The sequence below is a fragment of the Silene latifolia genome, chromosome Y (assembly GCF_048544455.1).
Source record: "Silene latifolia isolate original U9 population chromosome Y, ASM4854445v1, whole genome shotgun sequence".
In the NCBI taxonomy this organism is placed as follows: Eukaryota; Viridiplantae; Streptophyta; class Magnoliopsida; order Caryophyllales; family Caryophyllaceae; genus Silene; species Silene latifolia.
Window position 1 is genome coordinate 436007641 of NC_133538.1, and position 72089 is coordinate 436079729.

At 37.8% G+C, this 72089-nt stretch overlaps 2 protein-coding genes, 1 long non-coding RNA gene and 1 pseudogene across 52 annotated transcripts in view; 3 read left to right on the forward strand and 1 right to left on the reverse strand.

Moving 5' to 3' along the window:
• The first annotated feature begins 18466 nt into the window (after positions 1-18466).
• Positions 18467-19097, forward strand: LOC141632624 (BAHD acyltransferase BIA1-like). Its single transcript, XM_074445155.1, has 2 exons — positions 18467-18716; positions 18799-19097. The coding sequence occupies exons 1-2, from the start codon at positions 18467-18469 to the stop codon at positions 19095-19097; spliced, it is 549 nt and encodes a 182-aa protein (XP_074301256.1).
• Positions 19098-25626: 6529 nt separating this feature from the next.
• LOC141626806 (uncharacterized) lies at positions 25627-27255 on the reverse strand. Its single transcript, XR_012536386.1, has 3 exons — positions 27153-27255; positions 26172-26196; positions 25627-25717 (listed from the first exon to the last, which is right to left on the reverse strand). It is a non-coding gene; the product is annotated as an uncharacterized LOC141626806 (long non-coding RNA).
• Positions 27256-50718: 23463 nt separating this feature from the next.
• Positions 50719-52258, forward strand: LOC141632625 (PRA1 family protein F3-like; annotated as a pseudogene).
• Positions 52259-69444: 17186 nt separating this feature from the next.
• The window catches only part of LOC141633285 (uncharacterized), an 8119-nt gene continuing 5474 nt past the window's right edge, over positions 69445-72089 (forward strand). For 17 of the 50 annotated variants that reach the window (XM_074445756.1, XM_074445749.1, XM_074445757.1 and 14 more), the window contains exons 1-6: positions 69607-69824; positions 69956-70074; positions 70278-70655; positions 70802-71679; positions 71779-71879; positions 71960-72015. In XM_074445756.1, coding sequence (XP_074301857.1) covers positions 71826-71879; positions 71960-72015 — 110 coding nt within the window. In that variant the 5' untranslated portion in view covers positions 69607-69824; positions 69956-70074; positions 70278-70655; positions 70802-71679; positions 71779-71825. Of the gene's footprint in view, positions 69825-69955; positions 70075-70277; positions 71680-71778; positions 71880-71959; positions 72016-72089 lie in introns of those variants that run through there. The other 33 variants (XM_074445753.1, XM_074445739.1, XM_074445771.1 and 30 more) reach the window with 30 other exon arrangements.

Consider the following 72089-nt stretch of genomic DNA (forward strand, 5'->3'; position numbering starts at 1 on the left):
CCCCTATTAGTATAATGTACGTAATTAATAATATAATAATACTTCTAGTTTGTTGCACGTAGAAGTTGTCTGCAATTCTATTTAAAATACTTCGCATAAGATAATATATTTTTTTCTTTATCATTATTTGTTTTCTAATACTCGTACAATTCTATACATATTGGACTCTCTATAATCGCTCGAAAAAAGCTTCATTTATTAATATAGATAGATAGATAGATATAGATATAATAATACTTCTAGTTTGTTGCACGTAGAAGTTGTCTGCAATTCTATTTAAAATACTTCGCATAAGATAATATATTTTTTTCTTTATCATTATTTGTTTTCTAATACTCGTACAATTCTATACATATTGGACTCTCTATAATCGCTCGAAAAAAGCTTCCTTTATTAATATAGATAGATACTAGATTTAATGCCCGGGCGATGCCCGGGCCAATTTGTAAAATCTTATGATTATGATGTAATAGTGCTCAAAGTCACTTTTCTTTTGGGCTTAATTTTGTTGAACTAAATTGATCTTATAGGAGCTTAACTTTTTTACCTAAACATATAAAAGTCGAACTGAACTTATAGGAGCTTAACTTTTCTATACTGAGCTGATAGAACATAAACTGGATTTATATGAGCTTAACTTATAGAAAAATGTGTATGAACTAAGCTTAACTTTTATGAACTAAATTTATAGAAGTTGAACTAAACTACTCATGAGTTAAAGTAATAACCTCCTTAACTGTAGTAAAAAAATTTGTGCATGTTAACAAATCAATCAAGACCATTAACTACTCATCATAAATTAAAATAATACTCTCTTGAACCAAATACTTCGTATTCTGTAAGCTTATATCAACTTCAATAACTTAATCACAAATTAATTATAATACCGTCGTATGGTGTAATTACTTAAAAATAACTATTTTATTGTAAAATGTGATCAGTTAAAAAGTGACCAATTTTTAGAAGTTCTTACTTTTTAACAAAAAATGGTCAACTTTTTTTTTTTTTTATCATAAATTATCAGTAGTCTGTAACACCATATAACGATCACACCCAATAATTACGATAACTTATTAGAGAACAACCAAAAGTGATTTGCATGTTTTTCCTTGTGTTTGATGATATAATGAGGTAGTCATGCTCTTGCGCATGTTTTAACGGTTGTGTAGTTGAGAAATTTGCTTGAATAGGTAGGTTGCCTGAGGCGGCAGGTTGCTTCGTTAGTTGATTTAATAATATTGTCCCTATAGTTATTGGTAAAGTTATTAGAGAGGATGGTTTAACATACGATGGTGTAAGACTCTTATGTTCAGTTGACATTGAGTACGTATGTATTTAAATAATGCTCGTCTTAAACATCGCTAAATTCTTATACTTTTAAGTAGTATTTGCATACAATATATATAGTTTTTTATTTTGGTACACATTTAATATAGTATATTGTTATAGAAGTAAGATTTGCATGCAAAAAGACGTCATATGTATTTGCATCTTATTTTATCAAGCTTTTAAATTCAATCATATAAGCTAAGGTTTAAAATAGTGTTGTCTCATTAGCTCAATAATTCTTAGTACAAAAATTATACCTCAAATACACAATAGGCAGTTAGGGTAGTTATTTTCCGGATAAGATAAACAATTGATAATAAACAAATTAAAATGAAGTGATCCGATGAACTTGGACCTTTTAATATCGCTCAGTTGTTTACCGTTCTATTTTAGGAATGTCTTTGATTACCAATTTGATCCTACACACCCAATTTGGGCTGCTTGTTATCTAATAATTGGTCTCATCCTCCTCCTCATTCTCCTTCCTTGATTTGTTTGATAAAACAAATCAAAGATAAACAAATGACCGGAATAGAGGGAGTACCATATAATTTTGGTGTTTGAAGAATTGGAAATTGGGTAAAAGATTTTTGTATATTAATCATTAAATTACATCGTACAATGATGATATATATACACCCAAAGACAATATTCTCGAGATATTAACTTACCTATTCTAAGGCCTAAAAATAAGGTAACCGTATATCGTTAACTTGCTGAATAATCAAATAATATACATCGTAATAATATCGACTCAAAATATCTTCTCAATACTCCCCCTCAAGTTGGGATACTAGGTAAGGTAACACCCAACTTGGACTGAAGATATTCGAAAGCTTCTCCTCCAAGGGCCTTAGTAAACAGGTCCGCAATTTGCTCCTTACTCCTAACGTGCGCAGTGGAAATTGTACCTTCAACGAGGTGGTGACGAACGAAATGACAATCTATTTCAATATGCTTCGTTCGATCATGAAAGACCGGATTTTTAGCAATATGGAGCGCAGCTTTATTGTCACAAAACATTCTCATTGGTTGATCATGAATTACGCCAAGAGATGCAAGGAATGACTTCAACCAAATGAGCTCACTTGTCACTCCGGCTAAAGCTCGATATTCGGCTTCTGCGGTGGACTTTGCAACCGTCGTTTGCTTCTTAGCTCTCCACGAAATGGGTGTATTATCCAAAGCCACAAAATATCCAGTTAAGGATCTCCTTGACAAAGGACAGGCAGCATAATCGGAGTCCGAGTATCCCCGCAAAGACAAATCACAGTTCTTATCAATAACAATTCCTTTTCCTGGACTGCTCTTAATATATCGTATGACTCGAAATACCGCATCCAAGTGTTCTTTCCTTGGGGCGTGAACAAATTGGGATAATATGTGGACGGAGTAGACTAAATCAGGCCGAGTTATAGTTAAATAGATTAACCGACCTACTAACCGTCTATATTTCATGGGATCTCGCAAGACATATCCTTCTGCTAGAGACAATGTAACACCCCCTCATCCCAAGGTACCTTACCAAGGACTACCCTAGCATGAAAGGCTGTTACCATCTCGGTTTCCCGAGGTTAGTATATCAAAGTTACAATTTCCAAACAACATTTATCAAAGTATATATGTTAAAGATTACATTATCTCAGACCAACTCAAAATAAACGTACAAGGTCTCAATACAAATGAAATCCAAGACATCTAAACTCATAACAACGGAAGCTAGACTTGACGTGGTGACTCCCCATGACTGTCCCATAGCTAAACATCTGCATTACCTGTCACAATCTGCTCACCATCCCCGAATGGATCACCGCAGGTTTTACAAAACAACAACACGGGGTCGATTACTCAATCAATACAAGACAACAACAATACAACCAACTGATCATCGATCTCACACAGTAACCGACTACACACCGAAGTGTGTAGCCCTGCCAGATTACCCATCGCAACAGGTAATCCTCGCCGCCAGTGGGTGACCGCAGCCCATCCCCACCTAGTCCAGCTCATCAACGAGCGACTAACAATCCCTGTCCCTTAATGTGCACATCCCCTCCCGTGGCGGGTTCCACGGAGGGCGAACTAGGGTGTGAAGCCACTCCCGCAAGTGACTCCACCACAATCACAATCACATGACATCACAGCCATCTCAATCCGCTCATACCAACATCGTCACAACAATCCCCATACTCCGATGATCGAAAAATAACAACAATTACAACAAGCACAATCTCAAATCAATTGACAGTAAACTGAGTAGGAAAACCCTACCTTAGCAATCAACAGTGGGAAAGGACTTGAACACTCAGAAAGGCTCCTCTACGAAGTCTTCTCCTATAACATAATCATATCACACAATTACACATTGCACAATCCCCATATTTCCCAATTCCGTAAACACACAAGAACCCCAACGAATACAAACAACATAGAATAACACTTACCAACGAGGGATGAGGAAATGTACGTAAGGACTCCGAAGGTTTCGCAATCAACAAAGCAAAGGGGTGATTAAGGAGTAATTAGGGAGAGATTAGGGTTACGTAAGAATGATGAAGTAGAAATGATATTTTGAAAACTGACGCGGATATAAAATAAATCTTAAACGCTCCCTAATCAAACCGTCGAAATAACACTTCGCCAAACCGGACACTCGGTCGAGTAAGTGTATACTCGGCCGAGTGTCCCATACTCGGTCGAGTGTTCACTTTACTCGGCCGAGTGTTCCTCAACAAACCAAAACAATACACAACCTCGACTACTACTCGGCCGAGTAGGTTCTACTCGGTCGAGTAGTCACCAAGGAAAATCCGTAGTGTTACAATCTTCCCCCCTTAAAAAGAACTTCGTCCCGAAGTTCACACTCTACTATAAAATAAAGCACAACACTACGCCACAAGGCTACACCAACCACATATAACAACACCAAGGAACTATACAAGTCACCACAAAAATCATTATCCCGAGTCAAAGCAAAACAACAAACAAAACGAAACACGACCGCAAAGTTCCAACCCAACCTATAAAACATGGACACTTAACACCAACTCCACAAACTACTCTTCCTTCCACAACATAGCTCACGATATCGTCTCAACTATAGCATAGGCTCTCAATACTGACTCCATAACATTACTTCCATAACACTCAATAGCACTCAATCCACAAAAGAAGATCAATCATCAAAACGGAATGTTACATTCTATCATCCTTAAAACGAACTTCGTCCTCGAAGTTTACTCAAACACATAAACATCATCTTCCAATCAAAACTATTAGACTCATAATCATTATCATTCAACTCAACAACACTTGTTGAAATATTCTCTCATTGCTAAACATCGAACTACAACAAGCACGGTCATGACCTTTAATAAAATCAACACAAATATCCGTCCTTTATACTACACCAACACTCTACTTCCAATTATACTACCATATGCACAACCATCAAAATCTCTTTTATCGCATCCTACTCCTCTTAAGATAAATGTTACGTCCTCGTAACTCACTAATACTAGATCCTTCGTTATACCTCTCATTATCTTCATCACCACCACATGTCAAAGATAACCACTTATAATCGAATCGCCATGCATATATCTTAGGCTCTCTTACTTAAACAACTCTCATCCTTCAATTCACTCGTCACACCCCTAACCTATACCTCAAAATCCTTAACTTAACCCAAAACTTCAACTCTTCCACATTACCGCAACATGACATATATCTTTATATAAACTATATAAAACTCATATCACCAAAAGCATAATTCACACTCCACACCTTTACATACACTCACACTAGATCCTCAAGTTCTTTTCTTTCATTACCGCAAAACTCATACATAACTGAACATGACACTAATTCCCAATATCCTGCACTCACTATCTCAACAAAAGATTATGAACCACTTGTCGCTTTCAGATCATTACAACACATATTCCACGAATCACTTGCCATGACTATGACTACCGATGCCTCATCTTAAAACAAGATAAAAATTATCAGAACAACTTCTCACAACTGTGTCCCATCAACAGAATATCACTATACCATGACAACAACGAAAACATATACAACTCTCTTTCACATCATACTCTACCCTCATTCCCAAACTGAAACTGGTAAGAAACATCAACAAACAAAACAACAGTCTTTATGTTCAACCAAAACTCACAAGGAACAAAGACAAACAAAACAACAATCTATGTTTAACTGGTATGCACTTACGAAAACTCGTATTATAGTCATCTCACCTACTCCACCACAACCGGTGACAACATCGCAACATTGCCACCAACAAATGCACCCACGGTGCGAAAATACCCGCATCACAACAAAATAAGTACCGTGCCATACACAATCCCATAAACACTGACTCAATATAACATCTTGGACAACAAACTTACTCAAAACTGCTTTACCAGATCACAACACCATACATAATACGGAATAAATAGACAAGAATCTCATGCATACCATCCATACTTTTCATGGATTAAACCTATATCATGAATACACATGCAAGTATAACCAGTCTTGTCAGACCACCCAAACTATCATTTTTTTTTTTTTTTTTTCATCATTCCATTAAGTTACCGTATCCAACATATATTACAAACATTCATATAACAACTTTATGACTATCACACCATACCGCATCTCGTGAGGTCACAACCTCACACAAACATTTACATACTCCTAAGACCCATAATCACATCCAAATAGCCAATCCTGATTACGTAAGTTACCACTTGACAATGAATACCTCTTATCCTGGACTTAACTCGGGTGCCCTTCATAACATATCTTCTTTTACACACAATTATCACCACCCGTCGAACGTAGCCATATCATCTGTACCCAACTACTAACGAATACCTCATATATCCATACCTTAAAATCCCTCACAACCAAACATTAATCACCTTCACAAAATCAACCTCATTAGAACAACTAACTTCCCCAAAATAACATCATCCTCAACCACTAGTGACAATACTATGACACCAACATTTTTCATGTGACTACTCTCTTACTATCACTTCTTAATATAACAATCCTTTTCCTCCCTTTGGTTCTCATCCCAAACGACAAACATCAAATGTATCAACAAAAATCACCTCAACACTATTTCCAATTTCATCCGTAATCGTATCGTCACCCGACTCACCACCAAAATCTCATATCGTGCAAATTCTTTACCCAACTTTTGCTTTCTTTAATTCCTCGAAACTCATGATTATCATGTTGTCCTGGAACTTCTATATAATCGTAACTCAAATCCTCATGATAGTATCATACATCTCGACGATTCCTTACTTTTATATCACATAACCTCGGTGAACATGTTCCTAGTTTTACTCCCCTTATTCTTTTCTTTTACCCTCGACAAACTCCCTTAATGATTCAACTCTTCATTATTTCTGTCTAACTCTTAAGTGCTCCGGTTACCTTCACATTGCTCCAAACTCAATCCCCATTATTTTATGTCGATATCATCTCACTCTTTCTTACCATGGGTCTTCTCTCATTATACTATAACTCCCAATTGTCACTAATCTATCCATAAAATCAACGTTTAAAGTTCAAACAATTGCATCTCCCTTTTTACATCACTAGGAAACCAAAATTCATCTCATAACGTTAGCTGCCCAAAGAATTACTCACTAGGCTCACATCGTGAAAATTCCAAATTCCCAAACTTGGTCACCATCTACAAATCCACGTCGCGACATAACTCTATCTAAGTTCACTATATAACCCTCTTCTCCATCCCTCTAAAGCAACCTTTCATTACATATATCCTTAAGCAACACAATGCTAACCGTCTCCCTCTATAAGTCCTTACACATCCCGAAATGTCACTATTCGTATCTCTCATCTCAATCTTTCATTCTCATGCTTCTTTGCACTTACATCACCCTGGCCCATATACACTTACTTTTATACTACTCAATACACGACTATTTCACTCATCATATCTCACAAAACATGCTCTTTACCTCGATTAGCTCATTTTTTTTTTTTTTTTTTTTTTTTTTCACTATCTCTCACAACCACATTAACACATGTCTTCCTTATCCAACACTTATCTCTCATAACCCTAAGACTCTCCCCTGTCATACCTTCCGGTAACTTACGTATCAAGACCGTCTCTCATATAAAAGAATGCGTTAAGACTCAAAACATACATGTGTATATACCCTATGACTCAAAACAATGAAAAACATAGCCACCGGCTCAAAACAAAAGTAAAAACATAGCCACCGACTCAAAACAAAAGTAAGAACATAGCCACCGACTCAAAGTGGCGCGCCGAGGTACTCGGTCGAGTACATAACATACTAGGTCAAGTACAAGGTACTCGGTCGAGTAACTATATTACTCGGTCGAGTTTTCGACTCCGAAGCAACTCAATTGCCGCGAGAAGGATTACTCGGTCGAGTATTGGGAATACTCGGCCGAGTAGACCTTACTCGGTCGAGTATAAGACTACTCGGCCGAGTTCACGACTCCAGACGCTAAACAGTATTATCACGGAAAGATTACTCGGCCGAATATGGAATACTCGGTCGAGTATAAAAGACACTCGGCCGAGTAGGGACTACTCGGTCGAGTATAGGCGCAGATTCTCAAGACCGTCCAGTTTTCGTAAAACAATCATATCTCACTCGTTACTTGGTCAATCTGGGCGTGTGACCTATCGTTAGAATCGTAAGAGGACAAGCTATCACCTCAACTTGGAATCACAACAATATCTTTTCTAGAACTCGACTTATGATAGTTTTAAGACAACCCTTCCAAAATCGGTTTGTATACAAATCAAAAATTTCTTTTCAAAACAACTTTAACATGCATAAAACAAGCAATAACGACCCAATGCTTCTAAAAACCAGTACATAGTTGAACATTTATCATATTCACATTAAAATTAAACACCACATTTACATATACAGACGCATGACCTTAATCACATGCTTCTACCAACAATCAAGCATTAAAATCATCATATTCATATGCACATGTACCACTACCATACTTTATGCTCAACATTGTATTAAACAGGTAACATGATCACATTCTTCATGCTCAATATCAACCAGATACAATTTCACAATTCACTTTTCATCTTTTACCATGTTCCAACACTTAACATGCCAACATATTCCATGCTCAAAGTTTCAACATCAACAAATCGTCGATACATCTTTCAACTACTACCATATTCCACTTCTTTCCTCATTTAATCCAACCATGCACAAGATTCAAACTACAGATATCAAACACACATGACTCAAACATACAACAGTTTCCCCCATGTGACCGGCTTGAGATCGTAAGGGCCTTAATGCGACTTCGGACGTCTCCCAAGTCTTTGCGGTAGCTCCAAACAACTCTCCCCGGGTTCATTTTATTTAGACTCCCTAAGTTCATTGAGTTCATTAGTTTTAGGTGCCGGAATCGTCGGCTCTGATACCACTTTGTAACACCCCCTCATACCAAGGTACCTTACCAAGGACTACCCTAGCATGAAAGGTCGTTACCATCTCGGTTTCCCGAGGTTAGTATATCAAAGTTACAATTTCCAAACAACATTTATTAAAGTATAAAAGTTAAAGATTACACTATCTCGGACCAACTCAAAATAAACGTACAAGGTCTCAATACAAATGAAATCCAAGACATCTAAACTCATAACAACGGAAGCTAGACTTGACGTGGTGACTCCCCATGACTGTCCCATAGCTAAACATCTGCATTACCTGTCACAATCTGCTCACCATCCCCGAATGGATCACCGCAGGTTTTACAAAACAACAACACGGGTCGGTACTACTCAATCAATACAAGACAACAACAATACAACCAAACATCATCGATCTCACACGATGAACCGACTACACACCGAAGTGTGTAGCCCGCCATTACCCATCGCAACGGGTAATCCTCGCGCGATGGGTGACCGCAGCCCATCCCCACCTAGTCCAGCTCATCAACGAGCGACTAACAATCCCTGTCCCTTAATGTGCACATCCCCTCCCGTGGCGGGTTCCACGGAGGGCGAACTAGGGTGTGAAGCCACTCCCGCAAGTGACTCCACCACAATCACAATCACATGACATCACAACCATCTCAATCCGCTCATACCAACATCGTCACAACAATCCCCATACTCCGATGATCAGCAAATAACAACAATTACAACAAGCACAATCTCAAATCAATTGACAGTAAACTGAGTAGGGAAACCCTACCTTAGCAATCAACAGTGGGAAAGGACTTGAACACTCGTAAAGGCTCCTCTACGAAGTCTTCTCCTATAACATAATCATATCACACAATTACACATTGCACAATCCCCATATTTCCCCAATTCCGTAAACACACGGAACCCCAACGAATACAAACAACATAGAATAACACTTACCAACCGTAGGATGAGGAAATGTACGTAAGGACTCCGAAGGTTTCGCAATCAACAAAGCAAAGGGGTGATTAAGGAGTAATTAGGGAGAGATTAGGGTTACGTAAGAATGATGAAGTAGAAATGATATTTTGAAAACTGACGCGGATATAAAATAAATCTTAAACGCTCCCTAATCAAACCGTCGAAATAACACTTCGCCAAACCGGACACTCGGTCGAGTAAGTGTATACTCGGCCGAGTGTCCCATACTCGGTCGAGTGTTCACTTTACTCGGCCGAGTGTTCCTCGGCAGAACCAAAACAATACACAACCTCAGCACTACTCGGCCGAGTAGGTTCTACTCGGTCGAGTAGTCACCAAGGAAAATCCGTAGTGTTACAGACAATCCGTGATTGGGTTGAATTGGAGTACTTGCCGGTTTTGCTCCATCTAAACCTGCCTCAGCGATTATTTCTAATGCATATTTCCGTTGGCTAAGAAAGAGCCCTTTAGAACCGTGTGCCACTTCGATTCCTAGAAAATATTTTAATTTCCCGAGATCTTTAACTCCAAAGTTTCGATCTAAGAATTGTCTGAGCCGCATACTAGCATCATCGTTGTTGCTCACGATGATCATATCATCGACATATACTAGAAGACCAATAAACACTCCTTCTTTGTTATATGTAAACAAGGAATAGTCAGCTAAAGATTGAATGAATCCGTATTTTGTCAATGAAGTGGTCAATTTTGCAAACCAATTTCTTGAAGCTTGTTTGAGCCCGTAAAGTGATTTAAGCAATCGACATACCTTGTTTTGGCCTTTTATTTCATATCCCGGTGGCATTCGCATATAAACTTCCTCGCTCAAGTCCCCATGGAGGAAGGCATTGTTCACATCTAACTGCGTTATTGACCATCCCTTTGCTACAGCTACGGCTAGGAGGCATCTCACACTCGTCATTTTGGCCACCGGTGCAAATGTCTCGTGATAATCCACACCTTCTATTTGACTATAACCTTGTGCTACAAGTCTCGCTTTGTAACGCTCTATTGTTCCATCCGCCTTATACTTCACTTTGTACACCCATTTGCAGCCAATGGGTCGTTTTCCAGCCGGCAATTCGACAACTTTCCAGGTACCATTTGCTTCTAGCGCATTGATCTCCTTGGCCATGGCTTCTCGCCATTCAAATTTCTTTTTGCCTCAAGATAATTGTGTGGCTCTCGGATAGCATCGACTTTTGCTAAATAATTCCTGTAAGACTCAGAAAAACAATTGGTAGTGACATAATTAGCTATTGGATAACGAGTACCTGTTTTTGACGACGAAGATGGAGCCGGTTGAGCAGTCAAGACGGAGTTTATTATACGGGTTGATTTGCGGATGTAATCACTCTTCCAATAAGGATCAAATTTACGACGAGCTCCACGACCAAGCTGTTCTTCTACTACTTCATTCTCGCTCGGTCATGGTCTCTGTTTCTGCAATTAATATTTCGTCCCCTGCATTTTGCCTGCCATCATTGTTTTCATGTTGAATTTCCTGATTTTCTTCACCAATTGCGTCATTTTCTTCAACATATTCATAGTCATCATAATTATCCAAGTTGGCATATGAATTGTCCAGGTTGTCGGATTGCTCAAAAGATTGTGAATGTGACTTTGTCTTATCGGAACAATCACTTACCATATATGGAAAAACATGCTCATAAAAAATGACATCCCTAGAGACAAAAGAATTTTTACGCTTTAAATCATATACTCTCCATCCTTTTTTACTTTGTGGATACCCGATGAATATGCATCGCTTGCCTCTCTCTGTGAATTTATCTCGGGGTTTATCTTTATTGTGAGCGTAACATAAACTACCAAAAACCCGAATGTTGTCAAGTTTCGGTTTTTCCCCATGCAATACTTCATATGGAGTCAAGCCATTAAGGATACGAGTGGGTGTTCGATTAATGAGATAAGCGGCAGTTAAGACGCAATCGCCCCAAAACTCAATCGGAAGGTTTGCTTCAAAACGAAGGGCTCTTGATTTTTCTAAAATGTGTCTATGTTTCCTTTCTACTCTCCCATTTTGCTGTGGGGTATCGACATTACTTGTCTGAAAAATTATCCCACACTCATTGTAATATTCTTTCATGGTTCTCGAAAGGAATTCAGTCCCATTATCGCTTTGCACTACTTTTACTTGCTTCCCAAATTGAGTTTTGACCATTTTACAAAAATTGATCATCAATTGACTCACTTCTCCTCTATCTCTCATTAAGAAAACCCAAACTCCCCTACTTCGGTCATCCACAATCGTCAAAAAATAATGAGCATTAGTTAAATTTTCGGCATGGTAAGGTCCCCAAATATCACAGTGGATAAGGGCAAATAATTCGATACTTCGCTTGTTATTCAAATTGAAACTAGAACGTGTCTGCTTAGCCCGACAACATGAATCACATACTTCACTAGTGTTCCAAGACAAATCATAACCAATTAAAGACGAAAAGGAAGATAAAATACTGCTTGAAGGATGACCAAGTCGTCTATGCCATAGTCGAGTATCGGCCTTTGTGCTTGTCTTTGCCACAATTTCTTCCCGATCATTCTTCAAGTAATAAACCCCGTCTTTGAGCTCACCGCGTCCAATCTTCATCCTCGTAGACTGGTCCTGTATAACACAATAGTTGGGATAAAATGTCACAACACAATTATTTTCCCTAATCAATTGTTGTACAGAAATTAAATCGCAAGTCAAAGACGGAACATATAACACGTCTTGTAATATGAGATTTTCGCCTATTTTCACACTGCCATATTCATTTGCAATAATGTGAGAACCGTTTGGCAAGCCTACGGTGGATGGTTTGCCACTGCTCCGTTGCTCAAGTGTCTCACGTCGGCCAGTCATGTGATGGGACGCGCCACTGTCAATCATCCAATTACCAATATACGTACCTGGTGTTATTTTCTTATTTTGATTACCACCAAGTACTACCCATTCTTGACGCCAAAAACGTTCGATTTGGTTAACTTCTTCTCGCGGTCAGATCAGTCCGTTGAGCATCTCCTTCACTTGTCGATGCAGCGTGACACTTATCTTCCATACCCATAAGTGTGTCATGTTTCTTGTTGCTGCCGTTCACTCCTTTACTGTTTCCTCCAGCAACAATAGTTCCTACCGTCATCGCATGTATGTTGATGTCGTGTTTTGTTTGTGTTTTGTAAAAGGATGAATTAGGCTCTCAGGATCGACTGCTCTGATGCCATGAAGAATTGGAAATTGGGTAAAAGATTTTTGTATATTAATCATTAAATTACATCGTACAATGATGATATATATACACCCAAAGACAATATTCTCGAGATATTAACTTACCTATTCTAAGGCCTAAAAATAAGGTAACCGTATATCGTTAACTTGCTGAATAATCAAATAATATACATCGTAATAATATCGACTCAAAATATCTTCTCAATAGTGTTGCAATTATAGGATCATTAAGCCTTTATTATTGCGACACACTTTTCTCTGCGATTGTCCTCCTGACATAACAAATGAGGTTTCAGAGTCCTTCAAATAAGATTGGGCCTGGGTTCTGTTCCAACGAAGTGTAATATAATCAGTGGAGGATCTTGTATATAAATAAAGAGTAATATTTCAAGGGATGTCATATGTTTCACTGAAAAATTATCATTGGACTTGGGTAGGGGATTAAGTAAATACGGAGTATATTTCTATATGAAGTAAGTGTTTTAAGTCTTGATTTCCTCGGTTACTCATTTCAAGCTTTGCCGTTATATATATATATATATATATATATATATATATATATATATATATATATATATAGAGGCCGGATCCGGTGAGGCACCTCATTATGGCGAGGCGGCCGGCCTCACCATATTCATTCATTAAACTTGGGGCGGACTGAATGTGGACTAATATTAAACGGGCTCATTCAATGTGGGCTGTCAATTCATCTTTTCCTAATTTTTCATGTGGGCTAAATATTTTTTTATCTAAACTTTTTTATGCAAAATATCTAAACAAATTTTCTTCATCAACGATTAATATCGTGATTCTAGGGATTGTTCATAGATTCCAAACCCAAACTCCATAAACTAATCAATGATTCATCAATTGCAGCGATTGTTCATAGATTCCAATTGATGAATTCCGTGAGGGTTGTGAATCGATTAATATCGTGATTCCAATTGCGGCGATTTGCCGATCAACGTGATTTCACAATTTCGAAGAAGATTTCGAATAATTTCGAGGTAATTTTGATCAAAATTGAGCTCGATTAATTTGTGTTTCAGTTTTAGTTTGTAAAATATTGTGATTGTAGTGGAATCGAAGGCTCGATTTTGTTGTAGTTAAAAATGTCCCTTAACACTGTATGTTCTTGTTGTATCATTGACATCTAACTCACTGTGAGTCTTATTAGAATAATTGAAATAATGTTAATAGTTTTGGAGTTAATAAGGCCGCGGAAACATGTTTACAAAGCACGTTTTAGCAAATTAGCATAGAGCTTATGTTGATTTTGTTGAGGTTCTCTTAAGAGTTGATGGGGATACGAAATGCAGGAAGGAACAATGGTCTCGTGCCATGAAGTTTTGCTTAGCTTGTTTAGTTTGTTGAGCTCTCTTAGATTGTATTTTTGTTTTTCATTAACTGTTGAATTCTATTCCAAAACCCGGGAAAGGGTAAATGTGAATTTTAGTGATGATAAAAGTTAGTTTTTGTCTTGATGACTTTTTCGCTCCTGCATGATTAAATTATTAATGTGTTCAACTACGTTAATCTGCAGAAACATCTTTTCCTTTTCTTGCTGCTTTTAGTCAGTTAAGTTGTCTCTAAAGTTCGTCTCGTTGGTGGGGGTATGTTGCTACCTTGCTGTAAATCCAAAATGTGCAGTTTAATTTGCAGATAATGTCTCATGTGATACACATAGCATAAAGCTTGCATTTTATTTATGGCTTTACTTCTATGAATACAAAATCCACTCATCTCACTTTGAAGCTACTACGTTACTTCCCTCTAACCACAAAAAAAAATTGATCATAACAAAGGAAACAAATTGTCGAGGAGGAGACATACTTTATTGGTTTAATATTTTCAATTGGTCTCCCTTGTGACGGATTATCATTTGTGACGGATATTTTGTGAGATAAAATGGTAACAAAATGGGTTAGTGGAGAAAGGGGACCACATGAATAGTGTTGCAGAGAGAGAAAAAGTGGGTACTTTGTGAGGTAAAATGGTATCCGTCACTCAAGAGTGACGGATACGTCTTGTCACAATCAAGAATTTGTGTAATATTTTATCTATAAGGCTCAATTTCGTATGTCGAGGTAATTTCATATGATCGTACTGTTTTACATACTACTTTGAATCCATGTTTTCTTTAGTTTAAGGTTAATATAATCAAGGAACATATTTGTTTCCTTCAAGCTTATATGTTTTTTTGACACCGGAGAGATAAACAAGTTTGGAACTTTATGTCATTTAGTTGATGCCCACTTTTCTTCCATTCATGCTTTTGTTTAAGATTAAGATATACCTAGGCTAGCATTTAGCCAGACATCTTAGTAGTATCATTTATTTTGCTTTTGTTCTTATTTTGTGAAGTCTATACCTTGTTTTGTGAATCCTACGACTTGTTTTGTGAAATTAGAAGGTAATATTGTGAAACTTGGTCATAAATTAGTTGAAATCACCTATTTTGCTCTTGTTCTTATTTTGTGAATCCTAGAGCCTGTTTTGTGAATCTTATACCTTGTTTTGTGAAATTAGAAGGTAATATTGTGAAACTTGGTCATAAATTGGTTGAAATCACCTATTTTGCTCTTATTCTTATTTTGTGAATCCTAGAGCCTGTTTTGTGAATCTTAGATCTTATTTTGTGAAATTAGAAGGTAATATTGTGAAACTTGGTCATAAATTGGTTGAAATCACCTATTTTGCTCTTTTTCTTATTTTGTGAATTCTAGAGCCTGTTTTGTGAATCTTAGACCTTGTTTTGTGAATCTTAGAGCTTATATTGTGAAACTAAAAGGTAAAATTGTGAAACGTGGTCATAAATGGTTGAAATTATTTATTTTGCTCTTCTTCTTATTTTGTGAAGCCTAGACCCTATGTTGTGAATTTTAGAGCTTATATTGTGAAACTAAAAGACAATATTGTGAAACGTGGTCATAAATGGTTGAAATTATCTATTTTGCTCTTGTTCTTATTTTGTGAAGCCTAAACCTTGTTTTGTGAATCTTACGGCTTGTTTTGTGAAATTAGAAGGTAATATTGTGAAACTTGGTCATAAATTGGTTGAAATCACCTATTTTGCTCTTTTTCTTATTTTGTGAATTCTAGAGCCTGATTTGTGAATCTTAGACCTTGTTTTGTGAATCTTAGAGCTTATATTGTGAAACTAAAAGGTAAAATTGTGAAACGTTGTCATAAATGGTTGAAATAATTTATTTTGCTCTTCTTCTTATTTTGTGAAGCCTAGACCCTATTTTGTGAATCTTAGAGCTTATATTGTGAAACTAAAAGACAATATTGTGAAACGTGGTAAAAAATGGTTGAAATTATCTATTTTGCTCTTATTCTTATTTTGTGAAGCCTAAACCTTGTTTTGTGAATCTTACGGCTTGTTTTGTGAAATTAGAAGGTAATATTGTGAAACTTGGTCATAATTGGTTGAAATCACCTATTTTGCTCTTGTTCTTATGTTGTGAATCCTAGAGTCTGTTTTGTGAATCTTAGACCTTGTTTTGTGAAATTAGAAGGTAATATTGTGAAACTTGGTCATAAATTGGTTGAAATCGCCTATTTTGCTCTTGTTCTTATTTTGTGAATCCTAGAGCCTGTTTTGTGAATCTTAGATCTTGTTTTGTGAAATTAGAAGGTAATATTGTGAAACTTGGTCATAAATTGGTTGAAATCACCTATTTTGCTCTTGTTCTTATTTTGTGAATCCTAGAGCATGTTTTGTGAATCTTAGACCTTGTTTTGTGAATCTTAGAGCTTATATTGTGAAACCAAAAGGTAAAATTGTGAAACTTGGTCATAAATTGGTTGAAATCACCTATTTTGCTCTTGTTTTTATTTTGTGAATCCTAGAGCCTGTTTTGTGAATCTTAGACCTTGTTTTGTGAAATTAGAAGGTAATATTGTGAAACTTGGTCATAAATTGGTTAAAATCGCCTATTTTGCTTTTGTTCTTATTTTGTGTATCCTAGAGTCTGTTTTATGAATCTTAGAGTTTATATTGTGAAACTAAAAGGTAATATTGTGAAACATGGTCATAAATGGTTGAAATTATCTATTTTGCTCTTGTTCTTATTTGGTGAATCTCAGACCTTATTTTGTGAATCTCAGACTTTATTTTGTGAATCTCTGACCTTGTTCAGTGAATCTGAGAGCTTGTTTTGTGAAACTTGGTCATCGTAAGTGGTTAAAATCACCTTTTTTGCTCTTTTCCTTATTTGGTGAATCTCAGACCTTATTTCGTGAAACTCATACCTTATTAAGTGAATCTTAGGGCTTGTTTTGTGAAACTTGATCATCATAAGTGGTTAAAATCACCTATTTTGCTCTTTTCTTTATTCGGTGAATCTCAAACTTTGTTTTGTGAATCTCAGACCTTGTTCAGTGAATCTTAGAGCTTGTTTTGTGAAACTTGGTCATAAAATCACCTTTTTTGCTCTTTTCCTTATTTGGTGAATCTCAGACCTTATTTTGTGAATCTCATACCTTATTCAGTGAATTTTAGGGCTTGTTTTGTGAAACTTGATCATCATAAGTGGTTAAAATCACCTTTTTTGCTCTTTTCCTTATTCGGTGAATCTGAGACTTTGTTTTGTTCCTCAACATGAAGGTGGGAAAAGATCAGAAGCTATATACACAAGTATATTAGTACAAAGCAAAATAACAAAGTGACAACTATTTCTTTTCAGCGTAGCAGTTAACCAAAAAACGGAAAGTTCCAAGGTAAGGACTAGAGCACACCTCGAGAATCAATTTCTTCAGTCGTTCCTCTAATGGAAGGGGGAGCAGAGATAAGGGAACAACTCACATGATGAAAACTAGTGGAATGATTTAATTATTTCAAAACCAATTAGCTCAAATGGCAGAGCGTTGTGCAATGCACAAGGTGTGGGTTCGACTCCCATGTTGGTTATTGACTGCTACTGTTACTTCAAAGCATAATTGGTATTTCTCTAGTGGAATTTTGGGTTTTGGCCTTTTCTGTCATGTCCAATTGCACCCAATTTAGATAATTTCTAACATTGACTTTACAAAGGACTCAAAATTGTAATCCTTTGCTCCTTTAGTGGCTCTGCACGACGTTTTGGCTTATGCACGCCGTTTGTGGACATCTAAGTTTGAGCTTCTTCTACCCATCCTCAATTTTGCACATCTGAGTACGGATTTGGCTAACTCATCCTCAATGTTATTGTATTTAAGTTTAATACACTAGATTCTTAAATTAACTAGGCTATATGAGATTCGAACTCATACCTTTGTGCAAGATTTGCACATTGCTCTCCCATTTGAGCTAATAGCCGTTAAGATATACGAGTACATAACAAAGATTAAATAAGGGGAACCTTAAGCTAATAGCCTTTAGATATGCAACAATGAAAAGTCTTTGCCAAGCTTAACATCCCGGTTTAAGGAGTTTCTTACAAGAATGATGAAAACAATTCTTCTGGAAAATGTACATTAAGATTGCAAGGGCTAAGCCAACACCCCCTAAAATTTTCAATGTGACGCAAGTTGTAAACTTGAAGACAATAAAGGGGTCACCTATCTCTGAGACGTTGGTTCAGTTCTACCCACTAGCCGGAAGGATTGAAGGAAACTCACCAATCAACTGCAACGATGAAGGGGCCGAGTTTTACGAAGCTGATGTTTTAGCTAGCCTGGCAGAAGTTATAGCAAATCCAGATCCCGAGGAATTAATAAGTCTTACCCTATCCACCTTTTGGTGCTAACAAAAGCATAGTAACTGCGGTCCAAGTGAATTGGTTTTCGTGTGGCGGTATAGCCATAAGTATTTCCATTTCGCATAAGATCGCTGATGTAGCAACCTCTGTCGCGTTTATTAACACTTGGGCTTATAATAATGCTCGAGGGTTAATTTCTAGTAATAATCACATTCACACCAAAACGGTAACCTTTGATTCAGCATCATTTTTTCCTCCCATGAATCTGGATGGGTTTTATGACCCTGAAAGTGTCATTTGTAAGGAAAAGATTGTGACAAAGAGGTTAATTTTCGACAAGGAGAAATTAGACGAGCTAAAAAAGAAATGTGATAACGAGCGACTAGAGATCCCCGACTAGAGTTGGAGTGGTTTCTGCCTTCTTCTGGAAAATGTACATTAAGATTGCAAGGGCTAAGCCAACACCCCCTAAAATTTTCAATGTGACGCAAGTTGTAAACTTGAAGACAATAAAGGGGTCACCTATATGAGATTCGAAGTCATACCTTTGTGCAAGATTTTCTTGGTCAGAGGAACCAACCATCTTCATCTGAAGATATATTCACATTGCTTGCGATTCTTTAATCTCGATTCTAGCACATCAATTGCACTCTGAAAGAAAAAGACGGTCTTGGTAAGATTCGAAAATATTTCAAACATTGAAGTCCTACAATTAAATATACTCGTGAAATCGACTCAAAAAAAATCATGAAATAGTTAATAGTAGGGAAACATTGAAGTCTTTCATACCAAGTGCCCAACTATTAAGCTTATATCTTAACAAAGTTAACACTGAAAGTCTAGACAAAGAAATTTACCCGACGATTCGTAAGCTTATTATCGTGGTTACGATCTGGACTTATTCCAATGCCCCGCATTCGTAAACTACGAGAGGGAACGCACGAGACACGGACTGTTATAAAATAGCATCAGTTTTACTTCACCTCATCAAAGCTATTTGTCCAACTCAATAGTCAATTTGCACAGGAAACAATTTACCATAAGAGATGAAACAATAAAAAAATCATCATTTTGTTCATCTTATAAAGGCTGAAAGGGAATAGGTGCTAATGCGCCAATATTATATCAATACTCATGGATGGGTATATAACTATATGTCCTATATGGTATATCCTATAAAGGCTGAAAGGACATAAGAATTAGAGCTCCATGCATCCAGAAGAGGCAATCATGGCCTTGAATACATTTTGGCGCATTCACCAGGTAACCTGCTTTACCTAAATGCCATACAATGGTTTTTTTAACTAGGCAAAGTATACAGAAATATATAGGCCTCCAGAAAAACAAGCCATGAATCGAAATCGAAATTGAGGTATGAAACAGTAAAGAAACGAAAAGAAACATACGAATAAGTGAGAAATCGATCAAAACCTGCAAATAAAAAGAGCGAAACTCGGTGATTAAACTAATTTATGACCAAAATTTAACAGAAATCGAAATCTAGGTTCTTACAATCTAATAGCCCTTCTCTGGCTACAATCTAAAGACCATAGCTTGTAATAATACAATATACATTTCTCTACTCCTACACTATTCTGTGGTCTAATTACCGCGATTTAGACCATTTCACTCCACACCTTAATAAGGTCTCTTTCTCTAGATTGTAACATGCTGAAACTGGAGGTAACAGAACCATGAAATTATCACATAAAATTCTAAATCAAACATAAACAAGATTAGATTCAAATCAATCAATCATTTCAAGCTGAAGTTTGATCAAAATCAACTCACCTATCTATAACGCTAAAGCAATCAAAACACGCTATAAATTCACAATCAAGTAATAATAAGAAAGCCCGAGCTTGCAATACTACAATACTTTCTACTATTCCTAATTTCTTCGGCAGTCTAATTGCCGCAAATTAAACCACCGTTCCATTAACAGAAGCACAAAATTACTTAAACCTCTATATCAAACAGTAACAATCTTAATTTCAATTGCGGAATCAAATCAATTAATCATTTTGAGCTGAATTTTGATTGAATCACCTCACCGATTGAAATATATTGCAAATAATAGCAATCAAACGCGCTATAAATTCACAATCAAGTAGAAATAAGATTACATAATCTACAATTGTACGACAAACAAAAATCGCATAAGTTCAATTGCATAATCAAATAAATGAGTCATCTTAAGCTTAATTTTCATCAAAATTATCTCATCGATCGAAATATCACAAACAATCGCAATCAAAACACGCTAAAAATTCAAATTCAAAATCATCTCAAATAATAATAAGCATAATCAACGATAAGCAAAACTAAAGCGAGAATAAAATAAAAGAATAAGATGCGAAATTAGGTTAAAGTAGGAGATAAATACTTAGACGAAGCAGATTGAGATTCTTGTTCAAGCCAATGGCGAATTTGTTTAACGTTGCGACGAAAGATTGCGGCCGAGTTCTTGACGTCGCTACGAAGGAGAAGTACAGCGGCTGAAAAAAGAGAGACAGAGAGACAGAGAGATAGAGAGAGAAAGTGAAAAAAGACGAGCTGAAGAACTGAAAAAAGAGAGACAGAGAGATAGAGAGAGAAAGTGAAGAGAGTGGGAGTGTAGTAAATGAGTGAGTATGAGAGGGAATTGACAGTAGTTAGATGAGTTTTGTAGGGGGACACGTGGCAGAATCTGGTGCGTCTATAATTTTTAGATCTAAGGGTTTAGAATGAGTTCAGCCGCCTCACCCTAAGAAGGGTGCCTCACATGATTCAATCTCTAGAGGCCGGATCCGGTGAGGCACCTCATTATGGCGAGGCGGCCGGCCTCACCATATTCATTCATTAAACTTGGGGCGGACTGAATGTGGACTAATATTAAACGGGCTCATTCAATGTGGGCTGTCAATTCATCTTTTCCTAATTTTTCATGTGGGCTAAATATTTTTTTATCTAAACTTTTTTATGCAAAATATCTAAACAAATTTTCTTCATCAACGATTAATATCGTGATTCTAGGGATTGTTCATAGATTCCAAACCCAAACTCCATAAACTAATCAATGATTCATCAATTGCAGCGATTGTTCATAGATTCCAATTGATGAATTCCGTGAGGGTTGTGAATCGATTAATATCGTGATTCCAATTGCAGCGATTTGCCGATCAACGTGATTTCAGCAATTTCAGAAGAAGATTTCGAATAATTTCGAGGTAATTTTGATCAAAATTGAGCTCGATTAATTTGTGTTTCAGTTTTAGTTTGTAAAATATTGTGATTGTAGTGGAATCGAAGGCTCGATTTTGTTGTAGTTAAAAATGTCCCTTAACACTGTATGTTCTTGTTGTATCATTGACATCTAACTCACTGTGAGTCTTATTAGAATAATTGAAATAATGTTAATAGTTTTGGAGTTAATAAGGCCGCAGCAACATGTTTACAAAGCACGTTTTAGCAAATTAGCATAGAGCTTATGTTGATTTTGTTGAGGTTCTCTTAAGAGTTGATGGGGATACGAAATGCAGGAAGGAACAATGGTCTCGTGCCATGAAGTTTTGCTTAGCTTGTTTAGTTTGTTGAGCTCTCTTAGATTGTATTTTTGTTTTTCATTAACTGTTGAATTCTATTCCAAAACCCGGGAAAGGGTAAATGTGAATTTTAGTGATGATAAAAGTTAGTTTTTGTCTTGATGACTTTTTCGCTCCTGCATGATTAAATTATTAATGTGTTCAACTACGTTAATCTGCAGAAACATCTTTTCCTTTTCTGGCTGCTTTTAGTCAGTTAAGTTGTCTCTAAAGTTCGTCTCGTTGGTGGGGGTATGTTGCTACCTTGCTGTAAATCCAAAATGTGCAGTTTAATTTGCAGATAATGTCTCATGTGATACACATAGCATAAAGCTTGCATTTTATTTATGGCTTTACTTCTATGAATACAAAATCCACTCATCTCACTGAAGCTACTACGTTACTTCCCTCTAACCACAGCAAAAAAAATTGATCATAACAGTGAAACAGTTGTCGAGGAGGAGACATACTTTATTGGTTTAATATTTTCAATTGGTCTCCCTTGTGACGGATTATCATTTGTGACGGATATTTTGTGAGATAAAATGGTAACAAAATGGGTTAGTGGAGAAAGGGGACCACATGAATAGTGTTGCAGAGAGAGAAAAAGTGGGTACTTTGTGAGGTAAAATGGTATCCGTCACTCAAGAGTGACGGATACGTGCCGTCACAATCAAGAATTTGTGTAATATTTTATCTATAAGGCTCAATTTCGTATGTCGAGGTAATTTCATATGATCGTACTGTTTTACATACTACTTTGAATCCATGTTTTCTTTAGTTTAAGGTTAATATAATCAAGGAACATATTTGTTTCCTTCAAGCTTATATGTTTTTTTGACACCGGAGAGATAAACAAGTTTGGAACTTTATGTCATTTAGTTGATGCCCACTTTTCTTCCATTCATGCTTTTGTTTAAGATTAAGATATACCTAGGCTAGCATTTAGCCAGACATCTTAGTAGTATCATTTATTTTGCTTTTGTTCTTATTTTGTGAAGTCTATACCTTGTTTTGTGAATCCTACGACTTGTTTTGTGAAATTAGAAGGTAATATTGTGAAACTTGGTCATAAATTAGTTGAAATCACCTATTTTGCTCTTGTTCTTATTTTGTGAATCCTAGAGTCTGTTTTGTGAATCTTATACCTTGTTTTGTGAAATTAGAAGGTAATATTGTGAAACTTGGTCATAAATTGGTTGAAATCACCTATTTTGCTCTTATTCTTATTTTGTGAATCCTAGAGCCTGTTTTGTGAATCTTAGATCTTATTTTGTGAAATTAGAAGGTAATATTGTGAAACTTGGTCATAAATTGGTTGAAATCACCTATTTTGCTCTTTTTCTTATTTTGTGAATTCTAGAGCCTGTTTTGTGAATCTTAGACCTTGTTTTGTGAATCTTAGAGCTTATATTGTGAAACTAAAAGGTAAAATTGTGAAACGTGGTCATAAATGGTTGAAATTATTTATTTTGCTCTTCTTCTTATTTTGTGAAGCCTAGACCCTATGTTGTGAATTTTAGAGCTTATATTGTGAAACTAAAAGACAATATTGTGAAACGTGGTCATAAATGGTTGAAATTATCTATTTTGCTCTTGTTCTTATTTTGTGAAGCCTAAACCTTGTTTTGTGAATCTTACGGCTTGTTTTGTGAAATTAGAAGGTAATATTGTGAAACTTGGTCATAAATTGGTTGAAATCACCTATTTTGCTCTTTTTCTTATTTTGTGAATTCTAGAGCCTGATTTGTGAATCTTAGACCTTGTTTTGTGAATCTTAGAGCTTATATTGTGAAACTAAAAGGTAAAATTGTGAAACGTTGTCATAAATGGTTGAAATAATTTATTTTGCTCTTCTTCTTATTTTGTGAAGCCTAGACCCTATTTTGTGAATCTTAGAGCTTATATTGTGAAACTAAAAGACAATATTGTGAAACGTGGTAAAAAATGGTTGAAATTATCTATTTTGCTCTTATTCTTATTTTGTGAAGCCTAAACCTTGTTTTGTGAATCTTACGGCTTGTTTTGTGAAATTAGAAGGTAATATTGTGAAACTTGGTCATAATTGGTTGAAATCACCTATTTTGCTCTTGTTCTTATGTTGTGAATCCTAGAGTCTGTTTTGTGAATCTTAGACCTTGTTTTGTGAAATTAGAAGGTAATATTGTGAAACTTGGTCATAAATTGGTTGAAATCGCCTATTTTGCTCTTGTTCTTATTTTGTGAATCCTAGAGCCTGTTTTGTGAATCTTAGATCTTGTTTTGTGAAATTAGAAGGTAATATTGTGAAACTTGGTCATAAATTGGTTGAAATCACCTATTTTGCTCTTGTTCTTATTTTGTGAATCCTAGAGCATGTTTTGTGAATCTTAGACCTTGTTTTGTGAATCTTAGAGCTTATATTGTGAAACCAAAAGGTAAAATTGTGAAACTTGGTCATAAATTGGTTGAAATCACCTATTTTGCTCTTGTTTTTATTTTGTGAATCCTAGAGCCTGTTTTGTGAATCTTAGACCTTGTTTTGTGAAATTAGAAGGTAATATTGTGAAACTTGGTCATAAATTGGTTAAAATCGCCTATTTTGCTTTTGTTCTTATTTTGTGTATCCTAGAGTCTCATTTTTATGAATCTTAGAGTTTATATTGTGAAACTAAAAGGTAATATTGTGAAACATGGTCATAAATGGTTGAAATTATCTATTTTGCTCTTGTTCTTATTTGGTGAATCTCGGACCTTATTTTGTGAATCTCGGACTTTATTTTGTGAATCTCAGACCTTATTCAGTGAATCTGAGAGCTTGTTTTGTGAAACTTGGTCATCGTAAGTGGTTAAAATCACCTTTTTTGCTCTTTTCCTTATTTGGTGAATCTCAGACCTTATTTCGTGAAACTCATACCTTATTAAGTGAATCTTAGGGCTTGTTTTGTGAAACTTGATCATCATAAGTGGTTAAAATCACCTATTTTGCTCTTTTCTTTATTCGGTGAATCTCAAACTTTGTTTTGTGAATCTCAGACCTTGTTCAGTGAATCTTAGAGCTTGTTTTGTGAAACTTGGTCATAAAATCACCTTTTTTGCTCTTTTCCTTATTTGGTGAATCTCAGACCTTATTTTGTGAATCTCATACCTTATTCAGTGAATTTTAGGGCTTGTTTTGTGAAACTTGATCATCATAAGTGGTTAAAATCACCTTTTTTGCTCTTTTCCTTATTCGGTGAATCTGAGACTTTGTTTTGTTCCTCAACATGAAGGTGGGAAAAGATCAGAAGCTATATACACAAGTATATTAGTACAAAGCAAAATAACAAAGTGACAACTATTTCTTTTCAGCGTAGCAGTTAACCAAAAAACGGAAATTTACCTGACGATTTGTAAGCTTATTATCAGGGTTACAGTCTGGACTTATTCCAATGCCCTGCATTCGTAAACTACTGAGAGGGAACGCACAGACACGGACCTGTTATAAAATAGCATCAGTTTTACTTCACCTCATCAAAGCTATTTGTCCAACTCAATAGTCAATTTGCACAGGAAACAATTTACCATAAGAGATGAAACAATAAAAAAATCATCATTTTGTTCATCTTATAAAGGCTGAAAGGGAATAGGTGCTAATGCGCCAATATTATATCAATACTCATGGATGGGTATATAACTATATGTCCTATATGGTATATCCTATAAAGGCTGAAAGGACATAAGAATTAGAGCTCCATGCATCCAGAAGAGGCAATCATGGCCTTGAATACATTTTGGCGCATTCACCAGGTAACCTGCTTTACCTAAATGCCATACAATGGTTTTTTTAACTAGGCAAAGTATACAGAAATATATAGGCCTCCAGAAAAACAAGCCATGAATCGAAATCGAAATTGAGGTATGAAACAGTAAAGAAACGAAAAGAAACATACGAATAAGTGAGAAATCGATCAAAACCTGCAAATAAAAAGAGCGAAACTCGGTGATTAAACTAATTTATGACCAAAATTTAACAGAAATCGAAATCTAGGTTCTTACAATCTAATAGCCCTTCTCTGGCTACAATCTAAAGACCATAGCTTGTAATAATACAATATACATTTCTCTACTCCTACACTATTCTGTGGTCTAATTACCGCGATTTAGACCATTTCACTCCACACCTTAATAAGGTCTCTTTCTCTAGATTGTAACATCTTTTTGGCTGGAGGTAACAGAACCATGAAATTATCACATAAAATTCTAAATCAAACATAAACAAGATTAGATTCAAATCAATCAATCATTTCAAGCTGAAGTTTGATCAAAATCAACTCACCTATCTATAACGCTAAAGCAATCAAAACACGCTATAAATTCACAATCAAGTAATAATAAGAAAGCCCGAGCTTGCAATACTACAATACTTTCTACTATTCCTAATTTCTTCGGCAGTCTAATTGCCGCAAATTAAACCACCGTTCCATTAACAGAAGCACAAAATTACTTAAACCTCTATATCAAACAGTAACAATCTTAATTTCAATTGCGGAATCAAATCAATTAATCATTTTGAGCTGAATTTTGATTGAATCACCTCACCGATTGAAATATATTGCAAATAATAGCAATCAAACGCGCTATAAATTCACAATCAAGTAGAAATAAGATTACATAATCTACAATTGTACGACAAACAAAAATCGCATAAGTTCAATTGCATAATCAAATAAATGAGTCATCTTAAGCTTAATTTTCATCAAAATTATCTCATCGATCGAAATATCACAAACAATCGCAATCAAAACACGCTAAAAATTCAAATTCAAAATCATCTCAAATAATAATAAGCATAATCAACGATAAGCAAAACTAAAGCGAGAATAAAATAAAAGAATAAGATGCGAAATTAGGTTAAAGTAGGAGATAAATACTTAGACGAAGCAGATTGAGATTCTTGTTCAAGCCAATGGCGAATTTGTTTAACGTTGCGACGAAAGATTGCGGCCGAGTTCTTGACGTCGCTACGAAGGAGAAGTACAAATACAAAAAAGAGAGACAGAGAGACAGAGAGATAGAGAGAGAAAGTGAAAAAAGACGAGTTGAAGAACTGAAAAAAGAGAGACAGAGAGATAGAGAGAGAAAGTGAAGAGAGTGGGAGTGTAGTAAATGAGTGAGTATGAGAGGGAATTGACAGTAGTTAGATGAGTTTTGTAGGGGGACACGTGGCAGAATCTGGTGCGTCTATAATTTTTAGATCTAAGGGTTTAGAATGAGTTCACCCCTCACCCTAAGAAGGGTCTCACATGATTCAATCTACATATATATATATATATATATATATATATATATATATATATATATATATATATAGGGAGTATATATAATAGCTATTGTTACATTGTTTGTCAATTTAAGCACATAGCGTGTACGAACATGACTTGTAGATTCATTTGAGTTCATCTTATGAAAATAGACCTTAATTAGCGTAATTGTAAGTGTAAAGATACGTATTATCATGACTACTATTTGTGGTATTGTCTAATGCATAATCAAGGCCGTCTTTCCTCAATTCTTATATCCTACACCCATGTGTAGGATACTACATACTCCCTCCAACCCCCCACTCCCACTCATCCTCAACTTCCTCTTCTTTTTTTTTTTTCTTCTAAAATTTTAAAACAAAAATTAACTTCCAATTTTAAGAAAAGTTAGGACGATCATATTCAGTTTAAGTGTTACGTAGTGTTACATTCACGATATGACATATTATATTCATTTTAAGTTTAGTGAATATGACAATATTGTTTAATGAATATGTGCTTTAAAGTGCGATATTCACAATAGGACACTATCATACTCACTTTCAGTTTCGTGAATATGACAGTGTAGTTTGATGAATATGTATTAAGGGGTGTGATGTTCATCCGATGGTTCTATTATATTTACTTTCATTTTATTGAATATGATATTTATAGTTTAGTGAATATGAGTTTATTTGTTCAAATATATTGAACAATAATCATGAACGTTTAATTTCATACCAAAATCGCATAATACAAAATAATTTAAGGAAAAAAAATTATGTGATATGATATGAATATGTCAATTACGTTATGTGAATATGTGAGAAAAAAATAAAACAAATAACAAAGTATATCAAATATGATCTCAATTTGTAGAGAAATAAAAATTATAAATAATAATATTTTTTTTATTATTTTCTAATTTATTAAATTTATAATTTATTTATTATAAGAAAAAAATTAAAAAAAGGGAGTATCATACATCATACTCCTAGGTGCATGGTATAATTTACCCGTCTTTCCTCTGCTAGGTAATACGGAGTATAAACTATTATTTTCGTTCGTAACGCTACCTGCAGTCCTTCACTTCGTGGGAAAAAAACAATTGAGTAATCTCGTGTCGGGTCGTGTTCGTATCACAGGGTCACGACCCAGTTATTATCAAGAAAAAAAAAGTTATAAGTTGCCATTTTTCACTCTGACAAAAAAAAAGTTATTATCAAGAAAAATTAGGATTAATTTAGTAAATAGGTCATTCGTGTCGGGTTCGTGTTTAGAGAGCTCAACCCAAACCCAACCCAGTTAAATCTCGTGTCGTGTCGTGTCGACCCACTTACATAAATGGGTCATTAAGGCTCAACCCAAACCCATTAACTTCGTGTCGGGTTTTCGTGTCGTGTCATTGTTTGCTACCTCTAAATTTAGGATGAAGTTAGCGAGATTTATCAAAAAGTTTCAAACCACACTCACAAATTTAATGTTAATCAATTATTCTATACTCCATTGAAATTATTCGTATACCGTGTTGGCTAACATACCCGGGTTTACTATGGATAATTGTAACTTTAATCAAGTTTAGTATTTCATAGAAGAGATAAGTCCTATATATCTACGAACATTGTGAATGCTAGTAGTTTGTCTCCTATTTTATTGTGTCATTATTAGTGATCTTTCGTATGAGATTATTTTATTTTCAACACAAATAGTTTCCATTTGTTAAGAGTTTCTAAATTTGAACTCGTCCGTAAAACTAAGATATTTGTAGACCATTTTATGCCTTATCATTAACCAAAATTGTTGGGTTTGTGCCTTGATTCTGTTAACCGCCGCTTCGAATAACTATGCGGGGGTCTCGCTGCCCGGTCAGCGAGTCTGGGTCCAGGTCTGTCTTGGGCCTTTATTAGGTCATTCTGTATTAGGTTTAGAGAGTATTATATAAACTCTCTAATCCTCTACCTAGCAGTTATGCTTATCATACCGTCTCGAATCAGAATCAAAAACTCCTCACATATCAATAAAACTCTCTCCCTTCTGCCCTGTGGACGTAGCTAACACACCGTTAGTGAACCACGTAAATCTGTGCGTTTGTCTTTTATTGTTCTTTATTTGTTCTTTCTTGCTTCTGTTATAACAAAAATAAAACAAAATATTAAAATGGCATAATGTAAACCTTCTTACGCCTTATCATTGATTAAAATAAAACAATTTTAAGTTGCAACCATGATTTGCACGGTATCCGTATCTGTTATTGGGCTAGGTCTGTCTTGGGCCTTTATTAGGTCATTCTGTATTAGGTTTAGAGAGTATTATATAAACTCTCTAATCCTCTACCTAGCAGTTATGCTTATCATACTTTATCAATCATGTCAAAACTCCTCACATATCAATAAAACTCTCTCCTTCTCGCCCCCGTGTGGACGTAGCTAACACACCGTTAGTGAAACACGTAAATCATGTGCGTTTATCTTTTATTGTTCTTTATTTGTTCTTTCTTGCTTCTGTTATAACAAAAATAAAACAAAATATTAAAATGGCATAATGTAAACCTTCTTACGCCTTATCATTGATTAAAATAAAACAATTTTAAGTTGCAACCATGATTTGCACATGAATTTAATGTGCCTGTTAACCATGTAAATATTTTAAAAATTGCTCCGTAACTCTAAATTTGCTTGCATAATTGGATGATATGTGAAAACGTGGAACAAAACAAATGATGAACGTAAGAATTATGAGAAAAGCAGGACAAATAACTATTAAAGCAATTAAGAAAACTACCTAGCTAAACCATAGTAGGAGGTAATCAATTTAATTGATCGATAGTAAAACTCGATAACCGTTAACAGTACTCCATTATGTGTGATGGCCGATGTCAAACAATCACATGGTGATAAATCGACAATGCTTAATTCCTGAAAATAAAAATAAAAATAGATATGATTAAGAAAACATACAAATACAATCAAACTGTACAATAATAATATTAAAGCATAAGAGAAAAAAAAAACTATAAATACATAAATAAAGAAAAATTGTACGATATAACTAAATTGATTGCAATATATATCACTTGGATTTCTTATACTATCAAATAAGTTCGTATTGAATACCTTTTCGATTTGTATTATATAAATTATCCATCATCGCTGCATCGTGCACAATAATCTAACCACAATAAGAACTTGGTCAGTATAATTCAAACTTTATACAAGACTACACAACCATCACAAGGAGTCCACACTATATGACTTGGTCAGTATAATTCAAACTTTATACAAGACTACACAACCATAACAATGAGTCAACACTATATGTCAACGTAATTGTGCTGTAAAAAATAAAAAATAAATAATTCAATCGGGATCAATCAATAGCATGAGCAAGAGGGATAAACAATTAATTAAATGAAAACAATAGCATAGAAAGAAAGTCTAATTGTGAACCAAAGGTATTGATGATTGTATATATATACATCGGAGGCTTGTGTAATTTATATAGATAGACATTTAACTATATTAGACTTCTTATCATCATGATCTATTATAGACGTTTCTTAACTCATAAACTCCTAAACTTTATCTTGTATTATTTGTATTTCTTTTATCTATTTCTATAAGAGAATTTTATATATTATCTTTTTGTTCTAGGTAGTTCGGCAAAGTTGGAGACTCTTAAACGCTCGAAAAAAGCTTCCTTTATTAATATAGACTAGATTTAATGCCCGTGCGATGCACGGGCCTATTAGTAATGGCTTTCAATCTATCCGTGCTTTATTAAGGATCTATATGATTCTCAATTAAATAAATAAAAAAAATAATGTTCACAATCCATTACTAAGAGGTTGATGTTAGGAAGATGAAAGGAGTCGAATAATACACTAATTCTAATATGGGACGGTTTTACAGTAATTCTAGTGTGAGACCTATCGTATAACGGGTGATTACTTTTTTCTTTAATTTGTTTTTAGTTTTTTTTAGCGTGTTTAATAGTAAATCTCACGCAATTTTGCTGTAAGTTGGTCTCCAAAGAGAATTACTTGGGTAAAAATAAGTTAACGGTCCTTTTTTATATACTAAAACTTCTAATAATTTGTATTCTTTAATATGCGTGACAACAAATTTCCAAAATCGTCATCAAGAACTTACATATATAGCTTCCATAGTTGAAATTTCGTATTATATACCTAATTTAGATCTATATTATAGAGATTAATATAACAAATTGTAATAGTTGTTGTATAAAACTCAATTACAATTTAAATAATATAATTGTTTCGAGAGGAATACCATATTGTACTTTAGTCGATCATTGTCAAATAGATTTAATCAATTGTATGTTTTAATAGTTTATTTTAATGTAATTTATTTAAGTAGCTCGGTGAAATATGACTCTCTTTAATAATTTAAAACAATTTTGATAGAATAAAGTTGTACTCATAGTAGAACTCCGTTCAGTCAAATACAATATGATATGAATCATACACAAAACTAAACATTATAATTATCTGCACAATAGTAGTATAAATTTATGATATGGGAATTTTTTTTAGGTAAAACCATAATCATACAAACTAAACAAAGAGTTTCGATCTGTGGAGCTGGTGACAATTCCATTTATATAGGACTGACACAAGATAAGTTGTAATACAATGCAACTGTAACTCTATAACTATAATAACTAATAAGTATGTTCTTGATAGGAGTCTATTAATCATACGGTCCTTCATTATCTCTTTGTTAGTTGTTAATTTAAATAGCTGGATATCTATCATGGTTTTTCTATTATGGTTTTAGCACAATGTTCATATTTTCACGAAATTACGAAGCAAGTCATTATGCACAAAATATCAAGTCTTATTAGTGGAAAAAAATTAGTCAAATTGATTTTAAAAAAAAGACGTCTAATTATAGCTGAAATAATTACTGAACTCAAAAACCCAATAGATAAGATGGTAAGGGAAATTGTTGGAAACAAATAAAACCCAATAGATAAGATTCCAACCACTACACCATCTGTAGAATCGATTATAGTAATGACTACAAAATTCTAACATACGAATCGGAGTTCTGGCCCAGCAGTAGCTACGCCACTGCGATACAATCTCTACCTTCTCATGTTTGTATATGAAACACAAATTCTCATTATAGACGGACACTATCCGTCTATACGTATAGACGGATACCATTTTTTCACACAAAATACCCATTTGCCATAAAGTGGGAAGCACATGGGGTGCCACACCTTGTCTCCCCTACCCATTTTATTAGAGGTCTTTACCCGTCTGTTCGCCCCACCCGTCTATACCAAGACCTATTGTATATGAAATAGGATTAATAAGGTACGGGATTTTTTTGGTAGAGTCGAACTCTCATATTATTAATTGTATCTCAAGCTGCATATTTTTATTAATCTCTTATTATTAATATTGCTCGAAGTCGTTTAAAAAATTAATCTCTCTATAATCGCTCAAAAGAAGCTTCCTTTAACTAATACGGGTTCTATATTATACGAACCAATTACTCCATTAATAATTAAGCTACCCAGTCAAGTGTAGTCTACCCGTTTCATATAACATTATATTAAAACTCGTTATTATGAAAATAGGTTTGTGTTATAAATAAATAAGAAAGATTCGGCTTAAACCGTCCTACTATTATTAACATATTAATTTAATAAACCATACACTAATAACCCACAATTTCACTTTTGACTTTGTAAGAGTAATCACGAAAACATTACGCAGCAATAAATCCTTGTTACTCTATAAGATTTATAAGGAAATCATTACGTAGCATTTTTTTTTTTTTTTGGTGCTGCCATCATTACGTAGCATTATAATAAGCGTTTGACGTTATTTAATCTATGGATAGTTGTGAATATGCAGAGTAAATATCTATTACCCACTTACCTTCAATAATAATAGAGAGAAAAAAATACTAAACTTTGTTGACGTTGTCGCATTGATTCAATTTTGATGTTCAAATGATTACCTATTATTTACCTTCATTATTTCCTGAAAAAGCAAAAAAAAATACAGAAATTAGATCTCATTGAAGAATATATTTTGTGTGATATAATTAACGCTAAGCATTGCATTAAAAATTAGGGTCATGCTCAAGTTTTAGGGATGGGGGACGTTCAAAGTTTAATGGTCAGACAGTTTATATACACTAATGATTTGATTATAATATATAAAAGATAATTACAGAATTTGATTATGAGTCGTATAGACTATCATGTGTCATTGGTTGTAGAGTTTGGCTAATTCTAAACTTGCTATATTGATAATCCTCCAAATTTGAAAATTTTAGTATTGTTAGGATTGTAGTAATAAAATACGTATTTGGGTGTTTTTACAATTGGTATATAATTATATATCTAATTACTTTCTCTAGATATAATTTCATTAATAATTAATTTAGGTAGTTTTATAAGGTTGGATTCTCTGTAAACGCTCGGAAAAAGCTTCCTTTATTAATATAGATAGATAGATATTGATTGATTTACTTTTCAACACTTTTTTCCATACTAGTCGTTGCTCCGCGCCCTACCGGGCGCGGAACCCCAATTTGGTTAATCGTTTAGAAAATCTCTGTAGAGTCATCGAAATAGAAACGAAAATTGTCATTCACATTGGTATTAACGATTGTAGAACATAGTAGTTAGTATACGTGTAAGACAGGCACGTAAAAGAAAGACACTCACAATTTGGAAAAATACGTATTGGTGTTGTAGTAGAAAACAGAAAACGAGGTTGAGAATTAAAAATGGCTAACAAAGAGAACACACTTCTTTGTAAAATAGGTATACATTTGATAATTATACAAATAAAATAACTTGGATTTCCGAAGTGGGGGAATAAAATATAAAATATTGTACAAAAAGGAGAGGAAATGAGACAACTGTTGCTATTAAATTTTTAACCTAAGATCTATATCAATACATGCCACTGATTACACTCGCTATGTATCATTATCTATTTCTATATCTATAAGAAGAAAAATGTGTACAACTCAATTAACCATTCTGCCCAACAAGCCAAAAACACAAATGACTAAATAAGTAAGGAGATATTAGCCGGAGCATCAAAACCGTCTTTGGCCACACTCTCTACAGTGGGATGAGAGTGTCATGTCATGGTTACCTTGTTTGCAGCAGACTTGGTACATGTTACCGGGAAATGCAACCCATTTTGGCACAGTTCTCACCTTCCTCACTTTCCTGAGCAAAAACATCAAGTCACAAAGTCAGGCCTTTTATAAGGACGAATTATCCATTATGCACATACTAACAAGCCATAGTTACTCTAACTGCATTACACTCTATTCACAACAGAATGTCAACTGACTATCATCTGAACTATATTTTCCGGTTGGCCTCTAGCCATTTAATCCCACCTTCCCTCCCAATGGTCGTTTCCCAGTGATGTGATAACTACACAGTTAGTTTAGTTAGTCTCATATGAGTAAGAATCAATGAAACCAAGCACACATGTTATCCCACCTTTTCTCCCACTCCCCCACTCTCCATCTCCCTTCCTTTTAATCAGAGCCAAATAGAACCAAACAATCTCATTCCCTCCTATCCCTTTCTCCTTCTACATCTCTTTCTCAAAATGAGAAAAACCAAAAACAACCTCCTCCCTCCTTGCCTTTCCTCCTCCCTTGTGATTGGCCTTTCCCCCTCCCTTGTGAGTTGTGATTGTCTGATGATATGATAAGTATGCGTCTAGTACTCTATAACCAAGAATCATTATTACGCCATACCTGCAAAGGTAATGTGCACAAAACCAAAACCAAAATCTCTGCCTTCCTACAACCTTCACTACCATGCTCGAATCTTCATTTCCCTCCCTCTCTACCTCCCTCCCTCCCTCCGTCTCAATTCATACAAAAACAAATAGTGTATCTACCTCCCTTTACCTCTCAATATAAGAAAAACAAGCACAAACTCACCTTCCTTTCATCCTTTTCCCATTTCTCACTCCCTCTCCCCCGTTCTCGTATAAGCCACCAAACTGCTAATTACGTTAATAATATGATCTAGGGAAGAGCCCAATCCAGTTAAGTCAAAATGGGTGGAGTATATCCATGTTAAAACACTAATACTAACATTAACAATCCCATCAAAAACAGAGGCGCCCAACAGGACGTGGCACGTGGAACATGGGTACTGGGAGCCATAAATGAAGGAAATAATCAGTGTATCCTACTGCCTTTGTCTAGAATAGGTTCAATCCCAATAAATCTCATATCATGTTCTATCACTCTTGGCCAAGTCTATTTTCTTCTCCCTCTGGCCTCTACCCCCAAGCAACCTTTTCTGTTCCCAATGTCTCGAGCGTACAAAACTAAAATGTAAGCAAAAACACTTAAACCCCAAAAGTAATCAACTAATCATCTGGAGTATATCATGAAACACTACTATGTAAATAAGAGTCTGGTCTACAAAAAACAAAGAATATGACAAGACAACAAGAAGTCTAAAAAAACACCTACAAGAAGCATGATATTGGATTTAATTAGATCCATAAAATCGCAAAACTGGGTCAACAAAGCTCATTTGAGCAAGTAAACTTCCAAGTGTTGGCCCAATGATCACTCCAATTCGCTGGAGTAATGCACATAAATTGTTTACTGTTTACTTTATACTAATTACTATCACAACAATGTTGTGCAAATTCGGCTAGAAGATTGAAAGGATCCTGGTCCTAGTGTCACAACTCAACTATTTTTCCCTGTTTTTGGCTTGATTATAGTGCTCAAGTGTCAAGCCTATGTCAGATTGTCAAGTGTCCACATATCAGATAATTTAAATTCCATGTAGCATAGTAGTCAGACACTTACCACACATATGCCTGTAGCTTGATGTTCTTCCCAGCAAATCTCAGATATATATGCCTGATAATATGAAAGTCAAAAAATCGTATGGGTGAAAGAAGCTGCAATTCAGTAATAGAACATATTCAGCTAGTAAAATGCTGAACCTTCACTCGATCGATATTCTTTCAGTAAATAAGATATTGCCTATATACCTTTACAGGCTCAAATAATCCATTGAAACTTCCCAAAAAAAACTTGTCACTGTCATCCAAAAGTTTGTACTTAGACCAGAAATTTAAAGTGTGTTAAGAAAAAATCTGAAATTAGAAAATTACAATAGAAATTACTTCGTATAGTTGACCTAAAAACCAATGCTAACTTTCAGAAATAAATACACAAAATTTAGAAAAGAAACTACAAAATACAAACACAAGTGTTGTACTGAAGATGCCACATCGATCAGCAATCACCCCCATAAAACAGATGTTAAGGCCCTTCCAAGAATAAACGAACATCCTTCTACGACATATTTCACGAGCGAGAAACAGCAAGGCGGACAAGTTCTTACACTTAAAATTCAACTGGTAAATGTAAACAAAATCTCTTTGTAAACGATAGATGAGAAGGGATTGTAATCACCCACAAAACCAGCATAATACCTCACATCTGCCACTTCTTGGGCTACATGAAAGTCCCTGACCTACATGTATATAAGGATTGGTTTAAAATACTATTCAACCCCGAGTTCTGTACATAATTCTCAAAGTATTTACATATGTTTTTGGTCTGATGACACGACGGTCCGCCAGTCACTTGGGAACAACTCAAGAAAAGATAATTGTAAAGCAGTCTTTCTAACGCAAAAAAAAAAATGCCTAAAAAGGAAACGTAAACAAAGGACTGTGACGAAATATGTAAACAAATAGATGACAGAGGAAAGCGAAACAGCCAACTGTCATGAGTCAAATTAATAGAACTATATTTGCGCAAGCAAAACATCCGTGAATCACTTCAACAAAGCACTCTTTTATCATACCGCCTCCTCTTGAGGTTTGTCCACTAAAATATGGAACTCTCACTTCAGCAACATCGCAGTAGTACTTAGACGACTCACACCCTCATAGTCACAGGTAACTTGTTAGTCGTGAAAAGCCCGAATGCTCAACAAAATAAAAATAAAAAAATAAAAAAAAAACTGAATATGTTTGGTCATTGAACACTAATTTCACTCTCAATAGTCATTGTATTTATATATTATAAATAAGGGTTGCATAAGGACGATAACTGAGTCTATATTCAAGGAGGATATATTCTGTTTAATTTTTAAGTGCTTAATCCTAGAAATGCACTTCTTTAGAGTCCAGTTTATTGTCACACGAAATTCAGAACAGAGAGAAGAATTTCTTATCATCCTATAATACAGGAATGTGCCAATGGCTACTCCTAGTTCTGCCACATCCATCTACAACAGAAAGATATTTACCGTGCAATTCTACGAGACAGAGAATTAAGTACCTTAAGACCTATTCTAACATTCCTACCATGTGAATTCACAAAATCATGCCATAATCGAGCTAGTATTTACAACAAACAATACGGAACATCTTCATCAATTGACATCTACTCAAATATCGCCAAGTTTTAGTATACTAAAACTTCCACCTCCATCAAGAACAAAAGAAGTCCCCCGTCTATTTGCTCGCTAATTCTTATATGTGACAGTCTCATCATAATCTATATTTAATACGATAGACAACACCTAATCATCAGAATTAGATCAACAATCAATCAAAAACAAGAAAATCAAATAACTATGGATAATCTTAAACTCGAAACAGCTCAAACATCATAAACTATGGACAATCTAATTGATCAAACAAATTACCAAATCAACCAGTAATCATACTAAATTTAAAAAAGAGAAAGGAAATAAAAATGACGATACCTAACAGAAAATCTCCCACTTGCTCCCTTGCAAAACCGAGTAATCGACGCATTTAGGAGCGAGAGTAGATCTGTACCTACAACGATGAAGATCGGGTCTAATCTAGAAATAAAAAAAAAAACTGATAAAATTAATTAAAGGCAAATAGGATGAGAGAATGTCGTGAATTTTGAGAAGGAGCTACTGAAGGGATTATCTATTGAGGCTGTGGGTAGGGTAGGCAAGATGAGTAGCTAGGATAGTTTTAAAGGTGACATCCACCGACCAATACCGTCACCAATCACGCCACAACCACCATGAACTATGGCCAACAACGATTGCCACCAATGAGCATAGAACAACTGCCTACCACAACCACCATCAATGAACCGATCTAAGTGCAGCTAGCTTTAGGTAGCTTTAATTTGTGGTTGAACTAATTTACCAGCAGTACAACTAAAAAACCGAAGAGATAAATACCTAATCTACATTGAAGGCTGAACTTGAGCTTGATGTTCTTCGTCCTCAACAACTGAAACTGCATTAAAAAGCCCACCTATAAGGATTCAACCGAAAAAGGCAAGCGATGATGAAAATAAATAAGCAAAATGAGCAAGACGAAAAACATCAGACGGTCACCATATTTCTCCTATTCATCATAATCCGTGTCATTACAATAGTTCCATGTATAAAGTCAGAACCTTTGGTACGGTGAGGAACAGGATATTAAAAAGCCAAATGATACCTCTGTATTGTAGACTCCCAAATTCCTTCGGAAGTGTTAACAAATTCGTCACTAAACAACCATCAAAATTCAAAAGTAAGACCCCGCATTTAAATTAGGTTAAAACCCATCAAAAATCTAGCTAATTCAGCAGTTCTTGTTTCGCAACCTAAATCCATGACCAAATTCGAGATATAACGAACTTCAATTGAACACAAAATCCCATAAATCCCCAACTCAAATTTCCGAAAGAAAAACCTCAAACAAACACTAAAGACTCAATCAATCGTAACCCCAAAAATTAAGCAGACGTATTTTAGTCAGCACCATTATCATAATTGCTAATCTTTTTTTTTTCACTTTACCGTGATTCCACTTACAATAATTCGCAAATTTGATCGACAATTGCCCAAAAGCAAAATCCAGCTAAATGATCACATAACCTAAAAGATCTTTCCATATAATACACAACTACCCAAATAAAAGCAAAGATACTTGATAAGCACCAAAATGAAATATGAACCCAGAAATATGAACCAATAACCACGCAGGAAAAGCAATGAATATGAACCCAGAAATGTAAATTACGAAATAATAAAAGTGCCCTGATTTAGACATAAGGGGTGAGATAAACTCTACCCTAACGTAATCCATAAACTACAGAAATGTAAGAAAATATGACGCTGGCCGGTGATGTTGATCAACCCTGATAGCAAAAAGCTAAATATGCATAGGGATTGTAAGGAAAATCTATAAAAATCAACAGTGACGGTAAGGACAAAAAAATGAAAATAAATCTCACAGAAGGGCATCGTTAAATAGGGGAATCAAAAACGAATCAAATGTGGACAAATCAAATATCTTCAAAGCCGCATAATAAAATTGGGGAAAGCTTAGCACTTGAATTAAAACATTTAAGCATCAGTCAAAGTTCCAAACAACCTACACTGACCAATGTCCACTCCAACCTCAGTCTTATGTCCCAACTCCTTCCCCAGGAAATAACAAACCCACCTGAGAAATCAAAGATCAAAATAATAAACATAAGCAACATAAAAAACTAACTAAACTCATTTAGTAACTTACATAATGATTAGTGAGGCTGAAAAATGATTACTATGTACTCAATAAGACAACCAGGTACAATGAGCAGTGACCTAAGTGTAAACAGTACAAGGCAAGCTCTGAAGATCGAGTAAATACCGACCTTCCATAAGAAATCTTGACCCATGCAATTGGATATTATCTGTTTGAAAGCAAGAGTTTCATAGCTTCCTACTGTTTTCTTCACTCCTGCCACTACTGCATTTACATCTGCAGGGTCTATAGCATCACACTGAGCACAACAAAAACCAAGTTGGATTGTTAGAGACCGAGATTCCGATAAATCTTGTATGACTCATTGACTCCAGTTTAAATCAAGATTATTCAAGTCACCAAGTCAGTTCAAGTCATTACATTTGCGTTAAAACGTCCCATTTGGAATCTGGTGAATCCTTCTTTTATAGTATCAACAAGTCCTCTAGTTGAAGCCACATTTGGGATCTGAATTTTAAATGCAAACAAGTAATCAGAAGTATGAGAATCAAATTTAGAGGAAGCATTAAGTTGAGTCGATCAATACCGTTCCATAAGGTACAGCATATACTGAATTAGGCCACAAGGCTCATCTGCTTGGGATGAGCGTGAAATCAGCCCCCGCTACGATCATGTGAGCTAAGGGCATATTGAATTTTGTCAATCCTCTTGCATTATTAGGAAAAAGATTTTCCAGTTCTTGAATTTTATTTTCCATTTCTTTCTTTCCGGTCCCTGAAATGTTTATAGAAACAGCACATCGTGTCATTGAAGGATAATAAATATTCAAGAGTGAATGTATGGTTTGGAGAGTGTTGATGAACTTACAGGGATAATAATCTGCACATTATTCTCCTTGATGAAATGAGGAATTGCTTTAGCAAGGATATCGTAACCTTTCTGCTCTTCAAGTCGGCCTGTGAATCCAATAAGTGGGATATTACGATCCACGGGCAACTCGACTTCTCGACTTCTACCTAAAGGGGTTCGAATTAATCACCTGAAACCATGCACTCAACATGAGTTACTTGAAAGCAGAATACAAATTGGGAAAGGGAAGCATTTGATTTAAAACATTTAAGCATCAGTCAATAAAGCTCCATAACAACCTAAATTGACCAATGTCAACTCCAGCCTCATGTAGTAATGTCCACAACTCCAGCACGGGGAAGTAACAAACCCAAAACGAAAGATAAAAGTAATAAACAATAAAGAGGATTAACGATAATGGGAATACGTAGATAAATGAATACAACCAAGCGGTAGCGATAACCAAGGAAAATTAGCAAGAAATCTAGAATACGAAGATCAATACACTAATCCTAAATGCCAGAAAACAAAGATGAAAATAATTAACCACAAAAAGAAAGAAAATGATATTGGAAAATGGCAAACCAATCAAAATCCCGCCAACTAATCAGCAGTAACAAAGCACAGTATTGATAATCAAGGTAACGCAAAACCCGAATCCCACCCAAAGTAACATAACAGAGAGAAATGGAATGGAAAAATACCTGATTGTTACCGCCACCGTCATTACACGCAGCCATATCATCGCCATCACATCAACTCCTTATCGTCATCGTCATCGCCATCATATCAAGGCCGTATCGTTTCACTCCTCAACAACTATACATGCAATATAAACATCACAAACAAATTATAAACAAGAAACCCCTTTATTTTTAATACGGAAAATTCACGTGGTACCCCTAAACTTCGCCATTTTATACGTGGTATCCAACTTTTTAAATTTGTGCACATGGTGCCCTTAGACTTTGATTTTCAAGTATGACGTGTCCTTTTTATCGTTCTTAAAATCTTCAATGGAGCATAAACCGTAGACCAGAAATCGGAATTGAACAATTTTTTTTTTCAAATTTGATTATCTCTTCGAGATCTATAATTTTATAAAACAAAAAACGGTCATTCGTTAAGATCGAAATTACGGTTGATTTATGGTTGTCGAAAAAAATAGAACCCTATAAAATGCCCGTCGACAATTTTTTTATCTCAAATCGTAGATAATGAAAATAAATCATTTAAGAACAAAAAAAAGGCCGATTCAGAATTCCGATGTAGGAGTTATGCTCAATTGAAAGTTTTTGTAGCGACAAAAAGGGCATATTGTGCATGAAAATGAAATGCAAAGGGTACCGTGTACACAAACTTAGAATATTGAATACCATGTGAAAAGTGACAAAGTTGAAGGGTACCACGTGAATTTTCCGTTTTTAATAAACTGAAATGAGAAGGAGGAAGTAAACCCAGAAACAGCAAAATGAAAATGGCAGCAATACGAGAACAAGGAGAAGCGGCAAAATAAAAATGGAAATAAGAAAAAAACCCAGAAAACAATGAGTAAATTAAACTAACCAGCAACGAGAACAAGAAACAAATAGGAAATAATGAAAAAATCAGCCGTCGTCATCAGCAGCAGCATTGCCATCGTGATCACGCCGGTTCACATCGTCATCGTTGTGTGAGCGTTGACCGAAGAGGGAAAAGTGAAGTGGAGAATGGAGGGAGGCATTCATAGATGGAAATAAAAATGGAAATGAGTGGGTAAGAATCATACAAGAATGTCGTAAAAGGAGTGGGTGTGAGTGAATGTGAGAGAAATGGAGGGTAGGGATTCAAAGGGGAAATCAAGGGTTGAGAGAGAACAGCTACTATTCATAGCTACAGTTGCTTGAAGTCCTCTCTTTTTAAGGGTAAAGGATATAAGCTACATATCGTTATTTACTAAGAATATTTCATTCAAAGTAATGACCAAATAATATGGAAAGAACACAAAGAATAGAAAGAAATACAATACAATACACATCCACCTTTTATTAATATAAAAGTAACAAACCAATAGTAATAATTGAATAAATAATCAAGTTAGAACACCAATGATTATTTATATTATGAGAAATAGCAACACAACACAAACAAATTGCATGATACTAGAAGAACATATAAAAAAGAAAAAAAAACGCATGAAACGAGAGTTGAACACGGACTCTCACAAACAATGTTTGTTTTAAATAAGATTGCTGCCACTTTACTTGCTCTTAATTTTTTGATTGCAAAACACCAGGAATTTTCTATGTGAGTGTTTCGTTCACAGTTGAGGCCCCCTCACACATTGGGCCCCTGTTCTAAGAACTGGGTGAACATGCTAAAATACGGGCCTGAGTCTGAGTATCCATTTTAATTTTAAAACGAAATTAAATATTACCACATAATAATTATAGGAAAACACTTTTAATATTTTATAGATAATTTGTTATATATTAATTTTTTTTCTATTTAATCCGTCATTTGAGATAAATACCTCCCGTCTTAAGCAAAAAATTGTGATTAGCTTACTACTTCGTATCTACACGGTACAACTCATACAAGTCATTTGTCTTATTTTCTTGTATTTATTAATCTCCTTTTCTTCTGGTACATAGCCCACCATATGTTGGAATTTTTCGAGATATCGACATATTGTAATTTAGGAATATAACATCTAATAATATGTCATATAAAATAAACGAGGTATTATTAGTAGGGTTAATTGATAGGAATAATCCAACCTATTAGTCGCCTTCTCATAATAATCCGAACTTTAATTTAACTCATAATACACCATATTATCGCCCTCCTCTGCTCATATTGCACTTGGGTCATTTTTTACATGTAAGGGCATTAGCAATAGACAAACCCCAAATGAGGTTTGTCTAATGCCACATCACTCAATACACAAACCTCTCTAACAACAAACCTCAATACAACAATAGACAAACATCTTAAATATAGACAAACCTCATAAAAGTATACTACATGGGATCCACTATCACTCACAACCAAAAACACAAACCTGTATACAAAATTGTAACCATTCTCATCTATGAACCTCAACCCCCATTCCCAACAATAGAGAGGTTTGTCAACAAACCTCTAAAAAGTACACAAACCTTTGTTGACAAACCTCTATTGTTGATGCCCTAAAAACCGGTAATCCAATAGGTAGATCCCTTTTTCCCTTTTTGTATTTTTTCATTATGTCTCCATCCTCCTCCTGTATTAACACCCTTGTCACCAACCATCAGTCCACCACCACTCCATAACCCCAAACCAGCCAACCACCAAACCATAACAACCACCAACGCCTTCATCCTTAATTAATCACCCGTTTACTCAACAATATAATATGAACACATAATAGTAACCTAGAAAATTAAGTGTGATTGATGAAAATAATGGAGAAATGGATTTTGAAGAAGGAGAAGAGAGGAAGATAAAATTAAAGATGGAAGATGGGATCTCATGAGAGAAAAGGAATTGATATTATTGGCCTCATAGAAATTGGTATTATCGGACTCATAGAAATTGGGATCTATGTAATCCGTAGAAATTGACCTCATATAAATCGGTATTCATGTTATCCATAGACTTTTTACTGATTCCTTGCTAACATTAATACTCCCTCCGTCCCGGTCATTTGTTGTCCTTTGGTTTTGGCACAAAGACCAAGAAAAGAAGAGAGAGCCAATTACTAAATGACATGTGGATGAAATTGAGTATGAATGACCAAATTGTTTACTAAATGCATTCCTAATATAGAAAGGACCACAAATGACTGAGACACCCCAAAATGGAAAAGGACAACAAATGACCGGGACGGAGGGAGTAACATGAAAGGCTACAGGAGGTAGGACCCATGGCATATTACTCGGAATGGGTTAAAGCATGGAAGGGAGATACTTCTAGCAAAGCTATTCAGAAATATTGACCGGTGAAGATAAAAATATACAATGTGAAATGTTGTATATCGAATAATGATGGACACGGAGTTGAACAACGAAAGCTTGTGACTTTGGAGTTGAACAACAAAAGCTTGTGACTTTCAAGTTGAGATGAGCGTTTAGAAGGATCAAAAATGGTGGGAGTGCGCATGAGGTAGGGTTGTTATGATAGATGTAGATGGTTGGGGTGTTGGTATGGTGGTGGTATTGGCGACGGTTGGATGGTGGCGGTTGTGGTGTTGGCAGCGGTTGAATAGGGGTGGTTATGGTGGTTGTAATGTGATAGAAATTAGAGTTTGGTAGGTGTGTGAGTTTAAGGTGGTGATAAGGTAAAAGGAATTAGGGAATGTAACTTGCTAAATAGGTAGCCGGTTACCGAGTTTGATATAAGAGAAAAGAGGTAATAGTATGGTGTATTCTGAGTTAAATTAATGTTTGGATTATTACGGGAAGACGGTTAATAGTTTGGATTATTCCTATCAATTAATCCTTATTAAAAATAACAACTTACATATTTTACTCTTTCGAGGTGGTTTGAAAGCCGGTGGCTTCAACTTACCTCACTCATGCGAAAGGATGAGATATGTTGGAACTACCTAGAGGATCAACCTAGTTTTCTTACCTTATCAAAAAAAAAACCTTACATATTTTAAATGAATAGAATATTCTATTTATGCATTTTCTTAATATGGAACAAAATCGTCGTATATCATAGAGAAACTTTATTTAGATTTCCAAAATCCGATCCTCACTTCAAATAAAACGGTTAATTATATTCGTTTTAAATTTAAAACGGAATGAATAGATGAAACCAAATAACAAATAAAATGTCTACATTGTAGTAAAAAGTTTGTCGCATCCATCTAAAACACGATTTAAACTTAAATTTATATATGTTCGTTTTAATACAAGCAAACTCTACTCCTCCTAAGTTTCTCTTGAGATGACAATATCCGTTAAGATGAAACCGAGTCAAATATGCTTTCACTTGTATATACATAAGACAAATTTTTTAACGGAAAATTTCCATGGTACCCATTAATTTTGTCATATTTTTCATGGTACCCCTGCTTTTAAGAATCTGCCTATGGTATCCTTGAGGTTCCATTTTTGTGCCCATGGTACTCCCTAATGTAACGGTCGTTAAATGGAGGTTAAGTTTCCGTGATACCCCTTATTTTTGTCATATTTCTCATGGTACCCCTTCTTTTCATTTTTATTTCATATTTATTGATAATTTTTAATTACTAATTCATTGCCATATCATCAAAATTTAATGGTCATTTAACGACCGTTACATTAGGGGTACCATGAGCACAAAAATGGAACCTCAAGGGTATCATAGGCAAATTCTTAAAACGTGGGGTACCATGAGAAATTTGACAAAATTAAGGGATGCCATGGAAAATTTTCGATTTTTTAAACTTAAAACAGATCAAATAGATGGTGTATTAACAAGTTTGCACATCCATCCAAAATCCGATTTAAGCTTAAATAAGTATGTCCGTTTTAACACAAACAAACTCCGCTCCCTTATGTTTCGCTTAGAACGATAATAATTTCGTTTTAAGATGAAAACGAGTTAAATATTCTTCCACTTGCATATATAGAACAATTTTTTTGTTCGTCCCATTTTTTCTGGCTTAATTTTTAGCTCATTTCAGTTCAGTTCAATTTAACTTTATTCAAGCTCAGTTCAGTTCAGTTCAATTCTTCTCTTCACAAATTAACTCTTAATTCAGTTCAGCTACTTCCAACCGAAAAGAACAAAATTATCACCGGAAACTCTCATTTTATCTCATCCACATACTTGACCCAAACCCGTTTAAAATTTAACACGAATATTACCTTCTTCAATCCCGTTAATGTATTATACAACTGGTTGTATATACAACTTATTTAATGTGGTTGAGTTTTGCTACAAAGCTATCGAGCTTTATTAACAAAATTATCGAGCTATGGTACAAAGTTATTGAGTTTAACAGAATAATTAGAGGGTCGACGTTTTAGTAAATATCGACGACGTTTTTAAAAAAAAAGACGATAACTGCCCTTTCACTCATCCAACACTTTCTCTCTCTAAAAAATTTCCTTTCAAATTCTACCAAAAATCAACTAAACTAAAAAAAAAACCAGCAACAATAATTAACAATATGACGGATCCCGAATCACCGGTACGTAAACAACTTAATCGCTTCATTATTTGCTTAATTTTCATTTTTTTGCGTATCGTTAATTCTATTCGATAGTTGATTTACGTCACGTATTAACTTAGCAGTAGCGAAATTGCGATTTTTCTGCGTAAATCTGAAATTTGTCCCCCGAAGGTTGAACCATGGACCAAAGTTGAGATCCAACGTTCAGCCCATGTTCCAAACGTTGGAAACCAACGTTTACCATGGTCCAAACGTTGGATTTCCACATTTGCCATGGTCCAAACGTTGGATTTACACGTTTGCCATGGTCCAAACGTTGGAATCCATTGTTTGGCCATGGTTGAACGTTGGTTTTCCATGTTTGGCCATGGTTGAACCTTGGAAACTAATGTTTGGCCATGGTCGATTGTTGAGTCTCGTGGTTTAGCCATGGATTACTCGTTTTATATTGTTTTGCTTTCGTTTTACGCAGTTTATTTAGGTTATGAATCTTTTTTATTGTCTTACTATAGTCCGTATTGCTTGTAACAGGATTCGTGGGAGACTTTTGGCGAGAATTCAATTGATTACAACCCGTTGTTCGAGACTACTATAGATTTTGAAACGTGTGACGATGCTTTCAATTGGGCTAATAAAGTTGCATTCGAGAATGAGTTTGCTTTGGTTAAAGCAAATAACGGAGCTAAAAACAGAAAAAAGAACGGGTTGTTGGCAAGTTATTTTTGATGTAAAAGACATGGGTTACCAAACTGATCGGATGATCTTGAAAAGCCAAGAAGGTCGCAGAAGTGTTCATGCAAGTTTCGTATTCATGTCGTTCAAAATTTCGTGTCTAAAAATGATCGAGTGACGATAGTGTGGAACATTGTAACCTCCGAGGGTGGTGGACTACACAACCACAACGTAGCCGTTTATAAGGACGGGGATCGGCACTTTGCGGAATTGGATGCGGAAGAGAAGGCATATGTTAGGCAACAAACTATGGTCGGGGTTCTACCGAGGGATATTAAAAATGCTCTTCATTTGAAAACCCCAGAAAAACCTCAACCGTCAAGCACCCAGCTATATAATGATTCAAGGAAAATTAGGAAAGAAGTTAGGGGTGAAAGAAACACCGCTCAGCAAATGTTGGCTCTAGCGGTAGAAGCGAAATACGTCCATTGGCATAGATTAATTCCGAGACAAAAGAGTTGACTCATATTTTCATGGCACATCCTGATTCCTTGAAGTTGTTCCGGGCTTATCCTTACGTGATTATCATGGATTCGACGTATAAAACCAACACGTACAAGAATCCACTCATTGAGATGGTTGGTGTCACACCCACCGGATCGTCCTTCTTAATTGCATGTCCGATGATTCCTACCGAGTCTTAGGAGAATTACAAGTGGCTGTTGAAGAAGTTAGCTGGCATTTTAGATGTCACGGGAGCGTCCCCTTGTGTTTTTATCACCGACCAGGAATTGGGTTTGATCAACGCTCTTGGGGCATTATTTCCCGTGGTTGATCATTTGTTGTGTCGATGGCACGTGAACAAAGCCATCAATGGTAAAGCCTTGGAATTCTATCGTACTGAGAGTATGAAGTCATTTATCATCACAAATCCAGAAGACGGTTGGAATAAGGTGATCAATGCACTTACCGAGCAAGCGTTTCAGCACGCTTGGGTGTGTTTTAGTCGTAAGTGGAGACGTATGTCTGATTATATACAGAGAGCTTGGGGTGAACACGCAGGGAAGTTTGTTTTATGCTATACAAACGAGGTCTTCCATCTTAGTAACATGGCAACTTCCCGTGTTGAGTCAGCACAGTTTTAGTAATGGTGTGGCCGAATTTTCGCTCCCCCATGTCCTATTGGGCTCTTGCCCGAAATCCATCCTGTAATTCCCGTTCGCCGTGCGAGACTCAACAATCGGAATCGGCATCGGGACCGGGATATTCTGACGGTACCCAAACAGACGCATGCACCGATCCGGCTGGTACGGGTCTATTATATCAAGATGTCTGATAAAACCCGAGTAAAGCGATACTCTGCAAGCTCCCTGGGGACGGTTCCCGTAGGGCAACCATCGAACATGCTCCGACCTAAGATCGTCCAAACTATGGCGATACATCTGAAAAGTATGAGAATCACCCTTATCCCGAGGCAAGCGGGCCCAAGCCTCGACTAGAGGACGGTCCTCAAGAAAGAATCTAGCGCCGGGTCGGAACTGGGGAAAGTACTCGTATATCCATGCCTAGAGTAACGGTAGACACCCACTAACACCAGTACTATCTCGGCGTGATGCTATCCCTAACTGTCGGTACAAGTAAGCCAAATAAGCGGCACCCCAAGCATAGGAACCAACCCGATCAAGACTATCAAACAAGGGCAACAACTGAGCGTTCACCCTATCACCACTCTTATCCATGAAAAGAGTATGACCCAGTAAAATCAAGAGGTAAGCCCATAACGAGTCATGCTCATTCCCTAGGTGAACAACATTCCTCAAGTCTGATGTATGTAAACCGCCATTCTAATAGCACGGTGGTACAACCTCGGACTCGGGAACTCCATAAAACCTCGCAATCTTCCCCCTCAGACCACTATCATTAGCCTCGGCCAAACCGTCCACACACACCCACTCACCAGTAACAGGTATCCCAAGAATATGCTGGACATTATGAAGCATGATACTAATCTCTCCAAAAGACATACGAAAAGTGTTAGTATCCGGGTGTCACCTCTCGATAAAAGCACTAAGGAGGTTATCGTCTAGACCGGTGGTAAAACACTCCCTCAAAATCTCAAGCCTGCTCGCCTCTACCCTAGCGGCAACAGCCTCACTGAGACATATCTCCCTAATCTCCCTCGCAGCTTTCGGCCTCTCGTAGATCTTGATCCACGACGTCATATTCTCCGGGTTAGGGTCTGACCAACAGTTGAACGAAATGTGTCCACCAAAACTCCGTAAGATGGCAATGTTACTAGGACCACTAGGAACGGGCTCTCTCAGGATCCAAGAAGTATCCCTCTTCGGCCTCCTCGACGTATCCGTGCTAGAGGACGTCTCTCTAACACTCGAATAGCGTCCTCTATGATCCCGGCCCAACCTCTGAGTCAACAATCTCTGCGATGACGGGTTCTCTTGGACTCGATACTCTCCAGCATCCTCCTCCTCCGAACCGTCATCCGACGGCTCATCCTCTCTATCATGCCGGTAACTACCGACAACCTCCCGTGACCTCGCCTTCTCCGAATCACTACGGACGTAACCGAGAGTAGGCATCATAACCATGCCAGACGTCTCTCGAAGTGGCAGTGGTTGTTGGTGGGCCTGCTTAACACGCAAACGACGCTTCGACATCGTAATAATCCGCCCATCGATACGGTCGTGTACGTTTGGCGGAGCGGAGCTTGCATGATGGTCTTTCCTCTCTCATTTCGATCTCCCATATGCATTAATAGAATAAAAGTTGTTAGAAAACACGTTAATCGACTAGAAAACTTATAAAATTGAAAAAAAACGCAAATAATAGCAAAAAACACGGTTTTTTTTTAAAATTGAACTTACCACGGACGAGAGTTAAATCTCAACGTTTGACCATGCATCAAACGAAGAGATCCAACGTTTGACCATGGCCAAACGAAATTTCCCCACGTTTGCCATGGCCAAACGTAAAATCCCCACGGTTGACCATGGCCAAACGAGAAATCCCCACGTTTGACCATGGCCAAACGACAAATCCTCACGTTTTACCCATGGCCAAACGAGCAATACCCACGTTTCCCCATGGTATTCCCCAAATCGACACCAACAACGCATTAACAACACAAAAAATCAAGTCAAATTCTAATCTATTTCACAAAAAGCATCAACCTAATTACAAACAAAAATAAAATTAACATCATACTAACTAATTAACAAAAAATTCACAAGATAAACTAACCTATTTCAAAACTAATTCAATTAAGTTTAATAAAACCTAAGACACAAACTAATTTACAAACTAATTCAATTAAATAACAAAATTAAAGTCATATAATCAATTAAGAACAACAATAAGGGAAGGGGAAGGAAAACAAACAATTAAAAACAATTATTTAACAAGAATTTAGCTAACTTTAACAAAAGAAAATTAAAAAAATTAGACTAACTTGTTATGGTGGTGGTGGAAGTAGTGGCACCACTGGCGGTCGTGGTACACCGGCAGTGGTCGGCTGGCGGCGTGGTGGTGTGGAGGAATCAAGTGTTGGTGGTGGTGGTTAGGTTTCTTATTTTTTGGGTTTTTTTGAATTAGAGAGGAAAGTTAGTTTGTTAATGAGAGAGTAGGGGTAGTTATCGTCTTTTGCAATGAAAACGTCGTCGATATTTACGAACCGGGAATAATTATTAAACTCAATAACTTCGTAACCTAGTTTAATAACTTGTAAAATTGCTCAACAGCTTTGTGTAAGAGCTCAATAACTTTGAGACGGTATTTGTGATAGACCATCACTCTCACCAATAATAACTCCATCACATGCCTCCACCTCTTTCCCCACATTCACACCCTTAAATTTACCCCATCCCTCCTCTCCGTCCCTCTCTCCCAAACCTCCCTCCAAACCATGTCTTCCTCAAAACAACCAATCCCAACCTCCGTCCCACCCTCAACAACCCCACTATCCACAAACCTAGACTACATCTCCCGAGCCAAACAAATCCTCTACCACCTCTCCACCCGCCGACCCTGGCGCCAAATCTTCAACTTCCACACCCTCTCCTTCCCACTGAACCTATCCTCCGCTTTCACCCGACTCAAGTCCAACTTAGCTTATTTCCACGTAAATTTCGCGTTTTTCATCCTCCTCGTCCTCTTCCTCTCCCTCTTTGGGCACCCGCTTTCCCTCATCGTATTCCTACTAATGATGGTTGCCTGGATATTCTTGTTCTTCCTTTGCGACATGCCGCTTGTCCTATTTCGTCGCGAAATTGATGATCGTGCCGTGCTTGGGGTGTTGTCCTTTTTTACTCTTTTTTGGCTTTGTTCTTTACCGGGGCGACGATGGAAATTATTATTTCGGTTGCGGTTGGGGTTGGTGTTGTGCTTGTATACTCGGTTTTCAGGAAGACGGATGATTTGTATCTTGATGAAGAAGAGGTTGCTGGTGCTGGGCTTTTGGCCGGTCGGACCGATGCTGGACCGGGTCATTTTATTTATTCTCCTCGTTAGTCAATGTTTTTATTTTGTTTTTAAATTTGATTTGGGTGTAATTTATGTCATTGACTGTGATTTGATTTGATTTGATTTGATTGAAATTGGAATAATTGTGTATGATTGTTATATAAGACCATCCCCAAGCAGTGATCGCGCTAATTAGGTCGCGACCCGATTTTAATCTTAATCCCACCTTATTAACCCTGACCCATTTTCACCTCCCAAGCAGAAGGTCGCGACCTAGGTCATCAACCCAATCATTTTTCACCTTCCAATCCTTTTTGTTTTGTTTATGACCAATGATAATTTGACACCTATTGGGTCACCAATTGACCTAATAAGGTCAAGAGCAACCAAAGAGGTCACAAATTGACCTTATAAGGTCAAGAGCAACCAAAAGGTCACGCTAATCTCATGCTTAATTATTGGTTAAGGCGACCCAACAAGGTCGCGACCTCCATCGTGACCTTGCTTGGGGATGGTCTAAGGTTTGGATTGTGTGATTGATTTGTATCCATTGATGTATTTGGTAAATTTGATTGTCGACTTTTGTGAATTACTGATTTGCATATGTCTGCTTGCTTAGTTGGTTGAAAAATGTCTTTATATATATGGTCCGAGTTTACGGTTGTGAGCTTGCTTAGTTGGTTGAAAAATGTCGATATATATATATATATATATATATATATATATATATATATATATATATATATATATATATATATATATAGTCCAAGTTCTGATTGTGAGCTTGCTCAGTTGGTTTGAAATGTGTGATACATAGTTCGAGTTTGCAGATACCAGCTTGCTTAGTTGGTTGCAAAATGCGTGTTATATATGGGTCAAGTTTGCAGATGTTAGCTTGCTTAGTTAGTCGGAAAATGTTTTTATATATGATTGAGTTTGAAGATATCACCTTTTTTTAAGCCCAATTTCTCTCCATTTCCTAAAAAGAAATGAAGAGACAAGTTCCTATTAATGGTCTGGATCGCATTTGGACAATATCTAACGGTTCTAAATTTATGCATAAAGATAAAGGAAAATGTGTGTGAAAGGGGAAATTATTAATTAAAGAGATTGTAAGAGGAAATTTTGTGAAAGGAAATGGAAAGGATCCATTTCCATTTTTTTACTTGGTTGAAAATGTTTTTGTATGTGGTACGAGCTTGCATATATCATATGTCAGCTTGCTTAGTGGGTCGAGAAATTCTAGTTTATGGAATGAGTGAATCATGTTACTAACTACTAAGGCCCTGTTCTTTTGGACTTAAATCACTTAATTTAAGTTCACTTCAGATCCTATAAGTTCAGTTCAGTTCAGATTCTATAAGTTCAGTTCAGATCCTATAAGTTCAGTTCAGATCATATAAGTTCATATCCTATAAATTCAGTTCATAAAAGTTATATACGGAATATTATTTTTAAAAACCGATGTAAAAACATTTGACATTAATTATTCGGTACATATATACCTATAAGTTCACTCATGTCATTAATTTTTATAGTAATGTAACCGTAGTATAATAGAGTATGAACAAACCAATGTATATAAAGCGGAAAAATGGTATTATCTTACCGTGTGCTTTAAACTATATTTTCTTATCAATGTTCTCTCTTAGCCGCCCACTAATTTCTTGTAAAAAATTTATTTGATCTCAATAAAAAATTGCGAATAATAATAATAATAATAATAATAATAATAATAATAATAATATTGAGAGAGGAGAGAGGAGGGGAAACGCGATTCACTGTAACGGCTGCCCTACACTGCCCCTTGTCCACCACCGTCACCTCTGTCACCGTCCTTTCTCGCCGGCCATCTCTTCATCGGCATCTGCAGGGGTCGTTGGTGGTTGTGGGGTTCTTTTGCGCTGTTAGGGTTGCTTTTGCGGGATCGTTTCTGATTAGGGCATAGGATTCCGTTTCCTTTTCTTCCACCGATGGCTGCCAACAACCACCCACGTCGACCTTTAGACCTCACGTCGTCGGTCAGGGGAGTTTGTTGTCGGTGGTGCTTGCGGTGTTTCGCGCGCACATTGTGAGGGGATTCTGTGCGCGTCTTTTTCGCGTTTTGGCTTTGTCGCCTGTTCTGCGACGGCTATCGAACGGCGCCACCACCCCTTGGCAGTCCGACCTCAAGTCACCAGCCTTTGTTGTGGTGGTTCACGACGCTGCCTTTGCTCTTACACCGGTGAGTGTGTTTTATTTTACTGTTTGTTTTTTTTTGGTCCGTTGCTTTTTTCTCCTTTTTGAGCCTTGTTGCGGTGGTTTGCTTCTCCTGACTGGTGCTCGGCCGCGGCCACCCCTGCCGTTGTTGTGTGGGTAACGGGTGTAGTGCGGATTGCTGTTTGGGGGTTCGAGTTGTGCGGTTTTTGGGCTGTTTATCAACCTTTTTCGGTTTGGTTGGTGTGTTGGTCGTCCTTGGCCGTTCAACGCCGTTGGGTGCAAGGAAGGGTGTTGGGTTTTGTGTTCCTTACATGCCTGAGCTAGTTCGGTACCATTGTCCTTTTTCGAGTCTTCATGGGTGTCGGGATGGTTTCGGTAACGGCCTTACAAAGGCAGCTTGGCAGAAACATTTACAGGTCCGACATTGTCATGATGGTGCGTTGGACCTTACGCGTCAGACTCTTTCTGATAGTTTGACTGTTTATACCAATGCCGAGAGTTCTTTGAGACGGATGGGGCTCTGGTTGTGCGGGGTGTGTTTTATGACCCGTACTGTTAGAGCTAGATGTCGGCATAGTCGGGGTGATGTTGTGGAGCACCCGGGGTGTGTTGAGGGCATTTACACCTTCCATATTCATGGTATTCCGAGACCTTTGGCTCCTGCTGCTTCGGTTCCTTCTGATGATAGTGTCGAGCTCGTTCAGTGGTCTATATCTTCGCTGGATCGTTTGTTGTCTTTGGGCCTGCGCACCGTGAAATCTATTCCTCCTAAGTGTCGTCTTGGGTTTGCTCGGGCTTTGAAAGGGGCCTTGGATGGGGTGTATGATGCCCCTAGTGATCTTTCCCGCTGGATTCGTTTGCTTGTTCTACCACTTTGTTTGCTCCGGACTTTCGTTCCTCGGAGTAATCATGAGTGTCGGACTGCTATTCGGCGTCAGCATCAGGAGGAGAGTATTGCCAGGGCTATCCTTGCTTGGGGGGCACCTGGGGGTTTGCGGTTATTACGGAGTGTTTTGATGAGGGTCCTTCTTCATTTACTGTGGATGAGGATCTGGATTTGAGTGAGCTTAACCTCCGCCAATGCCGGCGGAAGATTTCGATGGCCACTATCTCTTCAGTCGGGTGCTTTCTTCCTCTGGGGTCGCCCCTTACTCCGATGCCACTCTCGTGGCCCTGCGTGAGAAGCATCCTGTCGCCCCGCCTCCTTCATTGCCTCCTCTGTCTGGGGATCATCATCCTCTGGTTGCCTCTTCGGCGGTTGTCTTGGATATGATACGGAGCTTCCCTCGTGGTACTTCCTGTGGGAGAGATGGTTTTCGTGCTCGGCACCTTATGGATCGTTTGAGTGGCGCCGCCGTGGTCGTCTCCGATGATTTGATCACTTCTATTACTAGGGTGGTTAATCTATTTCTTGAGGGCCGTGTCCTCTTCCTCCGGTGAGTACATTGCCAGCGCCCCTCTCACACCCCTCGTTAAACCGGGTGGTGGAGTTCGTCCTATTCTTTGTTGGTACGGTCTGGAGACGGCTTGTCTCTAAGGTTGGTGCTTCTATGGTTGGTCCGTCTTTATCTTCTTATTTTGAGGGCTTCGATTCGGGGTGGGTGTGTCCGGTGGAGGAGAGGCTATCTTGCATGCCTTGAACCGGCTCATTGAGGCTCGGGGGACTCGAAGGGGCTTTCTATCTTTGCCGGGTTGATTTCGAGAATGCGTTCAACCTTGTTGATCGTTCGACCATGCTTCAGGAGGTCCGCCGTCGTTGCCGGCTCTCTCCCGTTGGGTGGAGTTTTGTTATTCCAGCCGCCCGCCTTTTTTATGGGGAGCACTTGTTTGTGGTCTTGTCAGGGTGTTCAGCAGGGTGATCCGTTGGGGCCTTTGCTTTTCGCGTTGGTTTTGCATCCCTTGGTGTGCAAGATCCGGGACACTTTTGACCTCACTTTGCAGGCTTGGTACTTAGACGATGGCACCATCGTGGGTGATACTTTGGAGGTGGGGAAGGTTTTGGACTTGATTATGTTGGATGGCCCTCGTTTTGGTTTACATCTTAATGTCTCCAAGACGGAGGTCTTTTGGCCTGTTGAGGATCCACGGAGCCGGCTTCCTGGGGTTTTCCCCACTTCTATTTCTCGGCCATTGCGCGGTGTTACTGTTTTGGGAGGACCATCAAGATTGTCCTGGTTTTAGCAGTGAGATTGTGGCGACGAGAGTAACTAAGACCATTGAGCTAATGGACTTGGTTGCGAGGATTGAGGACCCGCAATGTGAGTTGCTTCTTCTTCGAGCTTGTACTGGTATTTCTAAGCTATACTTCTCCCTTCGTACTTGCTCCCCTAGTGTTTTTGGGTCTGTCCATCTTCCTTTTGATGCCGCTCTTCGTTCCAGCTTGGAACGTATTGTCACCGCGTCGGGCCGGGTTTTGGGATTGCGGTGGCGCCTTGCTACATTCCCTTTTCATCTTGGTGGGCTTGGTGTCTATGCGGCGGGAGATGTTTTATTTTATGCTTTTATTGCGTCCCGCTTGCGTCTGTTTGGTTTGCGAGCTAAGCTCCTCGGCCCTTCCGTATTGTAGCTGCCCCCTGCTTTTGATAATGCCGCACGGTGTTTCTGCGACTACGAGGTTCGATATATTAGGTCACCCCGGTGAAATTGCGCCCCCAAACTTATGAAGAAATTGGCGGACATTTATTTCACGACGGTTCTTCTTTGCCTCGTAGTCCGTTTTTTCTCTTTGACACCTCGCCCGGCTTGCTTTATGGCGATCTCGGCGGTTCTCACTCATCCCGATTGGTTACGTGCGGTTCCTATCTCGGGGTTGGGGCGGACTATGAACGGGAGGACTTACCGTAGTGTGTTTGGGGTATCGTGCAGGTGTTCCGTTATTCACGGTATCTAGACCCTGTCCGCTTGCTCTCGGGTTTTTTTGGGGATGTTTTTGGGAACACGCTTGTTTCTTGTCTTTGTCTTGTGGGCGTTAAACATCGGCATAACCTTGTCCGGGACACTCTTTTCGACATCTGCTATAGATCCGGTATTACTGCGGGGAAGGAGGTTGATATCGGTTTGGTTGATGGGCATGGTGGCTCTCTTCGTCTGCGGATTTATTGCTTTATTCTTGGGACGGGCGTGATGTGTGCGTCGACTGACGGGTTCTTCACCTTTGACTCGGGAGGTTGGCGATTTTGTGCGGGCGGGTTGTCGGCCGATCTTGCTCGGCGAAAGTGTGCTAAGTATGGGGATTTGTGCGCGATAGCAGGTTATGGTTTCCTTCCTTTCTCCTTCTCTTCACTTGGGGAGCTCAAGGTTCGGATCTTGTTGCCTTGCTCAAGCGGATCCGGAAATTCTCTCGTATCTCGGGATGCGGGGGCTCGGGTGGCCGCTTACATTTTTACTAGAGTTAGCTTTGCTTATTGCTAAGGGTGTGGGAGCCCAGATTGTCTCTCGGCTCCCCACCAATTTCATGTAAACTTTTATTCTTATTTTAATGAAAGTCACAAGCATCCCTTTATAATAATAATAATAATAATAATAATAATAATAATAATAATAATAATAATAATAATAATAATAATAATAATAATAATAATAATAATAATAATAATAATAACAATAATAATAACAATAACAATAACAATAATAATAATAACAATAACAATAACAATAATAATAATAATTGTCACCGCGTCTGGGCCGGGTTTTGGGGATTGGCAGTGGCGTCTTGCTACATTCCGTTTTCATCTTGGTGGTCTTGGTGTCTATGCGGCGGGAGATGTTTTATTTTATGTCTTTATTGCGTCCCGTTTCAGTCTGCTGGTTTGCAGGCTAAGCTCCTCGGCCCTTCTGGTATTGTAGCTGCTGGCCCTGCTTTTGATGATGCCGCGCGGGTGTTTATTGCGACTACAGGCTCTGGTATCTTAGGTAACCCTAGTGAAATTGTTTGCCCCCAAACGTATGAAGAAATTGGCGGACATTTATTTCGACGTTCTTTAACGCTTTATAGTCTGTTTTCTCTTTGACACCACGCCAGCTTGCTTTATGGCAGTCTCGGCAGGGTTCTCACTCCTCTGATTGGTTATGTGCGGTTCCTATCTCGGGGTTGGGTCAGACGATGAACGGGAGGACTTACCGTAGTGTGCTTGGGTATCGTCTGGGTGTTCCGTTATTCACGGTATCTAGGCCCTGTCCTGCTTGCTCTCAGGTTTTTGCTGATGATGTTTTTGGGGACCACGATGTTTCTTGTACTGGTACTGTGGGCGTTAAACATCGGCATAACCTCGTCTGTGACACTCTTTTCGACATCTGCTATAGATCTGGTATTTCTTCGGGAAAGGAGGTTGATATCGGTTTGGTTGACGGGCATGGTGGTTCTCTTCGTCCTGCGGATTTGCTGCTTTATTCTTGGGACAGAGGGCGTGATGTGTGCGTCGACTTGACAGGGTCTTCTCCTTTGACTCAGACTGGGATGACGGATTTTGTGCCTGGCCGGGTTGTTGCTGATGCTGCTCAGCGTAAGTGTGCTAAGTACGGGGATTTGTGCGCGGCAGCGGGTTATGGTTTCACGCCCTTCTCTTTCTAATCAGTTGGGGAGCTGGATTCGGATGTTGTTGCCTTACTCAAGCGGATCCAGAAATTCTCGGTATCTCAGGATGCGGGGGCTCGGGTGGCCGCTTACATTTTTACTAGTCTTAGCTTTGCTGTTGCTAAGGGTGTGGGAGCCCAGATTGCTTCTCGGCTCCTCACCAATTTCATGTAAACTTTTATTTTTCTTTTAATGAAATCTGCGCGCATCCTTATAATAATAATAAAAAAAAAGAGAGAAGAAGAAGAAGATCCTTGGCTGCACCACCCTAGTCCTTCTCCGTCACCACCTTCGCCGTCTCACGCCGTCCATCTCGTCGTCGGCGTCTATCGGGTTTATTGGTGTCGGCTGTTAGTGTGATTGTGGGATTAGGGCATCGTGTCTGGTTTAGGGCATCGGGTTTCTGGGTTTTTCTTCCGCCGTTGGCTACCAACAGCCACCCCACGTCGACTATTAGACCTCACGTCGTCGGTCAGGGGAAGTTGTTGTGGGTTGTTCATACGGTGGTTCGCTGTTGAGAAGGATTTGCGTGCGGCGTGTTGTCTTTTCAGGGGTAATTGTCGCCTGCTTTGCGACCTTTGTCGACCTGCGCCACCACCAATTGGCCATCAAATCTCAAGTCGCCGGTCATTACAGTGGTGGCTGACGGCGCTGCTTTACGGTCCTTCCACCGGTGAGTGTCACGTTTCTTTTCGTTTCCTTTTTCTGTTACTTTTCACGCTGTTATTGCTTTGTTGCGGTGGTCCGGTGCTCCTGCCTGTGACCGGCCACTGCCGCCTCTGCCACTGCCTTGTCTGTGTGGGTTCAGGTTGTAGTGGAGGTTGCGGTTTGCTGTGTGTGGAGTTCGGGTTGTGTGGGTGTTGGGCCGTTTGTCAACAGTTATCGGTGTGGTTAGTTGGTGGTGGTTCTCGGCTGTTCAACGCCGCTGTGTGCGAGGAAGGGTGTTGGGTTTTGTTGTCCTTTCATGTCTGAGCTTGTGTGGTACCATTGTCCTTTTACGGGTCTTCATGCGTGTCGGGATGGTTTTGGTAAGGGCCTAACTAAGGCTGCATGGCAGAAACATTTTCGGGACCGACATTGTCATGATGGTGCGTTGGACCTTACGCGTCAGACTCTTACTGATAGTTTAACTGTTTATTCCAATGCTGAGAGTACTTTGAGACGGATGGGGCTCTGGTTATGTGGGGTGTGTTTTATGACCCATACCACTCGTGCTAGATGTTGGTATAGTCGGGGTGATATTGTGATGCATCCGGAGTGTGTTGATGGCCTCTACAGTTTTCATATTTATGGTATTCCGAAACCTTTGGCTCCTTCTACTTCGGTTTCTTCTGATGATGGTGTTGAGCTTGTTCAGTGGTCTATATCTTCGCTTGATCGTTTATTGTCGTTGGGCCTTCACACCGTAAAATCTATTCCTCCTAAGTGTCTTCTTGGGTTTGCTCGGGCTTTGAAAGGAGCTCTGGATGATGTGGCTGATTCCTCTAGTGATCTCTCCCGCTGGATTCGTTTACTTGTTTTACCGCTGTGTCTGCTTAAGACTTTCGCTCCTCGGAGTAATGTTGAGTGTAGGACTGCTATTCGGCGCCAGCGTCAGGAGGAGAGTATTGTCAGGGCTATCCTTGCTTTGGGGATGCCTGGGGGTGGTTTGCAGCTGTTGTAGGAGTGTTTTGATGAGGGTCCTTCTTTGTTTAATGTGGAGGAGGATCTGGATTTGGGTGAGCATAACCTCCGTCAATGTCGGCGGAAGATTTGTGATGGTCACTATACTGCTGCTGTTCGGGTGCTTTCTTCCTCTAGGGTCGCCCCCTACTCCGATGCCACTCTTGTGGCCTTGCGTGAGAAGCATCATGTCGCCCCACCTCCTTCATTGCCTCCTTTATCGGGGGACCATCATCCTCTGGTTGCCTCTGCGTCAGTGGTTTTGGATATGATTCGGAGCTTCCCACGTGATACTTCTTGTGGGAGGGATGGTTTTCGTGCCCAGCACCTTATGGATTGTTTGAGTGGCGCTGTTGTGGCTATCTCTGATGATTTGATCACTTCTATTACTAGGGTGGTTAATCTTTTTCTTGAGGGTCGGTGTTCTCTTGCTTTGGGTGAGTACATTGCCAACGCCCCTCTCACGCCGCTTGTTAAACCAGGTGGTGGGGTCCGTCCTATTGCTGTTGACATTGTTTGGAGACGGCTTGTCTCTAAGGTTGGTGCTTTTATGGTGGGTCCTTCTTTGTTGTCTTATTTTGCTGGTTTACAGTTTGGGGTGGGTGTGTCCGATGGAGGAGAGGCTATCTCGCATGCCTTGAATCGGTTCATTGAGGCTCGGGGTGCTGAGGTGGGACTTTCCATGTTGCTGGTTGATTTCCAGAATGCTTTCAACCTTGTTGATCGTACGACCATGCTTCAGGAAGTCCGCCGTCGTTGCCCGGTTCTTTCCCGTTGGGTGGAGTTTTGTTATTCCAGCCCTGCCCGTCTTTTTTATGGGGAGCATTGCTTGTGGTCTTGTCAGGATGTCCAGCAGGGTGATCCTTTGGGTCCGTTGCTTTTCGCTTTGGTTTTGCATCCCTTAGTATGCAAAATCCAGGATACTTTTGACCTCACTATGCAGGCGTGGTACTTGGATGATGGCACCATTGTGGGGGACACTTTGGAGGTAGGGAAGGTCTTGGATTTGATTATGGCGGATGGCCCCCGTTTTGGACTGCACCTTAATGTCTCCAAGACGGAGGTCTTTTGGCCTGTTGAGGATCCTCAGAGTCGGCTTCCTGGGGTTTACCCACCTTCTATTGCTCGACACTTGCGCGGTGTTACAGTTTTGGGTGGACCTGTCAGTACTTGCCCTGATTTTGGCAGTGAGATTGTGGCGAGTAGATTAACTAAGACCATTGAGCTAATGGACTTGGTTGCGAGGATTGAGGACCCGAAATGTGAGTTGCTTCTATTTCGAGCTTGTACTGGTATTTCTAAGTTCTATTTCTCCCTTCGTACTTGCTCCCCTAGTGTTTTTGGGTCCGTCCATCTTCCTTTTGATGCTGCTCTTCGTTCCAGCTTGGAACGTATCGTCACCACGTCTGGCCCGAGTTTTGGGGATTGACAGTTGCGCCTTGCTACTTTCCATTTTCATCTTGGTGGTCTTGGTGTCTATACGGCGGGGGATGTTTTACATTATGCTTTTATTGTGTCCCGTTTGCAGTCTGCTGATTTGCAGGCTAAGCTCCTCAGACCTTGTGGTATTGTAGCTGCTGGCCCTGCTTTTGATGATGTCGCGCGGGGTTTTACTACGACTACAGGCTCTGGTATCTTAGGTAACCCTAGTGAAATTGCTGCCCCCAAACTTATGAAGAAATTGGCGTACATTTATTTCACGACGGTTCTTTTTGCCTCGTAGTCCGTTTTTCTTTGACACCACGCCCGCCTTGCTTTGTGACAGTCTCAGCAGGGTTCCCACTCCTCTGATTGGTTGCGTGCGGTTCCTATCTCGGGGTTGGGTCAGACTATGAACGGGAAGACTTACCATAGTGTGCTTGGTTATCGTCTGGGTGTTCCGTTATTCACGGTATCTAGGCCCTGTCCTGCTTGCTCTCGAGTTTTTGCTGATGATGTTTTTGGGGACCACGCTGTTTCTTGTCTTTTGGTATCGTGGGCGTTAAACATCGGATAACCTCGTCTGTGACACTCTTTTCGACATCCGCTATAGATCCGCATTTCATGGAAAGGAGGTTGATATCGGTTTGGTTGACGGGCATGGTGGTTCTCTTCGTCCCACGGATTTGCTTTGCTTTATTCTTGGGACGGGGCGTGATGTGTGCGTTGACTTGATAGAGTCTTCTCCTTTGACTCGACCGGGATGACGGATTTTGTGCATTGCTTAGGGTTGTTCTTGATCTTGCTCGGCGTAAGTGTGCTAAGTACGGGGGATTTGTGCGCGGCGTGAAGTTATGGTTTCTGCCCTTCTCTTTCTCATCACTTGAGGAGCTGGGTTCGGATGCTGTTGCCTTACTCAAGCGGATCCAGAAATTCTCGGTATCTCAGGATGCGGGGGCTCGGGTGGCCGCTTACATTTTTACTAGTCTTAGCTTTGCTGTTGCTAAGGATGTGGGAGCCCAGATTGTTTCTCGGCTCCCCACCAATTTCATGTAAACTTTTATTTTTCTTTTAATGAAAGTTGCGCGCATTCTTTAAAATAATAATAATAATAGTAATAATAATAATAATAATAATAATAATTATTATTATTATTATTATTATTATTATTATTATAATTATTATAATTATAATTATAATTATAATTACTAGACTTAACTTTGTTCTTGTTAAGGGAGTGGGGGCTCAGATTGTATCTCGGCTGCCCACCAATTTCTTGTAAAATTTTTGATAATTTTTAATAAAAGTTCCGGTTTATAATAAAAATAATAATAATAACATTAACAACAACAACAATAACAACAACAACAACAACAACAACAACAACAACAACAACAACAATAGTTAAGTTAAATTAAATTAAGTTAATTTAAATTCGGTTTTGGCTCGGTTAAAACTTCGTCGTCAAAAGCTACCAACCAAAACAATATTTATAACTCTACAAACTAATCTTAGCAAAGAGGCAAGTAAAGGTCGGATCCCAAGGGACGGGTATTGATGTAGGATTTTCAATTGTAAATGGTCGTGTCTAAGGGTGTCACAATTTGGGGTTGAGGTAGGGGATCAACTAAAACTCATCAACAATGAAAAAAAAGCAAGGTAAATAAATGGAGATGTAAACAATTGATTAAAAGCACTAGGGTGTCATGGGTTCATAGGGGATTCATGGGAGTTTATCATACAAACATGTTCTCAAATTATAAGCAAGCAATTATTGTTGTGATGGGATCGAGTTGGTGTATAAGCTTACAATCCCTATGAAGGTTTGGGTCCCGGAGCCGAATCGATTAGATTGTGAAACACCTACAAGTCGACTTAATCCTTCCTATCTAACTATATGCATGGTCTAATGAGGCTCGAGTTGGTGTATAAGCTTACAAGCCTCATTGAAAAGATAGGTGATGGATAAAAAAATGTAAGGATTCATAGGCTCGCATTTCATCAAACATAACATGTGCATAAGTTGAAATCATAACAAGCAAGCAAATAAATTATGAAAACATATTATATTAAGCATGAATCATTCCCCATGTTGGTTTCCCCTAATTCCCCATTAACCCTAGCTAAGGAAACTACTCACTCATTATCAAGTTTCACATGCTAACAAGGTTGTCAATCATATTAACAAGGCAAAACATGATGAACAAGTAAGAAAGATTAACAATAATTAAAAAAAGGATTAAGAGAATTATATCTATGGAGATTCCAAAATAATAATACAAAGAATAATAGAAGTACTTGATGATTGATGGAAGGTTGTCAATCTCCCAATAAAACCCAAATAATCTTCTAATTACCCAAAATAAATGAAGAACAATAGAGAAATTAAGAAGAGATCAAGATGTCATTAATATTGACGAATTCTATTACAACTAATTTGAGAGTATTAAGAATTAATTAAGATGGATTAAAGATTGATTAAGAGATCATTAATAGATGATGCATATCTAGGTAGTACAATGGGGTATTTATACTAAAGATTAGGTACATAAATTAGGGTTACTAAGGGCTTAAATGACTTTTAAGACCCTTAAGAAAAGTTGAGGAAATGCTCCTCTCGGAGGAAATGAGCATATCCGTCTTGCTAGTCTCGCGTCAATATGCTCGTCCCTCGCGTCTTGAGTTGCTGCACGGTCGGTTCTGACTTGTGATACGAGCGGATCATGGAGGAGACGCTCGGATTGAGCTGCTGTGGGACGCTCGTCCTGGGCACAAGACGCCGAATTGTGGTGTTGGGAGACGCCTGGATTGGTGGCAATCCGCTCGGATCCTAGGACAGATAACTTCTCTTCTTTTTACTCCTTAACAATCCGCAAGGATTGTGTTGAGGATGCAAGGATCCTTTCATCATTGCCCAATTCACCTTTTTATCTACTTAGGCCTTCTAGTAATGTCTTCTCCTTGATGCTTGGTCATTGGATGCGATCAATTTAGCTCCATTTCGCCATGTAAATGCAAGGTTAGCACTCCTTTCCTACCACGGGGGACAAAACCTCAAAGAATATGCAAAATGGGAAACTAAAGATAGTAAATGACCCAATTATACACTATAAAGCATGGAAACGAGGTTAATTCGAGGACTAAATGTGCTCAAATATGAGTCACATCAGGTTTCTATAAGTTCAGTTCAGATCCTATAAGTTTAGTTCAGATCTTATAATTTCAGTTCAGTTCAGTTCAGATCTTATAAGTTCAGTTCAGATCCTATAAGTTCAGTTCAGATCCTATAAGTTCAGAAAAGTTCAGATCCTATAAGTTCAGTTTAGGTCCTATAAGTTCAGTTCAGTTCAGTTCAGATCCTATAAGTTCAGTTCCGTTCCGATCAAATCCGTTTCAGTCCAAAAGAACAGGACCTAATTGTACTAAGGATGAGGGATTAGAGTAGTTAATTATGTTAAATTTGTTATTTCTTGAGTGAGCTACTAAAGCTCAAATAATGGAACTAGAAACCACACGTGAACGGTTCACTTATTTTAGGATCTAGTTTGCCTCATAATTTATGATTTTTACGTTTTGGTCGTAGATCAAATGATTAGAGTTTATGATGATTGAATTGCTTTTGAATAATCTCTAAATGGTACCTGAAAATTATTTTCTCTCTAAAGAAAAGCGATAAAAATGAATTACACGTACTTAGCAAGTATTAACATTAAATCTACAATAGCTTTTTAGTGGATCCCCGATAAGTCTAATTCCAAAACTAATTTACATTTCCTTCGACTTATATATATCACATCAGTGAATGAACCTTAGTTACAAACTTTGGTTGATAAATTTTCAGTATTACTTACTAGTCTTTAGTACAGAGTTCGGATTCTGAACCATACAACTTGCATCCGTAAGCCAATAAAATCAATTTTTTTTGGCAACCGAATAAGAAGATTCCTAGTGGTCACTCATAGCCCTTTGAGCAAGGACATGAGCTCTTCTGTTAAGGTTCCTATGCACAAAACTAAAACATAAACAGTGCAGAAAGAGTAATCATATCATCAATGATGCCTTTAATGTGATGATGTTTGCGTTCCTTTCCTGCCCATTATGTCAGTATATTTTGCCAATCAGATGAAACTTCTAAGTGCAGGATGCCCCTACACTTAGCTCATTCAAGCACCTTCATCACCCCTATTGCCTCAGCTTGTAGTGGGGATTCAGCTCGTCCTTTCATACTCCCTTCATAGCACAGTTCCCCTAAATCTCCAAAAGCAACCCACCAAAAGCTGCTTCACCAGAGACCTCCCAGCTTGCATCCACCATTACTCTCCCCATCCAGCATGAGCCAAACCCACCAATAATAAAGAACGGGCTTCCCTCCTTAAGTAACTTCCCTCTGTGTTGAGTCCCTGAGTCCCTTGTGAATAATTTTGGGCTTTCACTCTGTTCCCTTCTTCCTTTTTTGTGCCCTTCATAGCCAAGGAAACCAATTGCGACCAGCGATTAAAGAAAACGTTCAGGATAAACAATTCTCCTTGGAAGATAGAGTTATTGTGCATTTTCCAGATGCTATTCAGAAGTGCCAGGAACGGTAAGATACAAGTCTTACTATCCTCAAGATTACTCAGGTAAATGATCCAATTTATAATCCAATCTCTGATCCCCAAGTGTGTGGCATGCCCCGGATTGATGTCTAAAGAGGAGCCAAACCATATCCTCGAGGTGATCTCGCAGTCTCTAAAGAGATGCTTCAAAGTCTCATGTATCTCATTCTCCTTACGGCACATAGGACAGGATAGGTCACAGCCTATGTTTCGCTTGACAAACTCACTTCCAACCGGAAGAGAGCCCGTGATGATTTTCCAAACCAGGATCTTCCAAGATTGAGGCCCAGATAGCTTCCATAGTTTTGTTTTGCAGAACCATTTCTTCTTCTCATTTAACCTTTTGTTGTCCTTCCTGGACCCCTTTTTTCTCAAAGAAGTCCCCGAAGATCACCCCAAAACCAATTTTTTACTGTATAAATCCCTTCATTTGAAAAAGGCCAAATGACCTCATCCTTTTTCCGAGAGGATCTGAGAGGGATAGCCAAGATTTTATTTGCACTTTCTTCACTAAAGACCAAATTGATCATCCATTCATTCCAGCTCCCACCATTATAACATAGGTCCTTTACCCAGAGATCTTTCATGAAGTTAAATTCCGACTCAAGTAGACCGTCGACCGGATCCAGTATTCCTCCGTTAACCCATCTTGTACTCCAGACATTCAGATTTGAGTCATTCCCCGGCTTCCAGGCAATATTATCCAAAACAAAAGATAAACCATAAATAATGCTTCTTGCTCCCCAAGATAAATTTCCAGTACTTCTAACATGTAAATCATCATCAAACGTATCTTTTCCAAAGATTTTCTCACTAAACGTTGAACAGAAGAGGGATTTTTCATCATTGACCAATCTCCATGCATGTTTAGCTAACAGGGCTAGTTTAGACATTCTATATTACGAATACCAAGTGCACCTTCCCTCTTTGGTAAGCTAGTAAAATTCCTACTACATCAGTGAAGAGATTTTCCGGATCTCCACCCCGCCCATCAAAAATGCGACAAAAGAGAGTTAATATTATTTGTCACACTTACCGGTATTTTGAACACCGATAGAAAGAAATTTGAGATGTTTAATAGAATGGAGGAGATCAGTGTTAATCTCCCGGCTGGCGATAGGAAGAAATCCACATTAGAACATTTTCCACAAGCCCCTTAAAGACATCCTTCTTAGATGCTTGGAAATCAGTAGGCACCCCCAAGTACTTTCCAATCCCTTTGTTATTTTTTATTTCAAGAACTCTTAGAAGGGTCCTAGCCTTCCTGAGTTTAGTGCTTGGGCTGAAAATAATTCCAGACTTGCCTTCATTAAGCACTTGTCCCGACGTTTTGCAATAGTTCTTAAGTAAGCTCTTGAGATGGTGTGTTGATCGGCCCCTATCCTCCAGAAAGAAGACTGAGTCATCTGCAAAGAATAAGTGCGTTAAGGGTGCTAGCCCTCTACAGATTCGAATTCCTTTTAGTTTCCCTTCCAACTACGCGTGTTCCACATTACTTGATAGGACCTCCATACATAGAATAAACAGATACGGTAACAATATGTCCCCTTGGCATAAGCCATAAAGTGGCTTGAATTGTTGTTGAGGTGACCCATTAAATAACACCTCATATGAGACTGTTGTGCCACAGTTCATAATAAGAGAGATGATTTTTTCTGGGAAACCGAATTTAAAAAGCACAGCCTGTAGAAAGTCTTATTTTACCCGGTCATATGCCTTACTCATATCAGCCTTAAAAGCAAACTTCCCAAATTTTCCTTTCCTGTGCGAGTTAATCTTATGGATTGCTTCATGTGCCATCAGAATATTGTCAGTTATGTTCCTACCTGATAAAAACGCATTCTGATAATCTTCTACCAGGTATCCCATAATCTTTAACAGCCGGTTAATGATGCATTTCGTGACAATCCGCATGAAGACATTACATAAGCTAATGGGCCTATAGTCTCTGACCTCCTCAGGATTATCACATTTTGGGATCAAGGCGATAAAGGTGTTGTTAACCTCCCTTAGAACCTTTCCCGAATTAAGGGTGGATAAGACCGTTTTTATGAAATCCTTTTTAATCGTATGCCAACATTTCTGGTAGAATATAGCCCTTATACCATCCGGACCCAGCGATTTCATAGGTCCCATCTGAAAAAGCGCCCTTCTAACTTCCTTGGCCGAAAACGGTTTTCCCAAAGCATCCGCATCATCATTAGAGACCCAGCGTCTAAGGTGCTCTAGAATGTCCGAATACGAATAACATAGGGATCTAGACTGTTGATGGTTTGCTGGAGTGTAAAGTTGCGTAAAGTAATTTTGAAAACTACCACTAACCTCCTCAGGATCATAGCACCATGAACCATCCAAATTCTTTGCACCCAAGATAAAATTCCAACCCGCTCTGCCTTGCACCCAATTGAAGAAGTACTTCGTACATGTATCCCCGTCCACCATCCATTTAATTTTTGCTCTCTACTTCCAGTAAATAGCGGCTGCAGTTGCGAATTCACGAGCCTCTTCGTTTACCCTACTGTACTCCTCATTGTTGCCGCCATTTATCGCCAATTCCATTCCTTGTTCAAGCTTCTTGTCAAAATCATCCCATTTCCCATTCCATTCTTTTCTTTTGTCAAGGGCCCATTTTTTAACACTACACCTTACCCGAGCTAGTTTTCGTACGACACAAAAGGTTGGAGACCCCCGGTCGCTTATGTACCAAGCCTCCCTAATAGCCTGAATACATTCCGTATATTCCAAAGCCCGTGCATTCAAACGGTATGGCTTTTTGTTTGTATTTTTTTTAAGGTTTAGATCAACCTTAATAGGTGCATGATCAAAAATTTGGATTAAGTAGTGTTTAATGTCCGTACTTGGAAAAATATAATGAGCTGCAATCCTTACTCTTTAAAAAACCCAAAGACTTGTTACTGTTCCTGTAACAGTAACTTTGCCTATTTCTGACCATTTTGCCCTCCCTTTTCATTCTTATTGTTTTCGTTCTGCTTCTCTCCCTCAATTTTCATTCCCTCTCCTTTTCAGCCATGCATTTCTCCTTGTTTCTCATCTGCTTCTTCTTTGTTTGCCTCGATTTCTCCGCTGCCATGTATTATTCTTTTTATTTGCAATTTCATGGCTCTATTGACTACCTCCTTTAATGAATTGCTCTCCCTTCTCTCTTTCACATATTGGATTCATCAGCTGCCAGCTAATACTCTTTGCCATCTCCGTCTTCGTATGTCTTGCAATTTTCTCTTTACTTTCTCAATTCTTATCTTAATTAATTGTTCTTTCAGTTAGGGTTTCTCGATTATTAATTGGTCAGTCAGGGTTTCTTGATTAGAATTTTTAATTATGTGATTTCAGTTGTTGTTCTTTCAAATTTTGGCTATACGATTTCCGTACTGCAACACTACAACTTTCCCCCTCTTCATATATACTTTTGGGTGCTTTTTTCCCAGTGATTAGTCACACTAGAGCCAGAGGTATGTATTTTTGCTTTTTTACATGTTTTTGTCACTTTGCTGATTGTTTTTGCTGCTGTGGATCTGTATTTTGCTTGGGGTTTTGGGTTAAGTTGTACTTATCAACCTATAGTCCCTATAATTCTACTATTTCTCCACGTTTTCCTTTCCTTTTTGTCTTTTGGGTGTGTTAATTAAGGTCGTTGACTTCTGTGTTGTGCCAGGATCTTCTTATGAGTCTTTTGGCATGGCATGGTATGGTCAGTTATGGTCACGCATGTGTCAGCTAGAAATGGTATGGTATTTTTTGGAAACTCAATCGCTAATTTTTGCCTTTGCATGTGGCCTCTTTAGCTTATGGTTGTGATTTAGGGATAGAGAGACTTGTGAGTTGTGCAGATTTGATGTGTGTCCCGTCTTAAGAGTTTACCTCTGGACTGGAAGAGTTTATAGGTGCTTGCTGATGCCGGGACCAATTAAATTTAAACTTAGAAATGTGTGTCTTAAGCGTGGATTTACCTTTTTATAGGGGAATCTCTCCGATGTTTTTTTGGAATTATCTATCCATATGTGAATACAAATACGATGGAGAAAGAGCTCAGGTAATTTTGAAAGTACTATGTTTTGAGTTATAAATGAATGGAACAATGAGTTGTGTGCATTTCTCTTAATTAATTTCATGTCTGTTTTGTCTCTCTTATGACTGCACAAGTTCTATTTATTTTCCGAGTATTGATCACATTTGCAGCCTTTGATGCAGATATATTTAAAGAATGATAACAGAGTTGAGATTTTCTGTAGAAACTTTGAATGCATTACAAGAAAGTACCTAGATGTTGTTGATACTATTAAAAGGTATTTTAGTTTAGACTTTGCATGTTTGTTTGTTAATGCTATAAACAAATTGGGAGCTAAGTGTGTGAATGAAGCCTTTCGGTATGCGTCAGGGTGGGGTAATGAGGTCTGGGCAGTTGTGGATGTTGTTTGCTCTTAAGTAAGGTATCGCTTTTGAATTCTGCGGCTGTTTTTTTCCATTCATTTTGTGAGTTGTCAGTTGTCGGATAAGCTTTTAGATGCAAAGCATCTATTAATATTGCTTTCATTTGTCAAGCGCTGCTTTATCTCAGTTTCAAACAACTGCACCCAAAAGCTACTACATGAGTACATGCGTCCGCCTGGTGGTATCATATGTTCAATATGTAAGATAAGGCTTTGGACTCAGCTTTATCATATGTTCAATCACACAATAATATGTTCAATATTATTCCATAAAGTAAGTAGTAATTACCTTTCTACTGCTCATGTGATATGATTCGTATTATAAACTGATAAATCAGAAATCTATAGTTATCCGGAGTAGGTATTTAATCATTTTTGCACTGAATACACCTATAAATCTATGGAGAAACGTAGTTCATATCAAGGAAAAAGAGAGTACAGTTGTCGTTAAATAAACCTACAAACACATAATCAGCACACCCGTAAGAAAGTCAAGGATCTCATAAATCCGTTGTTATCCTACCATTATATCCAATTTCTCATCTTTCTCATTTTATCTCTTGAACCTCACAAATATGACTTTGTGACAGGGGATAGTTGGATATCCATTCTGGCTAAGTATTCAAGGTAATCAATGATCATAGTAACAATCTTGATTACTAATTTCGTCTTTTGTGCGATTAATTCTAAGTAACGTTTGAATTTGTAAACCAAATTTATGTGCAGGCACATACTGAGAGATAGGTCACCACGGTGATTAGCTTGAATGCTTGATGAAGGAAAACAAGCTATTTGCCTCACAGGGGGAGCCTATCATTTTGTCTCAGGTTAATCTTATGATCAAAGATTAAGCTATGAAGCACAATTTTTAGAAAGTTTACATTATTTTGCTACTTTTTATTTTCAGATCGAGAATGAGTATGATCACCTAAGAGGGGCCTTTAGAGATGGCGCACCGGATAGGTACATCAAATGGGCAGGAAATATCCTCACTATTTCATTTATTCTTACCATACAATAATAGTTGAAATACGAAA

What these genes read in the sequence shown, in the direction of transcription:
- LOC141632624 (XM_074445155.1), top strand. Translation starts at nt 18,467, where the DNA reads ATGTACATTAAGATTGCAAGGGCTAAGCCAACACCCCCTAAAATTTTC. An exon ending in AGATCCCGAGGAATTAATAA is followed by an intron (nt 18,717 to 18,798) that starts GTCTTACCCTAT and finishes GTGGCGGTATAG; the next exon opens with CCATAAGTATTTCCATTTCG.